Raw genomic sequence first — 58,196 nt, 5'->3', positions numbered from 1 at the left:
CAGTGGACACAACAGAGAGAGAGAGAGAGCAATGACGTGGTGCACATATGTGACATGGAATGCAGTGTTCACAGCCAAATTCATATTTATTTTTTGTGCTTTCAACCATTTAAAAGCACATCAAAGTTCAAATGGGAATACAATGTCAGATGTTTTGTTTATTTATGGGATAAACGCCTGCATTACCTTGGAAATAATGGATGATGACCGCCTCGTCCCTTTGCGGAGTTCATTTTTCTAAAGTAATGTACAGAACGGTGGCATTTATCACGCTTGTACCACAGTTGCCAAATAAAACAATATGAAAGCACACATTTACTGGTAGAAATACTTTTTATTTATTTATATAAGCAAATTCATACCTTCTTATCTTTTGGTTGCTCGTTCGAATATTTGTGAATGCGACCCAGTCATTCGATCTTTATGTTCCATTGCCATGCTCAGTGGCAATGTTCATATCCCTTGCTTGCTGCTAGCTAGCTACAGTTACACAACTTCTTCAGCCAGAATAGCAGTATATTTTATTCTGTTGCGTTTGTTTAAGCTTTTATCCCGCTTATAACACAGTTGCCAAAGAAAACAATATTATAAGCATACATTTACCAATACAAATAAAAACATTCCGTTGATATTTTCATATTTTGGTTGCTTGAGACGTGACCCAGTCGTTTGTTCTAAATATATGGATACAATATCTCTGCAAAAACTAAATCTATGTTAGCTAGCTACATTTTTTAGTCGTTGGACCTGTGTTTATAATGTATCCAATTTCAGTTTGTGTGATTGTTGGTTTAGCTTTCTGTAATTTTGTAGCAAGTACGGTCTGCGTGTAGGCGCTTATTGCGTCATGATTGCAAGGTGTCCCAATATGTCCCAATATCTCTTCGAACTGTCCTGTTATCTTGCTTTAATGTACATTCTAGATTACCGTTCTAGCCAATCAGAAACAAGTATTCAACAAAGCGGTCATCAAATAGCAGAACCATGATTGCAGTTGAGATTAAATTAAAATTACATAGTACAAGTGATCATTGTCCTTTGAGATTCTCTACAGATTATTACAGCAATTGTGAAGATCTCCACAGACCTGCGATGACCTATGCATGCTATCGTGAACATGCACGCATTATGAAGAAATTAATAGTTTGAGTGACCTCAAAATGTGTCCATGGATGTGTTACTCATTTTAAGGTTGAATGTTACATTAGTCTTAACTTTAGACTATTTTCTGTATTACAAAAGTTATATTGAATTGCGTTTGGTTAACACAACCAACTATCAACATTTAAAGAAGATGTATCTACTGCTTAGATGGTACCATCTGAGCCACTGGCTTAATCCCATTCTTTAACCTTTGTTTTTGGCTAAATTGGAGACGTTAATCCAACAAATAATTGGTTAACAAGTTAGTAGGCTATTTATTGAATTTCATAAGTTATATTGAATTGTGTTTTGTCAATTTAACCAAATATCAACATTTGAAGGAGTCGGACTAAGTCAAATCAAACTTGAAATGCAATTTAAATAAAAGGTTGATTTGATTTAGTGCTATTCTTTAACTGTTGATATTTGGTTGCAGTGACAACCAAACAATTAAATATAATTAAATATCCTTCAATTTAAAATCAACCAGAATTTGAAACCCTAGGCCTAGGTTTATTTATAGTTGAATTCTGGGGTGAATTAAAACAATAGCTGTTGATGGCTGTGCAAATGCTTTATAGGCCTAAATATACTTTTTTCAAAACCAATACATTTGCTAAGCAGATTCAACGTCACAATGCGTTGACAAATTACTTTCAAACAATGTTGATTCAACCAGTTTGTGCCCAGTGCGAGGCTACTGTCCCGATAACCTCGACCTGTCCACAGCCGTGCAAATAAATATTCAGAGTATCTCTCCCATCCATAAAACAATTCACCACACAGATGAGCTGAGTATCTGGTGTGTGTACAAAGTACAATTACTGCACAGTATAAATAAAAATGACATTTAGGACCTAATGCACAGAGTAGAATAGGCTACAAAGTGTATCTCCAAATGACGCAATGCATTATCCAAACAGGTCTGGACAGGTTTGTTCTTTACGCATGTATGTTTACATACACTACTGTTCAAAATTTTGGGGTCACTTAGAAATGTCCTTGTTTTTGAATAACATCAAATTGATACAGTGTAAACATCGTTAATGTTGTAAATTAGCATTGTAGCTGGAAACGGCAGATTTTTAATGGAATATCTACATTATCATCAACCATCACTCCTGTGCCACGTTGTGTTAGCTAATCCAAGTTTATCATTTTAAAAGTCTAATTGATAATTAGAAAACCATTTTGCAATTATGTTAGCACAGCTGAAACCTGCTGTGCTCATTAAAGAAGCAATAAAACTGGCCTTCTTTAGACTAGTTGATTATCTGGAGCATCAGCATTTTTGAGTTCGATTACATGCTCAAAATGCCAGAAACAAATAACTTTCTTCTGAAACTCAGTCTATTCTTGTTCTGAGAAATTAAGGCTATTCCATGCGAGAAATTGCCAAGAAACTGAACATCTCGTATAGCGCTGTGTACTACTCCCTTCATAGAACAGAGCAAACTGGCTCTAAGCAGAATAGAAAGAGGAGTGGGAGGCCTCAGGTGCAAAACTGAGCAAGAGGACAAGTACATTAGAGTGTCTAGTTTAAGAAACTCACAAAGTCCTCGACTGGCAGCTTCATTAAATAGTACCAGCAAAACACCAGTCTCAACGTCAACAATGAAGAGGCAACTCTGCGATGCTGGCCTTCTAGGCAGAGTTGCAAAGAAAAAGCCATAGCTCAGTATGGCCAATAAAAATAAAATATTACGATTGACCAAAGAATGCTGGACAGAGGAAGGAAGGCCAGCATCCCGGAGTCATTTACAACATTAACAATGTATCAATTTGATGTTATTTTAATGGACAAAAAAATGTGCTTTTCTTTCAAAAACAAGGACATTTCTAAGTGACCTCAAACTTTTGAACAGTAGTGTACGTTGTCTTTATATTATTGTAATCTTGTCTTGAGAATACATTTTAGTATATACTGTACCTAAAGAGTACCAACAAGAAAAAAAAGTGACATGTTCGGAGAACGACGTGGTTTACTTTCCTCCAAATCATAGACACTGTGCTATCTAACCTCCAAACGAGCTTCAATGCCATACAACACTCCTTCCGTGGCCTCCAACTGCTCTTAAACGCTAGTAAAACCAAATGCATGCTTTTCAACCGTTTGCTGCCTGCACCCGCACGCCTGACCAGCATCACCACCCTGGATGGTTCCGACCTTGAATATGTGGACATCTATAAGTACCTAGGTGTCTGGCTAGACTGTAAACTCTCCTTCCAGACTCATATCAAACATCTCCAATCGAAAATCAAATCAAGAGTCGGCTTTCTATTCCGCAACAAAGCCTCCTTCACTCACGCCGCCAAACTTACCCTAGTAAAACTGACTATCCTACCGATCTTCGACTTTGGCGATGTCATCTACAAAATTGCTTCCAACACTCTACTCAGCAAACTGGATGCAGTTTATCACAGTGCCATCCGTTTTGTCACTAAAGCACCTTATACCACCCACCACTGCGTATGCTCTAGTCGGCTGGCCCTCGCTACATATTCGTCGCCAGACCCACTGGCTCCAGGTCATCTACAAGTCCATGCTAGGTAAAGCTCCGCCTTATCTCAGTTCACTGGTCACGATGGCAACACCCATCTGTAGCACGCGCTCCAGCAGGTGTATCTCACTGATCATCCCTAAAGCCAACACCTAATTTGGCCGCCTTTCGTTCCAGTACTCTGCTGCCTGTGGCTGGAACAAATTGCAAAAATCGCTGAAGTTGGAGACTTTTATCTCCCTCACCAACTTCAAACATCTGCTATCTGAGCAGCTAACCGATCGCTGCTGCTGTACATAGTCTATTGGTAAATAGCCCACCCATTTTCACCTACCTCATCCCCATACTGTTTTTATTTATTTACTTTTCTGCTCTTTTGCACACCAATATCTCTACCTGTACATGTCCATCTGATCATTTATCACTCCAGTGTTAATCTGCAAAATTGTAATTATTCGCCTACCTCCTCATGCCTTTTGCACACAATGTATATAGACTCCCCTTTTTTTCTACCGTGTTATTGACTTGTTAATTTTTTACTCCATGTGTAACTCTGTGTTGTCTGTTCACACTGCTATGCTTTATCTTGGCCAGGTCGCAGTTGCAAATGAGAACTTGTTCTCAACTAGCCTACCTGGTTAAATAAAGGTGAAATAAAACTATAGAAATAAAATAAAATTGATAATTCACTAACTAATATGATAACCTCGGTTGGCATGTGGTCACATTATGAAAATGCATGGAAAGTAGCGTCAAATCGATAAAAAGTGCAAAGGAGCAGGCATGCATTGCAATTGGATTTATAAAATGAATAAAGTATAAATCTAAAAGTCATCTAAAGTTTCCTTTATTTTGAAGCCTACATTAGCGTATATTAGACAGTGGCCGCACTCATGCTCACAAAAAGCTATGTGCTTTTACGCATTAGTTTGGACAATTTCTGCACTTTATTGATAGCTGCAAAATACCCCCAAGCCGTAAGACTGCTGAACAATTAATCAAAAGGCTACACGGACAATTTGCATGGATCCCCCCCATATTACCTCAATTAACCTGTACCCCCCCCCCCCCCCCCCCCCCCCGCACATTGACTCAGCACCGGTACCCCCTGTACATAGCCTCGTTATTGTTCTTTTATTGTAACTTTTTTAAAACTTTAGTTTATTCAGTAAATGTTTTCTTAACTCTTATTTAAAAAAAAAATGCATTATTGGTTAAGGGCTTGTAAGTAAGCATTTCATGTTGTATTTGGCGCATGTGACAAATACAATTTGATTTGATAAACATGACAAAATATGCTTCTTGGCTTCGGTTATGAAGTAGAATTGATCGGGTGAGTCAAACATAGTCAAGAATGACTTCTAGGTGACCATGAAAATTGAACCCAAGGAGAGCCACTAAGCTGTCTTCTCTATTACAGTATTCAATCAATAAATCGGAGAGGAATACAGCATATCCTCCAACAAAGACTGCAACAATCTGATAAGTGTGGTGCCTCTACAGACTAAAGATGTGAGGAGTCTAACATATTACATGCAGTCATGCACAGGATAATTTTTACCAATTTCATCTCATACTGTACATTTTAAAAGTTGGAGCATTGGAAAAGGTTTGTATTGGAAGTGTTGATTACAGTGATTTGTTTCCTTGACAAGAGATAAACACTTCTCCATACTGTAACTCATATTATCACATTCACAAAATGTTCTCAACACTGTTCATCATGACCTGGTGACTGCATTGTACATTGTGTCCAAAGTATTCTTTTCCATTGATTTGCATGGCATCCATAACTGACCACTGACAGAGTTGACAACTTCCTAAAATGGATGTCGTAATACAAAAAATGGTCAGTTACTCTTTGTTGGTTTATTTGTGTTTTTGTTCATTTTGTGTCTGTAGTCCAGTTCAGCTTTAAAGCATGATTCACAATAAGAGACAACGTTCCCGCTGTCGCAGAGAATCAATCAGAAATGAACATTTGTACAGTAGCACGCAAAATTTAGCGCTTCAGCGATACCGATTGAATAGAGCCCTTGCTGTACAAATATACCTCTTCCAGCTCATCTACAAATATACAGTTGAAGTCGGAAGTTTACATACACTTAGCTTGGAGTCATTAAAACTAGTTTTTCAACCACTCCTCAAATTTCTTGTTAACAAACTATAGTTTTGGCAAGTCGGTTAGGACATCTACTTTCTGCATGACACAAGTCATTTTTCCAACAATTTTTTAAACAGATTATTTCACTTAATCAAAATTCCAGTGGGTCAGAAGTTTACATACACTAAGTTGACTGTGCCTTTAAACAGCTTGGAACATTCCAGAAAATGATGTCATGGCTTTAGAAGCTTCTGATAGTTTAATTGACACCATTTGAGTCAATAGGTGGTGTACCTGTGGATGTATTTCAAGGCCTACCTTCAAACTCAGTGCCTCTTTGCTTGACATCATGGGAAAATCAAAAGAAATCAGCCAACACCTCAGACATTTTTTTGTAGACCTCCACAAGTCTGGTTCATCCTTGGCAGCAATTTCCAAATGCCTCCAAATACGTTCATCTGTATAAACAATAGTACGCAAGTATAAACACCATGGGTCATGGTGATGAAGGAAACGTGTTCTGTCTCCTAGAGATGAACGTACTTTGGTGCGAAAAGTGAAAATCAATCCCAGAACAACAGCAAAAGACCTTGTGAAGATGCTGGAGGAAACAGGTACAAAAGTATCTATATCCACAGTAAAACGAGTCCTGTATTGATATAACCTGAAAGGCCAGACAGCAAGGAAAGCCAGACTACAGTTTGCAACTGCACATGGGGACAAAGATCGTACTTCTTGGAGAAATGTCCTCTGGTCTGATCAAACAAAATAGTTTGGCCATAATGACCATTGTTATGTTAGGAGGAAAAAGGGGGTAAAATGTGACCCATTAGAAGTGATATTGCTCCATGGCCACCTCACTTCCACTCGCCAAAGTCCTTTCCTGTGGTGCATATGACTGACACTATAAACATATTTGGGAGGTTCCTTCAGAACCTTTCTTCAATCAATGCCCTTCGACCTTTATTTGCTGTCCTTATTAAGACATCATCTAAATACAGTGTCTATGTTAGGACAGCGTCATACATCCATTGACGATATGGACACCGTATCAAGCCTCAAATTTTAACCACAGTCTTGATGAGACCAAACCAGCCAATCATAGGCTCTCAGCTGAATATGGAGGGTGGGCGCAGGAGGAAGGGAAGAAAAAGGATGGAGAGGCTGTGTAGTGGGCTTAGGGACAAGGCGGCAGAGGGAACTCTGTTTCTGGAACTCTGTTTCTTCTGACGGGGTCCATTACAGAGGGGAGTGTTGCAGCAGCTGATGCACACTGAGTAGAGCTTCCCTGTGCAGAACTGCTGGTAGCCAGAGGAGGCGATGAGGCAGGCCCCAGACGATGCGCAGGACTTGCGGTAGTGCTTCCCTGGAACAAGAACAGAAACGTAGCCATTAGATGCTGTTTGCGCAGCACGGGTGTAGTGCTGCCAGAGCGCGGGGGAGTGGCACTCTCTCACTTTTTTAAATTTGAGGATACACAGAGCTAGTAAAACTAATAAATACTATTTAAAGGGAAACTTCACTCTGGCTCAGCCATGGCATATAGTCATTACTATATTAACATTATTACGTTATCATAAACATAAAAATGATCGTAACCACAACCTAGAACGAACACATTAACATTTCATTGCAAGATTCGAGATGTTTCGACTTCCTAGGTATTTTGCTGCTCATAGTGAACCACAAAGTCCGGCATTTGTAACGAATGCAGATACCACTCCTAGATGGGACGTGCCCACAAACTTGGATGATGGCATTGTTTACTTTTACAACACAATAAATCAAATAACATTTTTTATTTGTCACATACACATGGTTAGCAGATGTTGTGCTTCTAGTTCCGACAATGCAGTAATAACCAACAAGTAATCTAGCTAACAATTCCAAAACTACTCCCTTATAGACACAAGTGTAAGGGGATAAAGAATATGTACATAAAGATATATGAATGAGTGATGGTACAGAGGCATAGGCAAGGCAAGGCAAGATACAGTAGATGCTATTGAGTGCAGTATATACATATGAGATGAGTATGTAAACAAAGTGGCATAGTTAAAGTGGCTAGTGATACATGTATTACATAAAGATGCAGTAGATGATATAGAGTACAGTATATACATATACATATGAGATGAATAATGTAGGGTATGTAAACATTATATTAGGTAGCATTGTTTAAAGTGGCTAGTGATATATTTTACATCATTTCCCATCAATTCCATTTATTAAAGTGGCTGGAGTTGAGTCAGTGTGTTGGCAGCAGCCACTCAATGTTAGTGGTGGCTGTTTAACAGTCTGATGGCCTTGCGATAGAAGCTGTTTTTCAGTCTCTCGGTCCCCGCTTTGATGCACCTGTACTGACCTCGCCTTCTGGATGATAGCGGGGTGAACAGGCAGTGGCTCGGGTGGTTATTGTCCTTGATGATCTTTATGGCCTTCCTGTGACATCGGGTGGTGTAGGTGTCCTGGAGGGCAGGTAGTTTGCCCCCGGTGATGTGTTGTGCAGACCTCACTACCCTCTGGAGAGCCTTACGGTTGTGGGCGGAGCAGTTGCCGTACCAGGCGGTGATACAGTCCGACAGGATGCTCTCGATTGTGCATCTGTAGAAGTTTGTGAGTGCTTTTGGTGACAAGCTGTATTTCTTCAGCCTCCTGAGGTTGAAGAGGCGCTGCTGCGCCTTCTTCACGATGCTGTCTGTGTGGGTGGACCTATTCAGTTTGTCTGTGATGTGTACCCCGAGGAACTTAAAACTTACTACCCTCTCCACTACTGTTCCATCAATGTGGATTAGGTGGTGTTCCCTCTGCTGTTTCCTGAAGTCCACAATCATCTCCTTAGTTTTGTTGACGTTGAGTGTGAGGTTATTTTCCTGACACCACACTCCGAGGGCCCTCACCTCCTCCCTGTAGGCCGTCTCGTCGTTGTTGGTAATCAAGCCTACCACTGTTGTGTCGTCCGCAAACTTGATGATTGAGTTGGAGGCGTGCGTGGCCACTCAGTCGTGGGTGAACAGGGAGTACAGGAGAGGGCTCAGAACGCACCCTTGTGGGGCCCCAGTGTTGAGGATCAGCGGGGTGGAAATGTTGTTGCCTACCCTCACCACCTGGGGGCGGCCCGTCAGGAAGTCCAGTACCCAGTTGCACAGGGCGGGGTCGAGACCCAGGGTCTCGAGCTTGATGACGAGCTTGGAGGGCACTATGGTGTTAAATGCCGAGCTGTAGTCAATGAACAGCATTCACACGTAGGTATTCCTCTTGTCCAGATGGGTTAGGGCAGTGTGCAGTGTGGTTGAGATTGCATCGTCTGTGGACCTATTTGGGCGGTAAGCAAATTGGAGTGGGTCTAGGGTGTCAGGTAGGGTGGAGGTGATTAGGTCCTTGGCTAGTCTCTCAAAGCTCTTCATGATGACGGAAGTGAGTGCTACGGGGCGGTAGTCGTTTAGCTCAGTTACCTTAGCTTTCTTGGGAACAGGAACAATGGTGGCCCTCTTGAAGCATGTGGGAACAACAGACTGGGATAGGGATTGATTGAATATGTCCGTAAACATACCAGCCAGCTGGTCTGCGCATGCTCTGAGGGCGCGGCTGGGGATGCCGTCTGGGCCTGCAGCCTTGCGAGGGTTGACACGTTTAAATGTTTTCCTCACGTCGGCTGCAGTGAAGGAGAGTCCGCATGTTTTAGTTGCGGGCCGTGTCAGTGGCACTGTATTGTCCTCAAATCGGGCAAAAAAGTTATTTAGTCTGCCTGGGAGCAAGACGTCCTGGTCCGTGACTGGGCTGGTTTTCTTTTTGTAATCCGTGATTGACTGTAGACCCTGCCACATACCTCTTGTGTCTGAGCCGTTGAATTGAGATTCTACTTTGTCTCTATACTGACGCTTAGCTTGTTTGATTGCCTTGCGGAGGGAATAGTTACACTGTTTGTATTCGGTCATGTTTCCGGTCACTTTGCCCTGATTAAAAGCAGTGGTTCGGGCTTTCAGTTTCACGCGAATGCTGCCATCAATCCACGGTTTCTGGTTTGTAACAATAATAATTACTTCTCTAGGCAATTTTGGGGGAAAATTTCTCTAAATTTTGTCACATGCCCATGTTATGTTCTGTGTCTGGCTATGCTAATTACAAACAAGTGCAACATGACTTATGTTTCAGCATTCTACAATCCAGAGATTTCCCCCGATGCTGCCAGTGGCTTGCGGCTATCAAGAATGATGTTGCAATGTTCATGATATCGGGCTCTTGAGAATGATTTAGTAAAACATTTTGTCAGGATTAATTTGCTACACATAGTCAGTTGTAGTATAATCATTTTGTGAGAGAACAATGCTTGTCTTTTAGACCTCAATGTAGGCCTGTGGCATACAATGTAGGAAAGACAATTTGCCATATCAGACTGATACTTATGGGGGAATAACCAGTGTTAACAGTACATGCAAAGCATGAAATGCAGTACTCGGTAGATGCCTAATACACAGGGGCAACCCGTCGTTCAGGGTCGCCACCTGTTAGCAAAAAATAAATACATATTTTACATGTTTTGCATGTTATTTAGGCATTAATACGTGTCACATATCAGTTTGCAAGCAATGAAGAAAAACATTTTTTGTTAAAAAAGCCACAGACAAACATGCTTATTTGCTTTCTTGAATAAGGCAGCTCCAAAATGCAGGTGTTTCAGCCTAGCTCAGTGCTTTCTGTAGTGGTGGGGAAGCCAGCAGAAAATACGGAGCATAAGGGTTAGTAATGTTCTCTAATTGCACCGTGATTAGCTCAGTGTTCAAATCACGTTATATCTACAGTAGCTTTGATTGGACTGGACTCAACATTAGACTTCCAAAATCTTAGCTAGCAAGCATCATCATGAATCAAGTCGACAATCTACTGGCAAATCCTTTTCAATCCTTGTCATATGAAGACAAATTATGATATGAAGACAAATTATGAAGATAAATTATATATAAAACTCATCGGCCATTGGACATAAACATTACACAACAAGTTGGAAATCGCAAATTCAACAATGACTGATTTGGAATAAACTCAGCAAAAAAAGAAAAGATTTGCTAAATTGTAATTACTTTGCTACTATGGCCTATTTATTGCCATACCTCCTCATGCCATTGGACTGCCGTTTGCCAAGTGTTGTGTTGTGGCTTTGCTGGCATGCATCTAAAACCATTTTTTTTTAGATTGCCCCACGAAGATTTACATGCTAAAATGCAAAACAATGTCATAAAGAAATGGTTCACAGTTGGCAGCTATATTTAAAGATACTATTGTAAATCCACTTCTCTCCCCAACTGGTATCAAACATTCAATTCTGAACAGATGAAGTATAGCCTACAACATTATGGCTTTGTGGGCTAAAAACAAGGGGATTATCCTACGACACCACAAAGACACTGGGTCATCAAACCTGACTCACATCTTAACAGGACGAACACATCAGTGTAAGTTACATGCGGAGCTGTCAGGTGGTGGAACGCTGTGCTTAAATGCAAGACTAGCGTTCTCCTTTTAGAAAGTGGCGATTTTAGCATGTAAATCTTCGTGGGGCAATCTAAAAAAAATGGTTTTAGATGCATGCCAGCAAAGCCACAACGCAACACTAAACAATATACTAATTGCACTATAACGGTAGCAAACGGCAGTCAAGTAAACAAGGCATCTGAAAATTGACTTGAAAGAGGCAACAATAGATATTTCTTATTCCAGTACTCACATTCTTTAAAGAAGCATTTTACAAAAAAAAAACATTTTTCAATTCCTGTCAGTTCACTATAACCCCTTATTGTCTCAAAATAGCATTATTTTGCCAATACGAATATCATTACAGCTACCTATCATTATAGCAGACCTGTTCCACTTCCCAAAAAAGTATGTCAAACGTATCATAAGACCTTTTGCTCTTATTTGATGGCTATCTATTCTTCTGAATAGAAAGTATCCTGCAGCTACAGACTCCATACCAAAGATGACCCAGTTTATTAAAACCATCTTTTTGAAAAACTTGTTGACTTACCTTCGCATTTAACTCACAGGGAGAAGTTCTGTGGTAATTAGTGGCGGCATATTTCGGACTCCAATTCTGGCAAAAGCAGCTGAGTGGGTGAATTTCTAACATTTGATATGTCTTTTCATTTAAAGTCCTAAGCCCTAAATTGTTATGACTGTCACCATTACACAATCTATTGACGAACCTGTCACAAACATTGTTTCCACGTCATTTCAACAACAAAAAAATGAAAAGTAATGGTTGAATCAACTTGGAAAAGTGATTGGATTTGCAAAAAGTAATCAACGTAAAAGGATTTTAGTATTTTCTTTCACCCAACTTTTAGCCTAAATCCAATGACATTGTGATATTTTTTGGTTATTTCACGTTGAATTCACGTTAGTTGACAACTCAACCGAATAAAAATCAAAACTAGACGTTGAACTGATGTCTGTGCCTATAGGGAGACTTCATTTCAGATGACAATATGTTAGAAAAGACACATAAAAAACACTGTCTCGCAAAGTGACAAATGTTTAACTAAGACTTGAAACTATTCCTATTACGAAATATTGAATAAGCTAAATATGAGGAACAATATATTATAAATAAAAACTTCAGCTGCAGAAAAGGATGCTGGGGAATATGCTCATTTTTGTGCACATACGTTTCTGAAAATATACTTTAAATATATTTAGTGGACATTTAAGTATACTTTCAAAAAAGTATATTTAAGTATATTTTCTTGAGATATGAAAAAGTATACTCTCATGAGTGCAATAAACAACCGTTGTCAACTTTCTCTGCACTCCTCTGAACAGGAATTCAGAAAGTACAGTGCCTGCCAAAGTATTCATACGCCTTGGATTTATTCAAATGTTGTTAAAAAGTTGGATTAAAATTGATTTAATTGTCATTTTTATCAACAATGTACACAAAAATACTTGAATGTCAAAGTGGAAGATTTCTATTTATTTTTTAAAAGATTGATAGAAATTAAGTAACTAAAATTGTCATTGCATACATGCTAGAAACACCGTCGGCAGCGATTACATCAGTGAGTCTTCTTGGGTAAATCCCTAAGAGCTTTACACACCTGGATTATGCAATATTAGCCCTTCAATATTTTCATAATTCTTCAGGCTCTGTCAAGATGTTGGTGCTCATGCCTACACAGCAATTTTAAAGCAAGCAGATTTTTGTCACAACTGTAACCATTCAGGAACCTCCACTGTCTTCTTGATAAACAACTCCAGTGTAGATTTGACTTTGTGTTGTAGGTTACTGTCCTGCTGAAAGGTGAATTCAAATCATATCAAACTTTATTGGTCACATACACATGTTTATCAGAGGTTATTGCGGATGTAGCGAAATGCTTCTGCTTCTAACAAGTAATATCTAAGTATTTCACAACATATACCCAACACACAAATCTAAGTAAAGGAATGGAATTAAGAATATATAAATATATGGACGAGCAATGTCAGAGCGTCATAGACTAAGCTACAGTACAATAGTATAGAATACTGTATATACATATTAGATGAGTAATGCAAGATATGCAAACATTATTAAAGTGACATCAAAGTGACTAGTGTTCTATTTATTAAAGTGGCCTATGATTTCAAGTCTGTGTATATAGGCAGCAGCCCCGCTGTGCTAGTGATGGCTATTTAACAGTCTGATGGCCTTGAGATTGAAAAACAGCTTATCTCGGTCCCAGCTAGGATGCACCTCTACTGACCGCGCCTTCTGGATGATAGCGGGTGAACAGGCAGTGGCTACTGTGGTTGTTGTCCTTGATAATCTTTTTAGTCTTCCTGTGACATCGGGTGCTGTAGGTGTCCTGTTGTAGGATTTTGCCTGTGCTTAGCGCCATCCTGTTTCTTTTTACCTGGAAAAACTCCCCAGTGTTTTGCCTATGTAACGCATACCCATAACATGATGCAGCCACCACCATGATTGAAAATAAGGCGGCAGTTACTCAGTGACGTGTTGGATTTGCCCCAAACATAAGACTTTGCATTTATTCTGTATATTTGTATTATTTCACTGTCATTTAACAAGTTCAAACAGTTGCCATTAATACAGGTAACGAGTGGAGGACAGAGGAGCCTCTTAAAGAAGAAGTTACAGGTCTGTGAGAGCCAGAAATCTTGCCCCACTGTACATGCCTGAATGTCAAAGTATAAATACTACCGGTGCTAGCAAACCTTTGAACATTGTGTCAAAACAAATGTTGGTGCCGAAAAAGTGTTCAGCTGACACCTTGTCTCAGAAAGCCCATCTAGCACTCCTATTAGTGTGCCATTTCAACCATAGAGTTTACACTGTCACAGTGCCTTTCCATCATAAAAGTGGAAACTGAGGCTGTGACATAATTACAATTAAAGGTCTTTGTCCACATATTTGTCATCGCAGTGGCATCCTACGCAGGTAAACATGACAGTTTTTGAAAAGTTCTGGGAAAAAAAAGAAGAAGATCTTCGATGAGTAGTCCATGACAGCATAGCATCCAGAGAAGTATGCAATAGTTTGTTTTCTATTGTCAGGCTACAACAGTGCAACATTCAATAAACAAAATTCAATAACTATTCAAACTGTCACCTTGTGTTTGTGTCTGATGTACGTACCTAATGTCCAATAATTGGTACCTCGTGAGATCATAGAAATATGCATAACATATTTTTAAGCTATTATTTCAATAATATGAATGACTGCATGTATTATCCTGAACTTTGTATACGATTACTGAGGCACTGTTTGCCATCATTTAGATAAGAAGTCAAATAAAATAAAATAACATTTTCAGCAGATGTTATTGCGGGTGTAGAAAAATGGTTGTGTTTCTAGGCCAACACATGCAATTTTACCTTTATTTAACTAGGCAAGTCAGTTAAGAACAAATTCTTATTTTCAATGACAGCCTAGGAACAGTGGGTTAACTGCCTGTTCAGGGGCAGAACAACAGATTTGTACCTTGTCAGCTCAGGGGTTTGAACTTGCAACCTTTCGGTTACTAGTCCAATGCTCTAACCACTAGGCTACCCTGCCGCCCCAACAATGCACACATATTCTAAAGTAAAGGAATGGAATTAAGAATATATAAATATTTGGACGAGTAATGTCGATGCGGCATAGACTAAAATGCAGTAAAATAGAATAAAGTATAAACATTTGAGTAATCCCGTTAGCGGGATCATTTTCATCAACACCTGCTAAATTGCAGTGCACCATATTCAAATAAAATTACTAAACATATTTAATTTTCATGAAATCACAAGTGCAATATAGCAAAACACAGCTTAGCTTGTTGTTAATCCACCTGTCGTGTCAGATTTTGAAAATATGCTTTACAGCGAAAGCAATCCAAGCTTTTGTGTGAGTTTATCGATCACTAGACAAAACATTATGAACACCTAGCATCAAAGTAGTTTGGTCACGAAAATTAGAAAAGCAATAAAATGAATCGCTAACCTTTGATGATCTTCAGATATTTTCACTCGCGAGACTCCCAGTTACACAATAAATGCTCCTTTTGTTCCATAAAGTTTATTTTTATATCCAAAATACCTCCATTTGTTTGGCGTATTATGTTCAGAAATCCACAGGCTCGAGCGGTCACAACATCGCAGACGAAAATTCCAAATAGTATCCGTAATGTCCACAGAAACATGTCAAACGTTTTAGGGCAGCAGATTCTAAGGTGCTAGTTTTGGCTATTTAACAGTCTGATGACCTTGAGATTGAAAAACAGATTCTGTCTCTCGGTCCCAACTTTAATGCACTTGTACTGACCTCGCCTTCTGGATGATGCAGGGTGAACAGGCAGTGGCTCAGCTGGTTGTTGTCCTTGGTCTTTTTGGCCTTTCTGTGACATCTGGTGCTGTTGGTGTCCTGGAGGGAAGGTAGTTTGCCCCTAGTTATGTGTTGGGCAGACCGCACCACCCTCTGGAGAGCCCTATGGTTGCGGGTGGTGCAGTTGCCGTACCAGGCGGTGATACAGCCCAACAGGATGCTCTCAATTGTGCATCTGTAGAAGTTTGTGAGGGTTTTAGGTGCCAAGCCAAATTTATTCAGCCTCTGAGGTTGAAGAGGTGCTGTTGAGCCTTCTTCACCACACTGTCTGTGTGGGTGGACCATTTCAGTTTGTTAGTGATGTGCACGCCAAGGAACTTGAAGCTTTCCACCTTCTGCACTGCAATCCTGTCGATGTGGATAGGGGAGTGCAACCTCTGCTGTTTCCTGAAGTCCATGATCAGCTCCTTTGTTTTGTTGACATTGAGTGAGACGTTAATTTCCTGGCACCTCCTCCTTGTAGGCTGTTTCATCATTGTTGGTAATCAGGCATACTACTTTTGTGTCGTCTGTAAACTTCATGAGTTGGAGGCGTGCGTGGTCACGCAGTCATGGGTGAACAAGGAGTACAGGAAGGGGCTGAGCACACACCTTTGTGGTGCCCCTGTGTTGAGGATTTGGTTTTAGTTTCCTACCTTCAGCACTTGGCGGCGGCTCGTCAGAAAGTCCAGGACCCAGTTGCAGATGGCGGGGATCATACCCAGGGCCCCAAGCTTAATGATGAGTACTATAGTTTTGAATGCTGAGCTACATGTATAGTCAATGAACAGCATTCTTACATAAGTATTCCCCTTGTCCAGATGGGATAGGGCAGTGAGATGGCGATTGCATGGCCTGTGGACCTATTGGGGCGGCAAGCAAATTTAAGTGATTCTAGGGTGTCAGGTAAGGTAGAGGTGATATGATCCTGACTCGTCTCTCAAAGCACTTCATGATGACAGTGGTGAGTGCTATGGGGCGATAGTCATTTAGTTCAGTTACTCTTGCATTCTTGGGTTCAGAAATAATGGTGGACATCTTCAAATATGTGGGGACATTGAATATATCCGTAAACACTACAGCCAGCTGGTCTGCGCATGCTCTGATGACACGACTATAGATGCCGTCTGGGCTGGCAGCCTTGCGAGGGTTAACACGCTTTAAAGTCACTACACCTTTATGTATTATGCATTATGATTGTATTCCATACCACCAGTAATGCAGTTGCAATTCAAAAAGTGTGTGTTTGATGAGCCGGGTATGTCTGGTCAATATCATTACAATAAATCTCACAACACAAGGCAACGGTGAAAAACTCAATTCATATTGCATGAATGACCATAAAGATTTTAGAAGCATTCGTGTTTAGACCATATATCTGCTAGAGGGATTTCTTTCCAATTTCAGAGTGGAACTCCAAAGTGTCTGTAGCACTACCCAGTCTAAAATATAATGTTGAGGTGTTGTGGGCAAAGAGTAAAAAAATGAACCAAGTGCGCGAACAGCAGCAAACAACAATACATCTCAACCCTTGTGTAGATCGGTAGGATTTAACTTTTACATGAGAGTTCTGCTGTTTCATTAAGGCAGAGAAGCAGACACCCCTACTCAATGGCCAAACTAGCCCCCCCCCCAAAAGCATGTGGCTAGAACATCTACTGTGGTTTAATAAAGGCACTGCAATGTATTTCAGCACAAACAATCAATATTCAATAGTTATAGTAAATGTCATCTCTGAGCTGGCTGAGACATCCTTGAAGGACTCACTGTGTAAAAACAAATTCAGCAAAAATAATAAAACGTCCTCTCACTGTCAACTGCTTTTTTTTTGCAAAATTAACATTTGTAAATATTTGTATGAACATATCAACAACTGCGACATAAACTGAACAAGTTCCACAGACGAACACAAATTGAATAATGTGTGCCTGAACAAAGGGGGCCTCGGTGTAACGCTCATTATTTCGACAAGAAACGCAAATACAACCATGAGACAAAACCGCGACTCGTCAGCGAAGAGCACTTTTTGCCAGTCCTGTCTGGTCCAGCGACGGTAGGTTTGTGCCCATAGGCAACGTTGTTGCCGTTAGGTCTGGTGAGGACCTGCCTTACAACAGGCCTACAAGCCCTTAGTTCAGCCTCTCTCAGCTGATTACGAACAGTCTGAGCACTGACATAGGGATTGTGCGTTCCTGGTGTAACTGGGGCAGTTGTTGTTGCCATCCTGTACTTGTCCCGCAGGTGTGATGTTCGGATGTACCGATCCTGTGCAGGTGTTGTTACACATAGTCTGCCACTACGAGGATGATCAGCTGTCCGTCCTGTCTTCCTGTAAGCGCTGTCTTAGGCGTCTCACAGTACGGACATTGCAATTTATTGCCCTGGCCACATCTGCAGTCCTCATGCCTCCTTGCAGCATGCCTAAGGCAGGTACACACAGATGAGCAGGGGCCCTGGGCATCTTTCATTTCATATTTTTCCAGAGTCAGTAGAAAGGCCTCTTAGTGTCCTAAGTTTTCATAACTGTCACCTTAATTGCCTACCGTCTGTAAGCTGTTAGTGTCTTAACAACCGTTCCACAGGTGCATGTTCGTTAATTGTTTATGGTTCATTGAACAAGCATGGGAAACAGTGTTTAAAATCTCTCTAGGGCAGGCTAGCGGAACCCCTCGACAACATTCCGCTGAAAAGGCAGTGCGCAACATTTAAAGATATTTTTTAGAAATATGTAACTTTCACACATTAACAAGTCCAATACAGCAAATTAAAGATAAACATCTTGTTAATCTACCCCTCGTGTCCAATTTCAAAAAGGCTTTACAGCGAAAGCACAACATATGATTATGTTAGGTCATAGCCAAGTCAAAAAAACAGCCATTTTTCCAGCCAAAGATGGAGTGACAAAAAGCAGAAATATAGATAAATGAATCACTAATCTTTGATGATCTTCATCAGATGGCACTCATAGGACATCATATTACACAATACATGTATGTTTTTTTTCTCGATAATGTGCATATTTATATCCAAAAATCTCAGTTTACATTGGCAGCTTACGTGCAGTAATGTTTTGATTCCAAAACATACGGTGATTTTGCAGAAATACTCATAATAAACATTGATAAAAGATACAAGTGTTATTCACAGAATTAAATATAGACTTCTCCTTAACTTCTTGGATATAGGGGGCGCTATTGTAATTTTTGGATGAAAAACTTTCCCGTTTTAAACAAGATTCTTTGTCACGAAAAGATGCTCGACTATGCATATAATTGACAGCTTTGGAAAGAAAACACTGACGTTTCCAAAACGGCAAAGATATTGTCTGTGAGTGCCACAGAACTGATGTTACAGAAAAAACCCACATAAAAATCCAATCAGGAAGTGCCGCATTTTTTGAAACCGCCTCATGCCAATGACTCCTTATATGGCTGTGAATGGGCCACGGATGAGCTTAGGCTTTCTGTCGCTTCCCCAAGGTGTCGACAGCATTGTGACGTATTTGTAGGCATATCATTGGAAGATTGACCATAAGAGACTACATCTACCAGGTGGTCGCTTGGTGTCCTCCGTCGCAATTATTGCGTAATCTCCAGCTGCAGTATTTTTCCGTTTGCTTCTGATGAGAAGCCAACTGCCACCACTGATAGATTATCGAATAGATATGTGAAAAACACCTTGAGGGTTGATTCTAAACAACGTTTGACATGTTTCTGTCGATATTATGGAGCTAATTTGGAAAAAAGTTCGGCGTTGTAAGTGACTGCATTTTCCGGTCTTTTTCTTAGCCAAACGTGATGAACAAAACGGAGCTATTTCGTCTACACAAATTATATTTTTGGGAAAAATGAACATTTGCTATCTAACTAAGAGTCTCGTCATTTAAAACATCCAAAGTTCTTCAAAGGTAAATTATTTTATTTGAATGCTTTTCTTGTTTTTGTGAAAATGTTGCCTGCTTAATGCTAGGCTTAATGCTATGCTAGGCTATCAATACTCTTACACAAATGCTTGTGTAGCTTTGGTTGAAAAGCGGGATTGCTCGTCGCTAGAGAGCCAGAGTAATATCCGCCATTTTGGAGTCAACAGAAGTTAAAAATAACATCATAAATATTCACTTACCATTGATGATCTTCATCAGAAGGCACTCCCAGGAATCCCAGTTCGACAATAAATGACTGATTTGTCGATAAAGTCCATAATTTATGTCCAAATAGCCACTTTTTGTTCGCGTGTTCAGCTCAGTAATTCATCTTCATGAGGCGCAGGCACTTCGTCCAGACAGAAACACGAAAAGTTCCATTACAGTCCTTTAGAAACATGTCAAACGATGTATGGAATCAATCTTTAGGATGTTTTTAACATAAAACATTAATAATGTTCCAACCGGAGAATTCCTTTGTCTGAAGAAAAGCACTGGAACGAGAGGTAACTCTGTCGGGAGTGCTCGTCATGAGACCAAGGCACTCTGCCAGACCACTGACTCAAAGAGGTCTCACGAGCCCCACCTTTATAGTAGAATCCTCATTCAAATTTCTGAAGATGGTTGACATCTAGTGGAAGCCGTAGGAAATGCAACTTCCATATCTCCATATCTCAATGTGTATTCGGTAGGCCAAGCTTTGAAAACTACAAACCTTAGATGTCCCACTTCCAGGTTGGATTTTTCTCAGGTTTTTGCCTGCCATATGAGTTCTGTTATACTCACAGACATCATTCAAACAGTTTTAGAAAATTCACAGTGTTTTCTATCCAATACTAATAATAAAATGCATATATTAGTATCTGGGACAGAGTAGGAGGCAGTTCACTCTGGGCACGCTATTCATCCAAAAGTGAAAATGCTGCCCCCTATCCCAAAAGAGTTACGCCCTTTACAATGAGATCTGTGAAGTTACTTGGATTTTTACGAATTATCTTTGAAAGACAGGGTCCTGAAAAAGAGACGTTTCTTTTTTGGCTGAAATTATTTGGAAGGCTATATTTCACACTTTCAAGTGTTTACTATCGGTTTTATATCAATCTTGACAAAGCATTAAAATGATTTAGCATTAATTACATTACATCAATATAAATCTGTAATCTTGACATATACAGTCTGTATGGGAATTAATAAAAGAGGGCGGCACATTCTGTAGTTAGACCAAATGAAGGTTTGTTCACAAATAGGCTGATAAGGCTTCATTTTCTCTGGGACCAGACACTTCACAACCCAACTGCACATTGATCCGCCAATTGTAAATCATACACGATGGACAAGGCTGCAAAGATTTAAGTCTACAAAAAGCAATAAGGACTATACAATATGAATATACAACAAGCACAGTAGCCAACTCAAACTTGAAAATAAATCATTCATTGATGTTATTAGGGGATTTTTACAAAGGTTTAGGCAGGTATTGAAATAGTCAGGTTCACTTATGAGCACTGCCTACTCCTGAGACTTGAAGACAAATGGGTCTTCCTCTGGGACAATGGCTGCCTATTAAGACTTGAGGGAAGAACAACCATGTTCAGATCTTCAGAGTTCAGTGTCCGTATTAGGACAGTCACATGTCAATGGAAGGTGTGTCAGAGTCACTGAGTTTGGTCGATATTCAAGTAGAGATTAGAGGATTGAAACTTTCAAATGTACAGTCCCAGAGTCCAAGAACTTGCATACAGTGTCCCAGTGTCTAAACGTCTACCAAAGTCCTTGAGCAGGCAGGCTGCACGTTCCATGTATAAGAGGTCTAAGTAGTCAATGATCAACAGAATAGCAAGTTGGCTTACGTTCCCTCCAGTTGTGGAGAATAATTATTTTGCCTGAAAGACAACCTAATGATACGAGATGTTAAAAAGTATATTTTCTGGGTATTGACCGAGTAAACATGAAATAAGACAGTAGAAATTCGAGAAAAAAAAACACATTTCGGACAAAACTAAAATGACTTCAGACCAAAATGGGGCTTAAACCCTATTCGGGAAAAGGGGATACCTAGACAGTTGTCCAACAATGTATTCAACTGAAATGTGTCTTCCGCATTTAACCCAACCCCTCTGAATCAGAGAAGTGCGGGGCCTGCCTTAATCGACATCCACGTCTTCAGCGCCCGGGGAGGATTAGTTTTACTGGGGGAGATAGGGTTATGTAACTACGGTATGTGCACAAGCACTAATCACCATATCTGTATTATCTGTACTTATATCCCGTCCGAATCTGTCATGACAGTCATTTTTACAAAGCAGGAAAGTAATAATTACAAGGTCCTCTGATAATACTAGTCCCATATGAATCTACATCCTGTGTTTTAAGAGAAAATGTCAGTTTGACAGGTGTTGCTCATGGTTTGAGCAAGAACACAATAACTGATTTGATAAATTGATGCTTTAAACAAAGTGCTGCCCTATACAGTGCCTTCAGAAAGTATTCACACCCTTTGACTTTTTCCACATTTTGTTGTTACAGCCTAAATTTTAAATGTATTACATTGAGATTGTGTCACTGGCCTACACACAATACCCCAGAGTGGAATTAAGTTTGTAGAAATGTTTACTAACTCTTAAAAAATGTACGTATTCAACCCCTTTGCAAGCCAATATGAGTTCAGAAGTAGGAATTTGCTTAACGAGTCACATAATAATCTGCATGGACTCACTATGTACAATAATAGTGTTCAACATGATTTTTAATGACTACATCATCTCTGTACCCCACACATACAGATAATTGTCGAGCAGTGAATTTCAAACAAAGATTAAACCAAACATCAGGGAGGTTTTCCAATGCCTCGCAAAGAAGGTCACCTATTGGTAGATGGGTAAACAAACAAGAGGCATTGAATATCCCATGGAGCATAGTGAAGTAATTACACTTTGGATGGTGTATCAACACAACCAGTCACTACAAAGATACAGGCGTCCTTCCTAACTCAGTTGCTGGAGAGGAAGGAAACCACTCAGGGATTTCACCATGAGGCCAATGGTGACTTTAAAACAGTTATAGTTTAATGGATGTGATAGGACAAAAACTGAGGATGGATCAACATTGGAGTTACTCCACAATGCTAACCTTAATGACAGAGTCAAAAGGAAGTGTGTACTGAATAAAATGATTCCAAAACATGCATCCTTTTTGCAATAAGGCACTGAAGTGAAACTGCAACGAATGTGGCAAAGAAATTAACTTTGTGTTCTGAATACAAAGCGTTACGTTTGGGGCAAATCCAAGAACACATCACTGAGTACCACTTCATATTTTCAAGCATTGTGGTGGCTGCATCATGTTATGGGTATGCTTGTCATCGGCAAGATTTTTTTTATAATAAAAAGAAACCGAACAGAGCTAAGCACAGGCAAAATACTAGAGGAAAACCTGGTTCAGTCTGTTTTCCTAACAGACGCTGGGAGACAAATTCACCTTTCAGCAGGACAATAACCTAAAACACAAGGCCAAATATCCACTGGAGTTACTTACCAAGACAACATTGAATGTTCCTGAGTAGCCTAGTTACAATTTTGACTTAAAATCGTTGTGAAAATCTATGGCAAGACATAAATGGCTGTCTAGCAATGATCAACAGCTTTAAGAATTTAAAAAAGGGCAAATATTGTACAATCCAGGTGTGCAAAGCTCTTAGAGACTTACCCAGAAAGACTTACTGCTGTTATCGTAATTCTAACATATATTTGACTCAGGGGTGTGAATAACATTTACAGTGCATTCAGAAAGTATTCAGACCCCTTGACCTTTTCCACATTTTGTTGCTACGCCTTACTCTAAAATGGATTAAATGTTTTTAAAAATCCTCCTTAATCTACACACATTACGCAATAATGACAAAGCAAAAACAGGTTTTTAGACATGAATTTATTAAAAATAAAAACTGAAATAATTTATATACATATGTATTCAGACCCTTTACTACGAGACTCGAAATTGAGCTCAGGTACATCCCTTTTCCATTGTCCATCCTTGAGATGTTTCTACAACTTGATTGGTGTCCACCTGTGGTAAATTCAATTGATAGGACATGATTGTAATTGTGTGCCCCCCCAACCTCTCTTTTATGCTGCTACTATTTGTTTATCATATATGCACAGTCATTAACTATACATTCATGTACATATGTACATACTACCTCAATTGGCCCGACCAACCAGTGCTCCCGCACATTGGCTAACCGGGCTATCTGCATTGTGTCCCGCCACCCGCCAACCCCTCTTTACGCTTCAGCTACTCTCTGTTCATCATATATGCATAGTCACTTTAACCATATCTACATGTACATACTCATGTACATACTACCTCAAATCAGCCTGACTATCTGGTGACTACTATCCACAAAATCACATTGTAGGATTTTTTATACATTTATTTGCAAATTATGGTGGAAAATAAAGTATTTGGTCACCTACAAACAAGCAAGATTTCTGGCTCTCACAGACCTGTAACGAGTGGAGGACAGGCTCCTCTGTCCTCCACTCGTTACCTGTATTAATGGCACCTGTTTGAACTTGTTATCAGTATAAAAGACACCTGTCCACAACCTCAATCAGTCACACTTTGGTATAAAAGACACCTGTCCACAACCTCAATCAGTCACACTTTGGTATAAAAACACCTGTCCACAACCTCAATCAGTCACACTTTGGCCAAGACCAAAGAGCTGTCAAAGGACACCAGAAACAAAATTGTAGACCTGCACCAGGCTGGGAAGACTGAATCTGCAATAGGTAAGAAGCTTGGTTTCAAGAAATCAACTGTGGGAGCAAATATTAGGAAATGGAAGACATACAAGACCACTGATAATCTCCCTCGATCTGGGGCTCCACGCAAGAGCCCCAGATCTAGTAAATGACCTGCAGAGAGCTGGGACCAAAGTAACAGGCCCGTCTGAAGTTTGCTAGAGAGGATTTGGATGATTCAGAAGAAGATTGGGAGAATGTCATATGGTCAGATGAAACCAAAATATAACTTTTTGGTAAAAACTCAACACGTCGTGTTTGGAGGACAAAGAATGCTGAGTTGCATCCAAAGAACACCATAACTACTGTGAAGCATGGGGGTGGAAACATCATGCTTTGGGGCTGTTTTTCTGCAAAGGAACCAGGACGACTGATCCGTGTAAAGGAAAGAATGAATGGGGCCATGTATCGTGAGATTTTGAGTGAAAAACTCCTTCCATCAGCAAGGGCATTGAAGATGAAACGTGGCTGGGTCTTTCAGCATGACAATGATCCCAAACACACCGCCCGGGCAACGAAGGAGTGGCTTCGTAAGAAGCATTTCAAGGTCCTGGAGTGGCCTAGCCAGTCTCCAGATCTCAACCCCATAGAAAATCTTTGGAGGGAGTTGAATGTCCGTGTTGCCCAGCAACAGCCCCAAAACATCACTGCTCTAGAGGAGATCTGCATGGAGGAATGGGCCAAAATACCTTGTGAAGATTACAGAAAACGTTTGACCTCTGTCATTGCCAACAAAGGGTATATAACAAAGTATATATAACAAAGTATTGAGATAAACTTTTGTTATTGACCAAATACTTATTTTCCACCATAATTTGCTAATAAATTCAGAAAAAATCCTACAATGTGATTTTGTGAAATGTTTTCCCTCATTTTGTCTGTCATAGTTTAAGTGTACCTATGATGAAAATTACAGGCCTCTCATCTTTTTAAGTGGGAGAACTTGCACAATTGGTGGCTGACTAAATATTTTTTGCCCCACTGTATGTAAATGTGATATTTCAGCCTTTTCTTTTTAATAACTTTCTAACATTTCTTAAAACCTGTGTTTGCTTTGTCATTATGGGGTATTGTGTGTAGATTGATGAGGAAAACAAAACAATATAATACATTTTAGAATAAGGCTGTAACGTAACAAAATGTGGGAAAGGTCAAGGGGTCTGAATACTTTCCGAATGCACTGTATGTAAATGCGACGTGCATTTAATTAAATACATTTTTTTTAATTATGGAGGTATTGTGTATAGATAAAATATCCTAATGATTATGTTCACACTTTTTCAATTCAAATATTATGGCGAAACTTTACCAAATATGGTTTGGTATGGTTTAAATACTTGGGAGACAAGCTCGAGTTCTTTGTAGCCTGTTGGACATGCTGAAATAGCCTCACGCCTAGAATAAAAACCTCCAGGCTTTCGTCATAGTTGTACATTTATTTTTAATTTTTTTAAGTCCCATCCGAGTCCCTGTCCTCTGGAATAGCAACATTCTGGGGTAATAATTGCATAACCAACGTTTTTTAGTAATACTAGCCCCATGCAAATAGGTCTCTTGTCCACCTTTGAATATAGGTTGCTACTTTCCAATACCTTAACCTGGGTTTCTGATTCTTCCATAAGAACTGCAAGGAGAGAGTTTGCCCGAAATGGATAGGGATGGAAGAGATGACATAGGCTAGCTTATGCAATGCATTAATCATCAAGATTTCAGCTCTACCCCATAAAGTTAAGGGGAGAGTTGCTCATCTTTTAATATGGGTGCTGTGTATAAGGCCCTAACCCAGCTAATGAACATGGGACCATAGCCAAATTTGGTGAGCGTATGAAACCGGTACGGCCATTCTATCCTGCCAAAGGTCTTCTCGGCAAGGATGCTGCCATCACTGGGGTTTTAAGAGAGTTAGCCTTTGACATGCCATGAAGTAGCCTTCAAATGTTTTTCGCAGAGAGACGACCTGGGATGAACCCAAACTGGTCTAGATGGATTTGGGGAGAGGGTCTTGGCTAATATCTTACAGTCACTGTTCAACAAATTTAAGGGTCGGAAACTTCCTGGCTCAAGGTTCTTTACCAGGCAGAGAGATAGTGGCCGTGTCTGAATACACGTACTTGCGTTCTAAATAGTAGACATTTTGGGTATACATAATTTTTTGTTTTATAGTATGTGAAATTTCAAAAATCGAGTATGCTTAAAATGCCAGTATGTTATACTCATTTCGGCTTTTCAGCTAGTAGAAGTCACTGCACACATTTTGGGAATTTCAAACCCACACAATGCATTGGAACCTAATAAAAAGGCGGGTTTCGAGTTTTGATAGTTCTCTTCAAGTAAACAACAAAACACAACATGATATCATAGGAAAATGTCATCCTGGCACGTTTTTTGCACATTAGCTGACATTTTTATCAATACATTGAAGTCAATGGGACATCAGTGTCACATGGTTTACATTTCTCATGTCAGTCTCTCTCCCTCCTCTTTATCCCCTCATTGTCTTCTCTCTCCCCCTTCTCACTTTTGTCTCTCTTCTCTCCCTCCCTCCCCTCCTCTCTCTCCCCCCTCTCCCAGACAGACAGGCAAACAATTTCAAGTCAGTCTTAAACAATGTGGCCAATATCCTCTTCATAACAAGGCTCTCAAAATGTCATATGTCGGGTCCCCCGGTCACAAATATGTACAATTTGGGAAGAGTAACCTTTTTAACCCTTTGAAAAGCCCCTAATGACCCCCAATTAAGTCACGTCCTGTATACGCAGGAAGCTGAAATACATATACGCAGGAAGCTGAAATACATGCATGCAATTGATTTGCATGTAAGTTTTATGATCACTAGCTAGATTGACATTTGGCTACCCTCAGCTGTGCTATTGAGCTAGCAAGCTAGATACTGGTTTTTGTGTCTCTATTGTTTGTAAATGGTTGTTGTTGGTTTTCCTTCTGAAGTGTCTGTCAGTTAGTCTGAGAAATATAGCCAACATTATGGGCCACTGAATCTTGGTTGATAGACATGAGTGATTCATGTTGTTTAGACCAACTGTAGCTAAGCTTACATTTGACATATGCTGTATATCTAGTTATTTAAAAGACATTGGCTGATTCAAAACCTCTCAAGTGCCTTCAGAAAGTATTCACCCCCTTGAATTGACACATTTCGTTACAAAGTGGGATTAAAATTGTCAAAGTGTAATGCAAATTCTATGATAAAAAAAGAAAAAACAATACTCTCTCTTGATTAGTCAATACATGTTAGAATCACCTTTGGCAGCTATTACAGCTGTGGGTGTTTTTGGGTAAGTCTAAGAGCGTTGCATACTTGGATTGTACAATATTTGCCCATTATTTATATTTTCATTGTTCAAGCTCTCAAATTGGTTGTTGATCATTGCTAGACAGCCATTTTCAAGTCTTGCCATAGATTTTCAAGCCGATGTAAGTCAAACCTGTAACTAGGCCACTCAGGAACTTTTGTCTTGGAAAGCTACTCCAGTGTATACTTGCCGTTGTGTTTTAGATTATTGTCCTTGTCTCCCATTGTCTGTTGGAAAGCAAACAACCAGTTTTTCCTCTAGGATTTTGCCTGTGCTTAGCTCTACTCTATTCCATACATACATAAAAAAAAAGACAACCTAGTCCTTGATGACAAGCATACCATAACGCAGCCACCACTATGCTTGAAAATATGAAAAGTGGTAGTCAGTTGCCCCAAACACAATGCTTTGTAGTCAGAACAAAAAGATACATTTCTTTGCAGTATTAAACGATGCATGATATTTATTCATTCTGTTCAGGCTTCCTTTTCATGCTGTGATTTAGTTTAGCATTGTGGAGTAACTGCAATGTTGTTGATCAACTCTTAAAGTCACCATTGATTCACATCACGGTGAAATCCCTGAGCGGTTTCCTTCATCTCAGGCATGCTCAAAGGGATATTCAGTGTCTGCTTTTTTACTTTCTCCCATCTACCAATTGGTGACCTTTGTGAGGCATTGGAAAACCTCCCTAGTCTTTGTGGTTGAATCTGTGCTAGAAATTCATTTCTCAACTGAGGGACCTTACACATAATTGTATGTGTTTGGAGAGATAGGGTGATCATGTTAACCACTATTATTGCACACAGAGTGAGTCCATGCAACTTGTGACTTGTTAAGCACATTTTTACTCCTGTACTTATTTAGGCTTGCCATAACAAAGGCGTTGAATACTGATTGATGCAAGACATTTCAACTTTTCATTTTTTATGAATTATTATTAAAATTCTAAAAACAAAAATTTCACTTCGACATTAATCCATTTTAAATTTAGGCTGTAACACCAAAATGTGGTAAAAGGGGTGTGAATACTTTTTGAAGGCACTATATACAGTATGCTCATTTGAATGTTATTGGTTGAAGTAACATACTGTATATGATTTGTTATTGTTTCTCTCAGTGCCTGAATTTTTGGGAGGAACTTAGGGGAGACCTGGGCAAAAAGGATCGGCGGACTGGGGCGCTTCTGGAATGCTGTTCTGGAGTTCTGTTATGTGGTTCTGAAGGTATGAATGACACACAGTATACATTTGGACAATTGCAATGTTGAGAGCAGACTATTTCAGTTACCTGCATAATGGGCTTCTATATTTTGGTTGAAGGCTTCAAGGACCGAAATGTAAAAAAAAAAACATTTGACGTCCCAGTTTGTTGAAGATGCAAGAGTGGAACCTCTATCCTTTTCATTTGTGTTTTTTTTTCACCCAGTTTTGCACCCAGTTAAAGGGCCGGGCCAGTAACTGAAAGGTTGCTTGTTCAAATCCTTGAGCCGACAAGGTGAAAAATCTTCCGGTTACTAGTCCAACGCTCTAACCACTAGGCTACCCTGCCGCCCCAGTATCATCCTGTACATTTTGGAGACAGTGAATATACTGTACATTTAAAGTAATTAACTGTAAAACATTGGACTTTTTTTTACGGTGTCTTGATTTGTCATGTCCGTTTATCTGTGTTGAGCTGACTGTAATGTTCATGTTATGCAATATTAGTTGCTGAAAGCTATCATTTTCCATCATTTTCAGAAGTTGAAAGCTCCCCCCACCAGAGTCAGCACGGAGGGAGGGGAGGCCACAACCGCATCCTGGAAGTGATATGCGGTGATCGATGAGGCGCTGGGGGATGCCACTCCATCACTCCACTGGTCATCATCTCATCCTCCTCCCAGCGTGCGGCTGTAGGCTCCTCTCCCTCTCAGAAGGGTCCAGACGTGGAAGTGGGATCCTTCAGTCCTCCTAATAAAAATAATAAGGAACCAGAGTGGATGGCCGTGCTGAAGGACATGGAGAATATGGAAGGGTGGCAGCGGTAAAGGACGCCAAAAGAAGGCCAAAAGGAGGAGGAGGCACGGCAGCGTGAAGAGCGGAGGGAAGAGAAGCGGAAGAAGGCTTTTGTGCCATTATTGACTCAGTGGATTTTGTCCAACATGCCTCGGGACTTATGCATTGCCACAATCATACTCTGTATCTAGTTGTGTCCGTGGAATAGATAGTGTGGATCTAAAAAAAAAAAACATAATCCTGGACTATCGAACAACCATCTTTTCAATCGCAACAAATCATTTGCTTACACCCCAACCAAGGATTATCATAGATGCCCTTCCAGACTCCCTTCAGCTACCCAAGGACGTTGGAGTACAAAAATCAGTTAACCATCTAAACGAGGATATAAACGTAATAATCTAGATGTGATTTTATCGCTAAAAACAAAAGAAAAAGGGTCACAAGAAACGAGCTCCCTGGTGTACAGAAAATTCAGGAGCCCTGAAGAAAGCTTCCAGAAAATTGGAATGGAAATGGTGCTCCACCAAATTGGAAGTCTTCCGGCTAGCTTGGAAAGCCCGTACCGTGCAATTTCAAAAAACCCTCACTGCTGCTTGATCAGCCTACTTTTCCAACCTGATTGAGGAGGATAAAAACAATTTAAAACTTAAATGTTGATATTGTCCCAAAGCTAACTAAAATGCAGCATTCCCCAAGTGAAGATGGCCTTCACTTCAGCAGTGATGAATTAATGACGAAAATATAATGATCAGTAGAAAACTAATTACGGACTCTTTGAATATGCATATTTTAAAACTCAGTTGTATTGAGTCTGCACAGAACTGCCAGGAACACGGATCAATGAAGACAAGTTTTAAAAAATGTCCTGCATATCTCGACACATTAACTAAAATAGTCATGGCCTCTAAACCTACCAGTCTACTGTACACTATTCCAACACCTACTTTTGAAAGAGCTACTTCCTGTGCTTGGCCCTCCTATGTTGAACATAAAACTGCTCTCTATCCTCCAGATGTGTAACCAAACTCCCTTTTTAAAAGCAACTTCCTGCCTTTCTGAAGATAGATCATGAATACGAAATGCTCCAGTATGGTTGTAGAACCCATTATAGCACTGAGACCGCACTCTTGAAGGTGGTAAATGACCTTTTAATGGCGTCAGACCAAGGCTCTGCGTCCGTCCTGGTGCTCCTAGTCCTTAGTGCCACTTTCAACACCGTCAATCACATTATTTTGGAGAGATTGGAAACTCTAATTGTTTTTCCCTGATTTAGATCTTATTTGTTGAAAAAATAAGTTTGTCTTTGTGGATGGTACGTACATTGGTGTTCCTCAAAATTCTGTTCTAGGACAACAATTTTTTTCAATATACAGTCGTGGCCAAAAGTTTTGAGAATGACACAAATATAAATTTTCATGAAGTCTGCTGCCTCAGTGTCTTTAGATGTTTTTGTCAATGTTACTATGGAATGCTGAAGTATAATTACAAGCATTTCATAAGTGTCAAAGGCTTTTATTGACAATTACATGAAGTTGATGCAAAGAGTCAAAATTTGCAGGGTTGACCCTTTTTCAAGACCTCTGGAATCCGCCCTAGCATGCTGCCAATTAACTTCTGGGCCACATGACTGATGGCAGCCCATTCTTGCATAATCAATGTTTTTTGTTTGTCCACCCATTTCTTGAGGATTGACCACAAGTTCTCAATGGGATTAAGGTCTGGGGAGTTTACTGGCATTGGACCCAAAATATCGATGTTTTGTTCCCCCGAGCCACTTAGTTATCACTTTTGCCTTATGGCAAGGTGCAGTTTGTCACCAAACTGTTCCTGGGTGGTTGGGAGAAGTTGCTCTCGGAGGATGTGTTGGTACCATTCTTTATTCATGGCTGTGTTAATAGGCAAAATTGTGAGTGAGCTCACGCCCTTGGCCGAGAAGCAACCCCACACATGAAGTCTCAGGATGCTTTACTGTTGGCATGACACAGGACTGATGGTAGTGCTCACCTTGTCTTCTCGTGACAAGCTTTTTTCCGGAAGCCCCAAACAATCGGAAAGGGGATTACCTCAGTCCTCAGCAGTCCAATCTCTGTAACTTTAGCAGAATATCAGTCTTTCCCTGATGTTTGTCCTGGAGAGAAGTGGCTTCTTTGCTGCCCTTCTTGACACCAGGCCATCCTCCAAAAGTCTTCGCCTCACGGTGCGTGCAGATGCACTCACACCTGCCATTCCTGAGCAAGCTCTGGTGGTGCCCCGATCCCACAGCTGAATCAACTTCAGGAGACGGTCCTGGCACTTGCTGGACTTTCTTGGGTGCCCTAAAGCCTTCTTCACAACAATTGAACCGCTCTCCTTGAAGTTCTCGATGATCCTTGGTTGATTTAGGTGCAATCTTACTGGCAGCAATATCCTTGCCTGTGAAGCCCTTTTTGTGCAAAGCAGTGATGACAGCATGTGTTTCCTTGAAGGTAACCATGTTTTGACAGAGGAAAAACAATGATTCCAAGCACCACCCTACTTTTGTAGCTTCCAGTCTGTTACTCGAACTCAATCAGCATGACAGAGTGATCTCCAGCCTTGTCCTCATTAATACTCACACCTGTGTTAACGAGAGAATCACTGACAGCTCGTCCTTTTGTGGCAGGGCTGAAATGCAGCAATTTTTTGGGGGGGGGTTCATTTGCATGGCAAAGAGGGACTTTGCAATTAATTGCAATTCATCTGATCACTCTTCATAACATTCTGGAGTATATGCAAATTGCCATCATACAAACTGAGACAGCAGACTTTGTGACAATTACAGTGGGGGAAAAAAGTATTTAGTCAGCCACCAACTGTGCAAGTTCTCCCACTTAAAAAGATGAGAGAGGTCTGTAATTTTCATCAAAGGTACACTTCAACTATGACAGACAAAATGCGAGAAAAAAAATCCAGAAAATCACATTGTAGGATTTTTTATGAATTTATTTGCAAATTATGGTGGAAAATAAGTATTTGGTCAATAACAAAAGTTTATCTCAATACTTTGTTATATACCCTTTGTTGGCAATGACAGAGGTCAAATGTTTTCTGTAAGTCTTCACAAGGTGTTCACACACTGTTGCTGTTATTTTGGCCCATTCCTCCATGCAGATCTCCTCTAGAGCAGTGATGTTTTGGGGCTGTTGCTGGGCAACACAGACTTTCAACTGCCTCCAAAGATTTTCTATGGGGTTGAGATCTGGAGACTGGCTAGGCCACTCCTTCGTTGCCCGGGCGGTGTGTTTGGGATAATTGTCATGCTGAAAGACCCAGCCACGTTTCATCTTCAATGCCCTTGCTGATGGAAATCTCACGATACATGGCCCCATTCATTCTTTCCTTTACACGGATCAGTCGTCCTGGTCCCTTTGCAGAAAAACAGCCCCAAAGCAATATGTTTCCACCCCCATGCTTCACAATAGGTATGGTGTTCTTTGGCTGCAACTCAGCATTCTTTGTCCTCCAAACACGACGAGTTGCGTTCTTACCAAAAATTTATATTTTGGTTTAATCTGACCATATGACATTCTCCCAATCTTCTTCGGGATCATCCAAATGCTCTCTAGCAAACTTCAGACGGGCCTGGACATGTACTGGCTTAAGCAGGGGGACACGTCTGGCACTGCAGTATTTGAGTCCCTGGCGGCGTAGTGTGTTACTGATGGTAGGCTTTGTTACTTTGGTCCCAGCTCTCTGCAGGTCATTCACTAGGTCCCCCCGTGTGGTTCTGGGATTTTTGCTCACCGTTCTTGTGATCATTTTGACCCCACAGGGTGAGATCTTGCGTGGAGCCCCAGATCGAGGGAGATTATCAGTGGTCTTGTATGTCCTCCATTTCCTAATATTTGCTCCCACAGTTGATTTCTTCAAACCAAGCTGCTTACCTATTGCAGATTCAGTCTTCCCAGCTTGGTGCAGGTCTACAATTTTGTTTCTGGTGTCCTTTGACAGCTCTTTGGTCTTGGCCATAGTGGAGTTTGGAGTCTGACTGATTGAGGTTGTGGACAGGTGTCTTTTATACTGATAACAAGTTCAAACAGGTGCCATTAATACAGGTAACGAGTGGAGGATAGAGGAGCCTCTTAAAGACGAAGTTACAGGTCTGTGAAACCCAGACATCTTGCTTGTTTGTAGGTGACCAAATACTTATTTTCCACCATAATTTGCAAATAAATTCATAAAAAATCCTACAATGTGATTTTCTGGATTTTTTTCTCATTTTGTCTGTCATAGTTGAAGTGTTACAGGCCTCTCTCATCTTTTTAAGTGGGAGAACTTGCACAATTGGTGTTTGACTAAATACTTTTTTGCCCCACTGTATTATCAAATAGATATTTGAAAAACACCTTGAGGATTGATTATAAAAAACGTTTGCCATGTTTCTGTCGATATTATGGATCTAATTTGGAGTTTTTTTCGGCGTTGTCGTGACTGCAATTTCCGGTGGATTTCTCAAAAAAACGTGGACAAGAAACAGAGGTATTTCTGCTATAAGAATCATCTTTATGGGACAAAAGGAACATTTTCTGTCTAACTGGGAGTCTCGTGAGTGAAATCATCCGAAGCTCATCATAGGTAAACGATTTAATTTGATTGCTTTTCTGATTTTCGTGACCAAGCTACCTGCTGCTAGCTGGACATAATGCTATGCTGGGCTATCGATAAACTTACACAAACGCTTGTCTTGCTTTGGCTGTAAAGCATAATTTCCAAATCTGAGATGACAGGGTGATTAACATAAGGCTAAACTGTGTTTCACTATATTTCACTTGTGATTTCATGAATATGAATATTTTCTAGTAATATTTTTTGACTGTTGCGCTATGCTAATTAGTGTAGTTGATGACAATTCTCCCGGATCCGGGATGGGTAGTTCTATTAACTGACTATGTGGAGTGGTTGACATTTGTGGAGTGGTTGAAAAACAAGTTTTAAAGACTCCAACCTAACTCTATGTAAACTTCCAACTTCAACTGTCAGTCACACACGCTAACAGAACAGGACCGCCAAGTGCTGAAGCGCATTTTGAGTAAAAATAGTCTTCGATTGCAACACTCACTACAGAGTTCCAAACTGCATCTGGAAGCAACGTCAGGACAATAACTGTTCATGGGGAGCTTCATGCAATGGGTTTCCATGGCTGTTTCCATACGCAATGCCAAGTCTTTGCTGGAGTGGTGTAAAGCTCGCTGCCATTGAACTCTGGAGCAGTGGAAACGCGTTCTCTGCAGTGATGGCAGTCTGATGGACAAATCTGGGATTGGCGGATGCCAGGAGAACGCTACCTGACCCAATGCATAGTTTCACACCAGCCTTCGCTTTGGCTCCCACCCGCCGGCCAGCTCAGTCTGATGGACAAATCTGGGATTGGCGGATGCCAGGAGAACGCTACCTGACCCAATGCATAGTTTCACACCAGCCTTCGCTTTGGCTCCCACCCGCCGGCCAGCTCAGGCGTCTCTCACATGCAGAGACCAAAGCCAGGATGCCTACGTTTAGGAGGCGCAGGCCCAAGGATTCATCCGTCCGTCCAACTCTCCTACCACCTCCAGCTTCTTTGTCATGAAGGAGGGAGGTCTCCGCCCTGTATCGATTACCGGACACTGAATAAGGCTACTGCTAAATTCAGTTATCCCCTGCTTTTCATACATTGTGCATCTATTCGATCACAGTGGGTAAGTACTTTATTAAATTGGACTTATGTAGTGCATCAGTGAGGGGGATGAACGGAAGACCGCCTTCAGCACCAGCACCAGGCACTACGAATACAGAGTAATGCCCTACGGCCTGACAAGTACACCCTCTGTGTTTCAATCATTAATTAACAAGGTGTTTAGAGACATGTTGGGTAGCTGTGTAGTGGTGTACATATACAACATCTTGGTGTACTTCACGAAATGCGAGCAACATGTCTCATGCCAGGTCCATTTTGGAGAGGCTGATAAGGCATCACCTGTACGGCAAGGTGGAAAAGTGCCTTTTCTTTCAGCAGGCAGTCTCCTTCCTGGTATATCGGATATCCACTGTGGGAGTGGAGATGGAAGAGCAGAGGGTCAGTGCAGTACGGTCTTGGCCTGTTCCATCCAACATCAAGGCGGTGCAGCGCTTCCTTGGTTTTGCAAAATATTTCAGGCATTTCATTAGGGGTTTCAGCACAGTGGTGGCCCCTCTCACCTCCCTCCCGAAGGGAGGTCTTTGACAGCTGGGCTGGACTAGGGAGGCCAACGAAACCTTCCGTGTGCTCAAGGAACATTTTACTAACGCACCTGTTCTGGCTCACCCTGAACCGTCTCTGCCCTTCATCGTGGAGGTGGACGCCTCCGAGGTTGGAGTAGGGGCTGTTCTCTCCCAATGCACTGGATCACCGCCTAAACTCCATCCACACTCCTTCTACTCAAAGGAAGCTGTCTTTTGCGGAGCGGAATTACGACGTGGTGGATTGTGAGTTGTTGGCTGTCAAGAAGGCGCAGGACGCATGGTGGCACTGGCTGGAGGGTGCTAAACACCCATACATTGTCTGGACGGACCACAGAAACTTGGAGTACATTTGAGCAGCTAAGAGGCTGAATCCGTGTCAGGCCAGGTGGGCACTATTCAAATTTTACTGTACCCTCTCCTACCGGCCGGGGATCAAAGAATGCTAAGGACGATGCATTGTCCCGGGTGCATGACACAGAGGATCGGAGGGAGAAAGTCATACCCATTATTCCCCTGTCCCGCATTGTGGCTCCTATTGTGTGGAATGTGGACGTGGACATCTGTCGAGCCCTACGACAGGAGCCCTCACCTGACTACTGTCCCAAGGGGCGTATCTACGTGCCCTCTGATGTGCGGGACCGTCTCCTCACCTGGGCACACACAGCACCTGTGTCGGGGCACCCGGGTATAGCCCATGCTATCGACGGTCTCTCCACCAAGTACTGGTGACCCACCTTGGCCCGGGATATCCGGGTTTGTCACAGACCTTCCCCCCTTGGAGGGGCACACCACAATGCCAATAGTAATCAGTTCTTCCAAAGCCTGTCGTTTGTTTCCTCTGCCTGGTCTCCTTATGCCCCCTGCAGAACGCAGAGGCTCTCTTCTCTCAAGTCTTCTGGCACTTACGGGATCCCAGAGGACATCGCGTCTGACCGTGGTCCTCAGTTCACTTCATGGAACGACTGGGGATCACGGTCAGCCTCACCTCTGGGTACTGTCCCCAATCAAATGGGCATGTGGAAAGGGTACATCAAGAACTGGGTAGGTACCTTCGTAGTCACTGTCAGGACCGGCTGAGGGAGTGGGCTGCATTTCTACCTTGGGCAGAATACGCACAAAACTCCCTCCGTCACTCCTCCACTAAATTCACACCCTTTCAGTATGTTCTAGGCTATCAGCCGGCCCTGGCACCGCGGACACCCGTCTCCGGCGGCCCAGGTCTTTCACCTCGGTGACAGGATCTGGCTTTCTATGAAGGACATGCCCCTCACCTGCCCTGCCGGAAACTGAGGGGCCGTTCAAAGTCATGAGGAGAGCCAATGAGGTGACAGATTACAGCTCCCTGTCAATTACCGTATCTCACCCTCATTTCATGCATCTCTCAGGCCAGTAGCAGCTGGTCCCTTGGCTAGTGTTGGACCCCATGACATATGCAGCCTGTCGGACTCACGGCGTTGTGGGGAGCTTCGCCAGTACCTGGTCGACTGGGAGGGGTACGGTCCCGAAGAGTGGTGCGGAGTTCCCGAGCGGGACATCCTGGATCGTCATATTACAAACACCTGGTTCCAATCCCCACTCTATCACTGTATATGTACTCCCTCTGCCATTTGTCTTTGTAAATGTTACTTGTTTTCCTGAGAGGAATCTCTCCTACTATGTCCTGAATATTTTATAATATGCACTTTGCATTCGCCCTGTGCCTTTTTGTTTATGAAGATATATTTTGAGCACAACAGAGTTTGGGTTTCGTCCCGCTTTGATCTATGGTGCTTAAATAAATTCAGTAGTTCTAAACGTGCGACTGCCTTTTGCCTTCTCCTTTACACACCAGTGACAGATAGTGCCAACTGTAAAGTTTGGTGGAGGAGGAATAATGGTCTGAGGCTGGTTTTCATGGTTCGGGCTAGGCCCCTTAGTTCCAGTGAAATTAAACTTAACACTACAGCAACTCTGTATTAATTCCCATGATTTTGGAATGAGATGTTCGCGGAGCATGTATCCACATACTTTTGGTCATGTAGTGTAAATTCATTTAAAGTTATGCAATTTGGTTTCTGTAGATACAACATTTCAACATTTCAACACAGTAAACAAAAATCTGATTTTGTTGGCAAATTCATACTGCGTTTGCAGCAAACAGAATGTTCGCCACAAATTTCCCAGAATTGTTTGCCAAAAGTTCACAAGTTGCCGCAACAGTTTGCCACAAAACTAATTTGCATGCGAAAATATGAGCATGCCGCAAATTTGCCAAAGGTTTGCCACAACTGTTTGCCAGAAGCATGTTTTTTTTCGGTAAGGGAGGGCATTCAATATGCAGTTTATACCGTTTCCACAGTAACATGTATTTACATGACCTGATGAAACACTGAAACTAAGTTGCAAATTACTTTTGTAGCAAGGTGTTGTAGAACGAGTGTCTTGTGAATGTTATAATGGTTTGACAGATATCAGCTAGTTAGGATAGCTAGATGCAGCTATCACCAAGCTATGCTAGCTAGCTGAAGTCAACTTGGCGAAACAAGATCAGCGCATGCTTTTAGCCTTCATAGAATTGAATTAGCGATGGTGGTGAGTCAGGAGGAGAAAGTCCTCAACTTCAAAACTGAATTCTCTCCATAGCAAAGATGAAAAAGAAGGCCAAATCAGGATGTAAAGTCGCCCTTTAAAAAGGTATTTGTATTATCTATGACTCTATTCAAACAAAGTACCCCAGCGAATTAGTTGAATAATCAAATATACCAAAACAACTTATCAACAACCTTCACAAGGACATAGAATTCTGAATCTCAACCAGACTAAATTACAAAGTACTGTGCTCACATTACCACAGGGTGAACTTCAATAATAATTTCAGGTCTTTACAACCTAAGTAAACAGTGGACTTGACACCTTGTGACTAACTGCATTCTAATTTGACTTATATGGTAAATTAATCCTTATGAATAGTAATTCCTAATTTAGATAAACTGCAAAATAAGGTGGGGTATTTCTGCTGAGAAGCTAGTCCGTGCTCTGTCCAGGAGTCTATGATTTCACAATGGCACAAATTACAACATTTTCTGAGTGCATAGTAAATTGTATTAACACAAAGAGGATGTATGCTTCCCCAAATACATAACTATCAACAAGGTGACCTTCGCTTCTGTGCATTACTCTTTACTTGGATCGGATTAGAGGACCAACACAAACTATACAGAAGCTTTTCTCACATCATATGGTATTTTGAACCAAAATGCCTCCTTTTAGGTAAGCCTATAGCTGATTATTGACAGAACAATCTATGTCATAATAGCTATCATTTTCATTGAAAATGTATTGAATGGAGCAAATCTTTATAAGCACCCCCGTTACATGTTTTTTTTTTCTGCTCGGCTGGTGGCACGGTACTTCTCTATGGATACCGGTACCACCTGGAAAGCCTCAAAGCAAAAGTGATTCACTGCTATTGCTTGGTATTCAGATTGTCCTTCAGCCAAATCGAAAGGGAATCATTACACTTATTTGTCTTGTCATCAAAGCCGCGCTTAGCACACCGCCTCTCCCAGTTAATATTCACAAGTGACAATAGAATGAACAGATCCCTTAGAATAGACAAGCTGAACAAGTGACATACTGTATACACAGCAAATAAGGCAGACTAATTGTAAGCATATCACTGGTCTGTATGTCATAAAACATGTATATGAAACAGTCGTAATTGATGTTACTGCTGCTTACCATGTACATTAAATCACATTGTATGAATTAAGGAGTTGACACGTTAATGTTCATATGTTATGCTACTGCATAACTTACTGCATGTGGAGTACATACATAGCAAGATCTACCATATAAAAGTAATTAATGGACCACATCAGTAAACCTATAGCCTACAGCTCCGAATGGTTGTCAGGAATGTTTACCTTGTAGTAAGGCAATCAAATTATCTTTCAGTAATGTCGTATACTGTCCAAAAATGATACATACATGTCCCACTATATGAGCATTCTGTGTGGAACCACTATTAACAATATGCCCACTCAGAGAGAGGCAGGCAGCATCCATCAATTTTACATTTATGCCTTGATTTCCCATCCTGTTTGTATGATTATACTGAATTATTTACAAGCTATTGTAAAGATGGCTGCCAACATACTGTATGATGGGTGGCCATTTCTCCTAAATAGAAATTCCAATTAAATTAACCCAAGAAGTGGAAAATGTTGAATTCAATTAAAATTTCAATATTATTCAAGTTATGGAATTTAGGTTATATTTTTTCCAATTCAAACAAATCTGTATTTTTAGCCATTTGAAGCTGGGTTACAAAACCAAAAGACTTAAACACAGGAAACATAGAAATAGAGCACATAGAACATCTTCTAAGACTTACATTTCAATGAGAATGACGGAACTATAACTCACATTTCTATGTGAATTTGGTCGAGTCGCAGAAAAAGTTACATATTGCAGCTTTAATGGAATGACTGCACTTGGTATCAAAAAATTGACTGCAAGAGTCACTTTAAATAATTTAAACTTCTATATTTCCTGTATAGCTAGGCTGTCTAGTGACATGATCAGCCTGAAAGCCTGAGGGAATTTTATTTGAATTTGTGAAATTGTTGGGGAAAATATTGAATTGGGAATTTAATTATTGGAATTGACCTAACAATGGAATTTAATTACTGAGACTGACCTGGAAATTGAATTTAATTAAAATGGAGCGGGAATGTAATTAATGGAATCAACCCTGGTGGCCATATTATACATTCTTAATGACAAACCATCTACGCAGGGGAGAGACAATTTCTCAGCCACTGGAGTCCTCAAGTAGTCCATGCTTGTTTGGCTGAAGCGCTCCACAAAAGAACAAGCAGCCATTGAAATTAACTGCTACCAAGCAGAGACAAGCAATCATCATCCCAGCCAGGAGAGTTGAGAAAGCACTCCAGGCCAAGGGAAGCAGTCGCACACCCTGTCATTTCTCAAGACCTAATCAGAGGTGGGCAAGGAGGGAGCATGGCTGAATATGACCATCCTTTGAATATGAAGTGTTGATTTTTTCTTCAGATGGATTTTCTTCATAGATGGCTCTTTTGGGCGATGTCCAATATTCTACCATCAGCCACTTGGCTGAGAAGAATTGGGATTGTTCATGGAAGTAGACAGATTAAGAACTAGATCCCAAGCCAGGTACTCAATCTATGTTAGAACACACACTTCAGACACTTCTATCTTTCTATGAAGCTCTATCTAGGAAGCCAATGAAATGCTGGAGCTAAGTTAACTTACCTAACTCAGACTGATTGTGGTTTTTAATTAATGTTGCCCCAGAGAGTCCTACAAAATTGGAAATGTATGTGTTACATTTCAAACAGTGATAAGGCTTAAGCTGGTCAGAGGAATTCCCGAACCTTGTGGCACAGCAGAGCCGATAATGATAAAAGCGTAAATATACATGAGAATTCATGTGGACATTTTCTTATTAAAAGAGCTGTCAACTCCGCAGTACAATGTTCATGTCCTTTGGATCTGGAATCACGTCATATAGATGTAGGATCTTAATTTGAGCCAGTTTGCTACAGCAGGAAAATAATCCTGCAGCAACAGCAAATGTGAATTAGTATGTAGATTATAATTAATGGACATTTTCAGTAGGGGTTGACACATTTTTCATTAGGGCAAATCAAGTCTGACATTTTCAGCACCAAAAAGAGTGGTCAAATTAAGATCCTACATCTGTACATTCAAAGACAGGCGCTTATTGCTTTTGTTCATCTGGAGGGGAAAATGCCCCCTAACAAAATTACCCAATTTCAAGGAGTGTGATAACAAAGCAGACCCAGGGCTAAGAAACAGATGATAGACCAAACACCAGGGAGAAACAAACAACCCAAAAGAACAACATACCCATAGGAAAGATAACAGCCCAAAAAATTGTGTTGGAGTCATCTTGGAATCTGATTTAGGTCTTATTGTCCTCAGTACTATTTAATTAATTTTTCTCTATTTAATAGGTTCTTACTTCTTCATCCCCCCTTTTCCTTTATTTTGTTATGTGGCTGAAGAGGAAGGAAACCGCTCAGTGATTTCACCATGACGCCAATGGAGACTTTAAAAACAGTTAGAGTATAATGACTGATAGGAGAAAACTGAGGATGGATAGACAACATAGTTACTCAACCATAATAACCTAATTGACAGAGTGAAAAGAAGGACATTTTTACAGAATAAAAATATTCCGGAACACGCATCCTAACGTAGAACTGCACAAAATGTGGCAAAGCAATTCACTTTTTGTCCTGAATACAAAGTGTTGTATTGGATTAGCCCCAAACATATTACTTAGTATCACTCTCCATATTTTCAGCATAGTGGTGGCTGCATCAAATTGTTGGTATGCTTTTAATCGTTAAGGACTGAGGAGTTTTTCAGGATAAAAAAAGAAAAATGCAATAGAGCTTAGCACAGGCAAAATCCTAGAGGAAAACATTGGATAAGAAATTACCTTTCAGCAAGACAATAACCTAAAACACAATGCCAAATCTACACTGGAGTTGCTTACCAAGAAAAGTGCTCCTGATTGGCAGAGTTACAGTTTGACTTAAATCTGCTTGAAAATCTATGGCAAGACTTGAAAATGGCTGTCTACGAATGATCAACCACCAACTTGACAGGAATTTTTAAATAATGTGCAAATATTGTAGAATCCAGGTGTGCAAAGCTCTTAGAGACTTACCCAGAAAGACAGCTGTAATTGTTGCCAAAGGTGATTCTTACATGTATTGACTCAGGGGTGTGAATACATATGTAAATGGCATGTTTCTGCATTTCATTTTCAATACATTTGCAAACAATTCTACATTGTCATTATAAGTTATTGTGTGTAGATGGGGGAAAAAAGAAGATTCAACCCATTTTGAATGTAGGCTCTAATACAACAAAATGTGGAATAAGTCAAGGGGTATGAATACTTTCTGAAGGCACTGTAACTGTTATTGAATTTCCACATGGGTAGGGGAATTGAATTTTATCAAAGCCTACTAGATGACAAGCAGCACTTAATTAAACCAGACAAAATAATTTATAAACTGACTTTTCCTTGCATAACATAGGTACAGTATATCCCCTTTTTTTATGGGATACTTTTAAATGTGCTATTAGAGGCCATGAAATTCAATACTCAATTTCGGTCAAAAGAGATTAGTCACCCTGATCTGTTTCACCTGTCTTGCGCATGTCTCCACGCTCCTCCAGGTGTCGCCCATCTTCCCCATTACCCTGTGTATTTATACCTGTGTTCTGTCTGTTGCCAGTCCGTCTTGTCAAGCATACCAGTGTGTTTTTCCTACTCCTGTTTTCTTAAGCCCCTGTTTTCTAGTTATCCTGGTTTTGATCATTCTGCCTGCCCTGACCCTGCTGTTCTGTACCTTTTGACACTGCCTTGGATTACTGACCTCTGCCTTCCCTGACCCTACCTGCCACTCTGTATTTTACGGACTCTGCCTGCTCCGTTTTATAATAAACGTTGGTTATTCGAACTGTCTGTATCTGGGTCTTATCCTGAGTCGTGATAGTACGAACTGGCCATGGCGGACCCAGCAAACTCGGACCAGCTCCACAACGCCATCTCCTCCCAAGGAGCCACTATTGGAAGGCACGAGGAGTTGCTTCGTTGTCTTATGGAAGGTTTCCAGACCTTGGCAGAATGCCATGGACCGCGCGTTGAATACATTGCTGGAGCAATTCCGTGGGTTGTCTGTTAGGCAGACACGACTGTAACCTTACCACGACTGTAACCCAGCTCGTCTCTCCCGGCCACCCTGGCTTCCTGAGAACCCCGCTTACCTCCCCCAGAACACATCGCTGGAGAGTCGGGAACCTCTCGGGAGTTTCTCTCTCAGGGATCCCTCATCGAGCTGCAGCCCTCCGTCAGGTTCCTGAGATAGCATACCTCATCAAGCTGATGACCAAGAGGGTTCTCGTCTGGGCTACAGCAGTGTGGGAACAACAGTCTGCCGTGTGCTTCAGTCTGGAGGAGTTCGTGGCTGAGGGAAAAGTTTTTGATTCTCCGTTGTCCGGTAGACAGGCTGCTCGAAAGTTACTCTGGCAAGACTCCTGCAGTTTGGCAGTCTATGCGGTGGATTTCCGCACGTTGGTTGCCGAGAGTGCCTGGTACCAAGAATCTTCATTCAAAGACTCAATCATGGACACTTACTGACAGTTGCGGCTGCTTCACGTGATGTATTGTTGTCTTTACCTTCTTACCCTTTGTGCTGTGGTCTGTGCCCAATAATGTTTGTACCATGTTTTGTGCTGCTACCATGTTGTGCTGCTGGCATGTTGTGTTGCTACCATATTGATGTGATGTTGTGTTGCTAACATGCTGTGTTATTGTCGTCTTAGGTCTCTATGTAGTGTTGTGGTGTCTCTAGTCGTGGTGGGTTTTGTCAAAAAAAGAATTGCCCAGCCCCTGTCCCCACAGGAGGCCTTTTGGTAGGCCATCATTGTAAATAAGAATTTGTTTAACGGACTTAAATAAATATGAACATTTTAAAAAGCACACAGTCAAAAGTTGACACCTACCCAAGTTTTGTTTTGTTTATTTGTACATTGTAGAAGACATCAAAATTATGAAATAACATACTGTATGGAATCATGTAGTAACCAAGAAGTGTTTTTGTTTATTTCAAAATATTAGTTTATTTGAGATTCTTCAAAACGTAGCCACTCTTCGCCTTGACAGCTTTGCACACTCTTGGCATTCTCTCAACCAGCTTCTTGAGGTAGTCACCTGGAATGAATTTCAATTAACAGGTGTGCCTTGTTAAATGTTAATTTGTGGAATTTCTTTCATTCTTAATGCCTTTGAGCTAATCAGTTGTGTTGTGACAAGGTATGGGTGGTATACAGAAGATAGTCCTATTTGGTAAAAGACCAAGTCCATATTATGCCAAGAACAGCTCAAATAAGCAAAGAGAAACAGCCCACCATTGTTTAACACTTTTTTGGTTACTACATGATTCCATGTGTGTTATTTCATAGTTTAGCAATTTTCACTATTATTCTACAAAGTAGAAAATAGTGAAAAAACAAAAACCATTGAGTAAGTGGCCAAACCTTTGACTTGTACTGCATACTCAAGGTGGCTCAGAAGATTTATGTTATACAGTAAATGACTTTGTACACAGATAGGTGGTGGCAAAATTTGTTCAAGGGGGCAAACAACAAAGCAATAAAACATTGGAAGTCCTTGAATAAAAATACCATTTGGTTTGCATTGCATGAAAATAATGTTTTCTTAACACGTTGGGTGCCCTGTAACCAGTCCTTTGGTCTCTGTGGTTTAAATTTTGAATACTGTAACATGGTTCCGTTTTAACTTCAACAAATATTTTTACTTGAAAAAAAAATATATATATATATTTTTTTTTAAATATTTGCCAGGGTTTATTATACTCAGTCAAAGCATTGGAACCACCTGATGCACAAATGAGATGTTCTAGTTGCAACAGCTATGCAAAAAACGGAAACTGAGGGCCAAGCACGCCCCCATTCACATTGACGGGGCTGTAATGGAGTGGAAGCTTCAAGTTCCTCTGTGTCCACATCACATTACTCTCATGGTCCACACACACACACACCAAACACAGTCTTGAAGAGGGCACGACCACACCTCTTCCTCCTCAGGAGGCTTAAAAGATCTGGCATGGGCCGGCAGATCCTCAAAAAGTTAAACACCTGCACCATTAAGAGCATCTTGACAGGCTGCATCAACAGCCAGTATGTCAACTGCTTGGCATCCGACCACAAAGCATGTTGGGGTTTGTTTCCTTGTTCGTTGTCAATCATTGGCTCATTGGTGAAATTAGCATTATGACAATATCTTTAATTAAATCATTCAAAAACCTTAATTAATGGAATTGCAGACAGAAGTTGACAGCAGGAACATAACGCATGTTTCCAAGTTCTGCATCAAAGAAAAGGTCAAGTTATTTTATTATACCCGAAGTCCAGCCCTAGTGATGTCACTGCTTACGTCATTATCTTCTACTTATGAGACCAAAACCATGCCTACTCAACACTAAAACACTTGTTTATATAGCTATCTAAAAAGGTTAGCAGTAAGTGTCCAAGTTGATTTATAGTGGAATGTCTGACTAATAATCTCTTACACTCCCCTGCAGAGTTCTGTCTTCACAGTCACATTTCTCAGACAGTTTCATCATAGTCAGAGTAGAATAGTACTGTGGAACAACATTAAACCTCATATATATATATATATACACATTATATCTCTTATAACCCCTTCCCTTCTATGAATACAACATAAGCGTAATAAAATTATTATAATACATCAAACATTTGGTACAGCCCCTATCCTGACCCCTAGGTGAACCCATTTCAAGCGCTACAGAGGGTAGAGCGCACGGCTCAGTACATTACTGGGGCCGAGCTCCCTGCCGTCCTGGACCTCTATACCAGAGATAATGACGTAACAGTTTCAGAGGAAGGCCCTAGAAATTGCCAAAGACTCCAGCCACAAATGGGTCTCTATGCTATGCCCGGCAATCGGAACCAACAGGACCCTGAGCAGCTTCTCCCCCCAAGCCATAAGACTGCTGCTAAATAGTTAGTCTGTATAGATATTTGGTTATCTGCACTGAACCTTGTTTACTCACCACATACACTGCTGGTACTGTTTATCATCTACCCTGTTGCCTAGTCACTTTATATGTACATATCTACCTCAATTGCCTCATAAACCTGCACAGCGACTCGGTACTGGTATCCCGTGTATATAGCAGAGTTAGTCATTGTGTATTACTACTTGTTTTAGAAAGGGTTATTACCTATTGCTCTATTTTATTTCACTCTGCATTGTTGGGACTGGCTGGTAAGTAAGCATTTCCCTGTTAGTCTACACATGTGTATACGAATAACATTACATTTTTTTCACTGTTAACCCTTTAACGCATACGATCACATATTTGTGATCACTGTTGAGTGGTCCCTGTAGCGTATGATCACAATTATGCAATTGGAACAGTAGCAACAGAATGTACGATGCAACAAACACGTCAAAACAACATTGTTGTCTGAAAGGCATCGAAAACTGATGGGAAATAAAAAAAGGTCTTTACAACTTTGTCCTCAAGTTCACCTTTAATTGTATAAGAAAAATGCAAACTTCATAATCCAAACATCACACATCCACAGCTAAATTCATTCCATAAACCAGTCGAAATAACAGGCTGTGCTGACAGAAAAAAAAAAAACTATTTTTGTAAAAAAAATTGCGACCTAACAGCTAGACTTGTTTACAATGTACCACATCTCTGGTGAGCACAAGGGGAAAATATGTTATTGTTTAGAAAAGAGATGTGTCAGCTAAGCTAACAGGACATACATTCTTTGATGGCAGCCACATTTTTTTTATGTTGGCGAAAACTCGCTAATCCCAGAATTCACTTTAAGATTCAAATAAAAAGTCCAAAAATGTCTGTACCCATTGCCTGAACAATGTGAACTTAGTTTAGACACTTTTCAGCATAATACAAATCTTCAATGTACTTGTTACAGTGTATTCAAGAACCAGAGCACATGACTTGAGTCATTTAACATTGACAAATCACAAAGCATATAAAACCTTACCTCGGAACATCAGACCAAATACAAGCCTACTGCCTAACCATAGCGCAAAAGCTAAAACAGGGATGAAACCATTTTAGGGGGGATTCATTTCATATGTGGGGGTTGTTCAAGTCCATTGGGGAAGGTATTGTGGAGGGATATGATGCAGGAAATATTACGATCATAAATCCTCTATCAATAAATGGGGGGCAAACACAAATGTGTATGCTAAATAAAATAAAGGAGGGTCTAAGCTGGTAACTCTGAGGTGCCAAAGTTAGACTGATGGCACGTTCAGAACTGGGAACTTGGAAATCTGACTTCAGTGGGGTCAAGACAACTGGGAAATCTGAAAACTAGCTCCGACTGGGAAAGGTTGTATTGAACAGTCATCCAACTCGGGCCACTATCTAGAGCTCTGACGATCACGGACGTCATGATTTGACCTAGTATTTTTCTGAGTTCCCAGTTGTCTTGAAAGCACCATATCAGTCGAGTGAACTAGCCCTTGTTATAACATCTTTGGTCTGACCGATGCTTGCGTGACAACCAGAATGCATTGTATAATTGTCAACAAACATGGCGCCGCACATAGCTGGCAAAAAGCTTAGCTCATCATAATCAGTACAACTTTCAAAAAAGTATCACACACACACACACACACACACACACACACACGTGTCCATTACAATCTATGCAAGAATTGGAATGCATGCTTTTTCACCAGTACTTGAAAACACATGCATTAAACAGCAAATACATTATGATCCATACATACATTTGGTATGATACTGTAGAAACGACAACACGATATACAGAAAATAAGCCTCTTTCTTTGATAGAACCACACGGCCAAAGTCCAGGTTGTAAGGAAAACAATGAAAGCAATGTGGGCGCCATCCAGAATATGTGCCGGTGGAAAAAATTTGTGCAAGGCCTGTTTTGACTGGAGATTGCGCATTGTCTTCATATTTGATCTTTGGAAACACTTGGGAAGTGCTTGGGCTATCGTTGAAGAGAGACGTTTGTCCGGCTCAGTAAAGCATCAAATAAATGGTCCACAACAGTGGAATAGAATACTTGTTATGTGAATTAATGAGGCGGAACACACCTCAATTCAAACTGTTAGAAAATTATTTGAAATTGACAAGTTGAAACATAGATAATTAGCAGGCAGCGTACCTTGGTTTGAGAGCAGTGCGGGTTAACTGTCCTATTGTATAACAAACACATTTTGGAACATCGAGTGCATTGACATCACACACACACACACACATATATAGATTTTAAAAAACTAGCACTGGGGTGACCGTTAGAGTAATTTGGAACTCACTCGTGAAAAGGTTAAACATGATTTACCTTCTACTCACTACTTAGTTTTTGTGAATGTTTCTTTGTTCAAAGCTATAAAAACACAAATTAAAGAATACAAAGGGTCATGTGTATTAGTTGAGATTACAACTCTGACTTGGCCATGATGGCTCTGATGAATGTTTTAATATTATAATTTCACATTCATCACAGTCATTATGGTTAACTGACTATGATTTTGAATACTGATTTAATGCTGCATTGCAATCATTTTGCCTTTCATCAAAACCATTGACTACCGTGGGCTAATTCAAACTCTGCTGATCCTGGGTCTGTGAACCCAGTAGACAATAGAAGTAGGTGGATAGGTTGAGGCCGGACAGTCCTTCATGCATCCAAATGCAAGAACATTCATTTCTTATTCAAGACAGAGCATATATCCACCTATTTATGTATAATTTTTGGACAGGTTACAGATAGAAGGCACCTTGCGGAAAGATCAACACATTAGTCAGCAAGAACAAACCACCAAAACAACTCTTTCTCAGCTAGGAAGACCTATTGTATGTTCCTCACAGAGTAGAAGGGTTCAAGTCAAGTAAATTCATATCACATTTGGCTTACCGTCTTCTGTCACTAATACCTCCTTCTGGCACATGTCCTGAACGTTGACAGTGCAGTTGACGATGAACTCAGGTGTGGAGCAGTCATTTTGAGTGACCTCTTCACAGTGATAACACTGGATCTGCAGAGCCAGCCCTACAACATACAGGAGTAACACAGGTTGTCATTCCGAATCTGTTCTTAATTGACTTACCGGCATGAATTGCAAAGTACAATACAAAAGTATAAAGTGTGACACTGGTATACCCATTGTTACATTCTCCAGCAAGAAAAGCAAAAACTGTCACTGAAACAGATTACTGATCTAAAGGTCAGTGGACCAACAACCAAAACGAAACAGATGGGGTGTAACGATTCTCGTAGGTGGAAGAAGGAGAGGCCCAAGGTGCAGCGTGGTAAGTGTTCGTCATATTTATTACACTGAACACAGGAAACAAACAAACAAATAAAAACCTTAACAGTCCCGAATGGTGAAAAACACTGAAACGTAAAATAACCACCCACAAACAAGAGTGGGAAAACAGGCTACCTAAGTATGGTTCTCAATCAGGGACAGCGATTGACAGCTGCCTCTGATTGGGAACCATACCAGGCCAAACACATAGAAATATGAACACAAGAACAAAACAGAATGCCCACCCCAACTCATGCCCTGACCAACCTAAAATAGAAACATAAATCAATTTGTCACATACACATGGTTAGCAGATGTTAATGCGAGTGTAGCGAATTGCTTGTGCTTCTAGTTCCGACAATGCAGTAATAACCAACAAGTAATCTAACTAACAATTCCAAAACTACTGTCTTATACACACAAGTGTAAGGGGATAAAGAATATGTACATAAAGATATATGAATGAGTGATGGTACAGAGCGGCATAGGCAAGATGCAGTAGATGGTATCGAGTACAGTATATACATATGAGATGAGTATGTAAACAAAGTGGCATAGTTAAAGTGGCTAGTGATACATGTATTACATAAAGATGCAGTAGATGATATAGAGTACAGTATATACGTATACATATGAGATGAATAATGTAAGGTATGTAAACATTATATTAGGTAGCATTGTTTAAAGTGGCTAGTGATATATTTTACATCATTTCCCATCAAGTGGCTGGAGTTGAGTCAGTGTGTTGGCAGCAGCCACTCAATGTTAGTGGTGGCTGTTTAACAGTCTGATGGCCGTGAGATAGAAGCTGTTTTTCAGTCTCTCGGTCCCAGCTTTGATGCACCTGTACTGACCTCGCCTTCTGGATGATAGCGGGGTGAACAGGCAGTGGCTCGGGTGGTTGATGTCCTTGATGATCTTTATGGGCTTCCTGTAACATCGGGTGGTGTAGGTGTCCTGGAGGGCAGGTAGTTTGCCCCCGGTGATGTGTTGTGCAGACCTCACTACCCTCTGGAGAGCCTTACGGTTGTGGGCGGAGCAGTTGCCGTACCAGGCGGTGATACAGCCCGCCAGGATGCTCTCGGTTGTGCATCTGTAGAGGTTTGTGAGTGCTTTTGGTGACAAGCCGAATTTCTTCAGCCTCCTGAGGTTGAAGAGGCGCTGCTGCGCCTTCTTCACAATGCTGTCTGTGTGGGTGGACCAATTCAGTTAGTCTGTGATGTGTATGCCGAGGAACTTAAAACTTACTACCCTCTCCACTACTGTTCCATCGATGTGGATAGGTGGGTGTTCCCTCTGCTGTTTCCTGAAGTCCACAATCATCTCCTTAGTTTTGTTGACGTTGATTGTGAGGTTATTTTCCTGACACCTCACTCCGAGGGCTCTCACCTCCTCCCTGTAGGCAGTCTCGTCGTTGTTGGTAATCAAGCCTACCACTGTTGTGTCGTCCGCAAACTTGATGATTGAGTTGGAGGCGTGCGTGGCCACGCAGTCGTGGGTGAACAGGGAGTACAGGAGAGGGCTCAGAACGCACCCTTGTGGGGCCCCAGTATTGAGGATCAGCGGGTGGAGATTTAGCTCAGTTACCTTAGCTTTCTTGGGAACAGGAACAATGGTGGCCCTCTTGAAGCATGTGGGAACAGCAGACTGGGATAGGGATTGATTGAATATGTCCGTAAACACACCAGCCAGCTGGTCTGCGCATGCTCTGAGGGCGCGGCTGGGGATGCCGTCTGGGCCTGCAGCCTTGCGAGGGTTAACACGTTTAAATGTTTTACTCACCTCGGCTGCAGTGAAGGAGAGGCCGCATGTTTTGGTTGCAGGCCGTGTCAGTGGCACTGTATTGTCCTCAAAGCGGGCAAAAAAGTTATTTAGTCTGCCTGGGAGCAAGGCTGGTTTTCATTTTGTAATCCGTGATTGACTGTAGACCCTGCCACATACCTCTTGTGTCTGAGCTGTTGAATTGAGATTCTACTTTGTCTCTATACTGACGCATAGCTTGTTTGATTGCCTTGCGGAGGGAATAGCTACACTGTTTGTATTCGGTCATATTTCCGGTCACCTTGCCCTGATTAAAAGCAGTGGTTCGCGCTTTCAGTTTCACGCGAATACTGCCATCAATCCACGGTTTCTGGTTTGGGAATGTTTTAATCGTTGCTATGGGAACGACATCTTCAACGCACGTTCTAATGAACTCGCACACCGAATCAGCGTATTCGTCAATGTTGTTGTCTGACGCAATACGAAACATATGCCAGTCCACGTGATGGAAGCAGTCTTTGAGTGTGGAATCAGATTGGTCGGACCAACGTTGAACAGACCTCAGCGTGGGAGCTTCTTGTTTTAGTTTCTGTCTGTAGGCAGGGATCAACAAAATGGAGTCGTGGTCAGCTTTTCCGAAAGGAGGGTGGGGCAGGGCCTTATATGCGTCGCGGAAGTTAGAATAGCAGTGATCCAAGGTTTTGCCAGCCCTGGTTGCGCAATCGATATGCTGATACAATTTAGGGAGTCTTGTTTTCAGATTAGCCTTGTTAAAATCCCCAGCTACAATGAATGCAGCCTCAGGATGTATGGATTCCAGTTTGCAAAGAGTCAAATAAAGTTTGTTCAGAGACATCAATGTGTCTGCTTGGGGGGGAATATATACGGCTGTGATTATAATCGAAGAGAATTCCCTTGGTAGATAATGCAGTCGACATTTGATTGTGAGGAATTCTAAATCAGGTGAACAGAAGGACTTGAGTTCCTGTATGCTTTTGTGACCACACCACGTCTCGTTAGCCATAAGGCATACGCCCCCGCCCCTCTTCTTACCAGAAAGATGTTTGTTTCTGTCGGCGCGATGCGTGGAGAAACCAGCTGGCTGCACTGACTCCGATAGAGTCTCTCCAGTGAGCCATGTTTCCGTGAAGCAAAGAACGTTACAGTCTCTGATGTCCCTCTGGAATGCTACCCTTGCTCGGATTTCATCAACCTTGTTGTCAAGAGACTGGACATTGACGAGAAGTATACTGGGGAGTGGTGCATGATGAGCCCGTCTCCGGAGTCTGACCAGAAGACCGCTACGTTTCCCTCTTTTATGAAGTCGTTTTTTTGGGTTGCCGGCTGGGATCCATTCCGTTGTCCTGGGTGAAAGGCAGAACACAGAATCCGCTTCGCGAAAGTCATATTCTTGGTCGTACTGATGGTGAGTTGACGCTGCTCTTATATTCAGTAGTTCTTCTCGAATGTATGTAATGAAACCTAAAATGACCTGGGGTACTAATGTAAGAAATAACACAAATAAAAACAAAAAACTGCATAATTTCCTAGGAACGCGAAGCGAGGCGGCCATCTCTGTCGGCGCCGGAAGTAAAATCCAAAAACAACTAAGGACAGGACGTGACATGGGGGTTTAGAAGGGGATCTGAAAGACACTCATCGGGTGTCCACTGAAAATTGACTAGCAACAACAACTGGACCCACAAAAAAATTAAACATTTAAAAAAAGAGACCCACCATGGGCACCCACTAAATTTGCCCAGGATGAGGTAAACAAAATAAACTTTACTTTTCTCCCCAATTTCGTGGTATCCAATTGTTAGTAATTACTATCTTGTCTCATCGCTACAACTCCCGTACGGGCTCGGGAGAGACGAAGGTTGAAAGCCATGCGTCCTCCAAAACCCGAAAGCCAGCCGCACCAATGTGTCGGAGGACCTTGGTTGTGTCACCTGGTGACCTTGGTTAGCGTGTACTGCACCCAGCCCGCCACAGGAGTCACTGGTGCGCGATGAGACAAGGATATCCTTACCGGCCAAACCCTCCCTAACCCGGACGACTCTAGGCCAATTGTGCGTTGCCCCACGGACCTCCCGGTCGCAAACCCAGAGACTCTGGTGGCACAGCTAGCGCAGCGATGCAGTGCCCTTAGACCACTGCGCCATTTTTTCCCTAGTTGCACATTTAACAGACTGATAGAAATTATGTAAAACTGATTTGTTTCCCTGCATTAAAGTCCCCAAACACTAGGAGTGCCACCTCTGGATGAGCGTTTTCCTGTTTGCTTATGGCCGTATACAGCTCATTGAGTGCAGTCTTAGTTAGTGCCAGCATTGGTCTGCGGTGGTAATATAGACCGCTACGAAAACTACAGATGCAAACTCTTGGTAAATAGTGTGGTCTACAACTTATCATGAGATACTCTACCTCAGGCGAACAAACCCTCGAGACTTCTTTAGATTTCATGCAACAGCAAACAAATAAACAGACCCCCACCCCTTGTCTTACCAGCCGCTGTTCTATCCTGACGGAAAAGCTTAAAACCCGCCATCTGTATGTTAATCATGTCACCGTTCAGCCACGACTCAGTGAAACATAAGATATTACAGTTTTTAATGTCCCGTTGGTAGGATATACGTGCTCGTAGTTCGTCTATTTTATTACCGATTGATTGTGCATTGGCTAATAAGACCAATGGTAAAGGTAGATTATCCTCTCTGTGATAGATCCCTACAAGGCACCCGGACCGTCGTCCACGATATCTTCATCTTTTCCTCCTGCAAATGATGGGGATGAGGGCCTTTTTGGGTGTCTGGTGTAAATCCTTCCTGTCCGACTCGTTGACGAAGAATTCCTCCAGTACAGGGTGAGTAATCGCTGCCCTGATATCAAGAAGCTCTTTTTGGTCATAAGACATGGTGGCAGAAACATTATGTTCAAAATAAACATACACAATAGGTTACGGGATTGTAAAGTAGCGGCCATCTCCTTCGGCGCCATTAAATACCAGAACCCATTAAACAGGGTTCTAAATTGAAACCAAAAAAGGTTCTAATTTGAACCAAAAAGGGTTCTAATTTGAACCAAAAAGGGTTCTTCAAAGGGTTCTCCTATGGGGACAGCAGAAGAACCCTTTTAGGTGAATGCATGTAGGCATAGCTTTTCATAATATGATTCATAGCTGATGAAGAAATTAAGGGACAATCTTATTGATGAACAGTGGTGGAAAAAGTACCCAACTGTCATACTTGAGTAAAAGTAAAGATACCTTAATAGAAAATGACTCACGTAAAAAAGTCACCCAGTAAAATTCTACTTGAGTAAAAGTCTAAAAGTATTTGGTTTAAAATTTACTTTTGATACATAAGTATAAGTATCAATCACTTCAGATGGCACCATTTATTTTATTTTATGGAAAGCAACGGGCACACTAACATTTAGACATAATTTACAAACGAAGCATGTGTTTAGGCAATACGTATGACCAGGGATGTTCGGTTGATAAGTGTGTGAATTTAAATATTTTCCTGTCCAGCCAAGCATTCAAAATGTAACAAGTACTTTTGGGTGTCATGTAAAAAGTACAATATTTTCTTAAGTAATGTAGTGAAGTAAAAGTAGTCAAAAATATAAATAGTAAAGTACAGATACCCCAAAAACAACTTATGTAGTACTTAAGTACTTTACACCACTGTTGATGAATAGATAATGGTGATAATGTGCAAGTGGCTTATTAGAGTTGACAATATTCCTGAATTACTTTACTAGTGGCTGCAATTACTGTGGTTAAGTCATAATCATAAAGTATATGTTGTAATTCACCAAAACCATATACCTTGACACTGACAGACATGGAAAGAAACATTTACCTGATGCACTGTGCATGTTGAAGAATGTGCTCCCCTGACAGATCAGATATTACAACATGGTAGATGCAAATACAATTTTCTTCACGAGAGAAAGAAAGCCCTGTCAGACCTTATTCAACTTGAAAATGGCCCTGAATAAAATCTAAATGCAGACTATTCACTTCCTACCAACTACGACACAGCAAGCAACTAAATCCATCAACAGTTGAGTAGTGACTCAAAGAAAAAGAATGACTGCACAATCAGGACTGCTCTGTTCCCTGGGTGCCGAAGACATGGATGTCGATTATGGCAGCCCCCCGCCCCCCGGTTAAATGCGCAAGACACATTTCAGTTGAATGCATTCAGTTGTACAACTGACTAGGTATCCTCCTTTCCATCATCCAGTGTGCAACAGTAGCCAAAACCCAATCCAAATGTCACACATATTCTGGAGCTCTGCTTGGGTAAACATACATCTTAAAAACTGTTAGTAAATGACAGACAGTAGGCAAAATGTCACTGTACATGGGGATTCCTCAACTAAATCAGTCAAACCAGCTTCCAGGGATAAATCAAACATTGTTGCCAGGCAGACATAACTATTTCATATGTAGCACAGCGCAGTTCTATTAGCATTAAACTCCTTCTGTATTTGTGAGCAAAACACATTCATATGTTGAACTACCCATAATCTATTCTCAAACAAAACAAAAAACAGATATACCATAATGTACATATCAATACACACCACGTTTAATCTACGGGTAGCTTACCCTTATTTGTGAAACATTTTCGAACAATGTTTCCATCTGAAATCAAGCCCCCATGGTTCTCTTCACATCCACAAGCTGGTGTGAAAAAATAAATTTTGCATTCACACATCAACAGTTCCAAACCGTGCGTAAAGACGCAGTAGGAAATGTCACAAAATAGTACCGAAAAGTTTGCTATTATAACGGTTTCAACGGATGACCCCCAAATGTTGTTTTATCTAAACAAATAACCAAGTAGCATTGCCTGCCCTGCATGGTAGCCTACTGGCCATCAATAACCCACCCCGAGCTTCTCTTCCTCTCCAAATATTGTTAGATCGTTAAAACAAACAATTAGTACATTGATGTTATTACAAATAATTTAGGTAGGCTAGCTATTGTGTTCCAAAACTGCAAGAGACGCGCTTGTCATTGCAATTAACACATCCCGGGGGTAACATACCTGACTTGAGCATAAACCAGAACAAACTTGCGTAAGTAAGCAGCCGCATTCTCTCGCTGGTGTCACTTGGTCAGGAAACATTAGACCTGGCAAAGTTGCGAGGAGCTCAGAGTTAGAGTTCATACATGGATCTAACGAACGTCCACGGTAGCCTCCTATACACGTCCAGCGCTGGAAACCTCTGATTTTAAGGGGACACACTCTTTTCACTCCATTTCATGCGGTGCCACACGTCACGATGGGCGTGGGTTTCAAAGTGCAAGGACTGTCCGATGCGCGTCCACGTTCAACCTAGAACCCTCTGACTGTGCGGTCATTCCTAACTTTTCACCGACATCATTATGGTGGGTTCATGCTTTATAGTTTACTGTTGCACTTTTAATATTAGTACACAATTCAGCTTTATTTGAACTAACGATAGCTACCAAGTGGCTGGACCCGTTTTCCCAAAAGTGAACGATGTGTATAAACATCAAGTTTTGCATGCCTGCCAACCAACAACGTCAATGCTGCTATCAAGCCAATCTACTAAATTTACCCGAATGAAATACATGAAACTGATCATGACTATATTTAATCTAATTGTACTGTAATTGGTTAGTCAACATGCAGTAATATACTGAACAAAAATAAACGCTACATGAAACAATTTCAAAGATTTTACTGAGTTACAGTTTATATAAGGAAATCAATTCAATGAAAGAAAGAAATTAGGCCCTAATCTATATGGATTTCACATGACTGGGTATACAGATATGCATCTCTTGGTCACATACCTTTAAAAAAGGTAAGGGTGTGGATCAGAAAATCTGTCAGTATCTGGTGTGACCCTCATGCAGTGCAACACATCTCCTTTGCATAGAGTTGATTTGGCTGTTGATTGTGGCCGGTGGAATGTTGTCCCACGCAAAGTTGCTGGATATTGGCGGGAACTGAAACACGCTGTCATACATGTAGTCCAGAGCATCCTAAACATGCTCAATGGGTGACATGTCTGGTGAGTATACAGATCCCTGCGAAATGGAGCCGTGGATTATCATGCTGAAACATGAGGTGATGGCGGCAGATGAATGGCACGACAATGGGCACCCCCAAAAAATACAGACAAACAGAGAACACGGGTGTATGTACCCAGGGGATAATGGGGAAGATGGGTGATACCTGGATGGGGGTGAAGACAAGCACAAGGACAGGTGAAATAGATCAGGGCGTGACAAAAATGTTTATATCCAGACGTCTTTAATATGACGTTCAGGAACAAAATGTTTCCAATAGTTGTTTTTAATTCATTAAAATAGAATAGAATATTGGAATAGAATATAACTAATAGCATTAAATTACATTGGAATATCATTTAATAACAATAACTTAATTTAATTAACTCAGTGTAACATTGATGTGGCAACTCTCTTATGCTCTGCCTTTGCACAATGCTAATTTGTACATAGGTTACAAATAAAGCTATCCCCAGTAAATTTTCATCCCAACTCATGAGTCCACCACTACACTGCTCACAACTAATCCAGTCCCCACCTGTGAATGAAAACAGGAGCGATACCAATTGAAAGCTCTCTCTTCAAAACG

General features: G+C 41.1%; 1 protein-coding gene across 1 annotated transcript; it reads right to left on the bottom strand.

Annotated features, from left to right (window-relative positions):
- Positions 1-6,501: 6,501 nt before the first annotated feature.
- On the bottom strand, positions 6,502-56,807 carry LOC109871176 (ly6/PLAUR domain-containing protein 1-like). Its single transcript, XM_020462000.2, has 3 exons — positions 56,613-56,807; positions 49,392-49,526; positions 6,502-7,114 (listed from the first exon to the last, which is right to left on the bottom strand). The coding sequence occupies exons 1-3, from the start codon at positions 56,659-56,661 to the stop codon at positions 6,858-6,860; spliced, it is 441 nt and encodes a 146-aa protein (XP_020317589.1). The 5' UTR covers positions 56,662-56,807; the 3' UTR covers positions 6,502-6,857.
- Between the last annotated feature and the right edge of the window lie 1,389 nt (positions 56,808-58,196).

Source organism: Oncorhynchus kisutch, linkage group LG26 (assembly GCF_002021735.2).
Source record: "Oncorhynchus kisutch isolate 150728-3 linkage group LG26, Okis_V2, whole genome shotgun sequence".
Classification (NCBI taxonomy): Eukaryota; Metazoa; Chordata; class Actinopteri; order Salmoniformes; family Salmonidae; genus Oncorhynchus; species Oncorhynchus kisutch.
Note: the sequence above shows the minus strand (reverse complement) of the source record. Positions and strands in the feature narration are given on the sequence as shown.

What these genes read in the sequence shown, in the direction of transcription:
- LOC109871176 (XM_020462000.2), bottom strand. Translation starts at nt 56,661, where the DNA reads ATGCGGCTGCTTACTTACGCAAGTTTGTTCTGGTTTATGCTCAAGTCA. An exon ending in CTGGTTTATGCTCAAGTCAG is followed by an intron (nt 49,527 to 56,612) that starts GTATGTTACCCC and finishes TGTATGTTGTAG; the next exon opens with GGCTGGCTCTGCAGATCCAG. An exon ending in GGTATTAGTGACAGAAGACG is followed by an intron (nt 7,115 to 49,391) that starts GTAAGCCAAATG and finishes TTCTTGTTCCAG; the next exon opens with GGAAGCACTACCGCAAGTCC.